Source organism: Periplaneta americana, chromosome 7 (genome assembly GCF_040183065.1).
Source record: "Periplaneta americana isolate PAMFEO1 chromosome 7, P.americana_PAMFEO1_priV1, whole genome shotgun sequence".
Lineage (NCBI taxonomy): Eukaryota > Metazoa > Arthropoda > Insecta > Blattodea > Blattidae > Periplaneta > Periplaneta americana.
This window is the reverse complement of record NC_091123.1, coordinates 171,474,274-171,544,583: the sequence shown is the minus strand read 5'-3', so window position 1 is coordinate 171,544,583 and position 70,310 is coordinate 171,474,274. Positions and strand designations below refer to the sequence as shown.

Sequence of the window (70,310 nt, the reverse complement as noted above, 5' to 3'; positions counted from 1 at the left end):
AGAACAGTTTTCATGTGTCCAATAATAACAAAAATTGCACAAAATTAGATAATACACTTCCAGTTTGCCTAAAGCCAACGATTGAAGTAGCCTTATTTTCTTGAATGCATTTTAAAATAGAGTAGTTGAATCAAAAACGGGCGTAACCCAGAAATGGAACGATGAAAGAGTAATGGAACGGAGAAAAATTCTCTCCGGCACCGGGATTTGAACCCGGGTTTTTAGCTCTACGTGCTGATGTTGTATCCACTAAGCCACACCGGATACCCATCCCGGTGTCGGACAGAATCGTCTCAGTTTAAGTTCCAACTCTTGGGTTCCCTCTAGTGGCCGCCCTCTGCACTACGTCATAGATGTCTATGAACGTAGGACTGAAGTTTACACATGTGCTGAGGTGCACTCGTTATGAGTGACTAGTTGGCCGGGATCCGACGGAATAAGCGCCGTCTTAAATCACGAAGTCGGATCCCGGCCAACTAGTCACTCATAACGAGTGCACCTCAGCACATGTGTGTGGACTTCAGTCCTACGTTCATAGACATCTATGACGTAGTGCAGAGGGCGGCCACTAGAGGGAACCCAAGAGTTGGAACTTAAACTGAGACGATTCTGTCCAACACCGGGATGGGTATCCGGTGTGGCTTAGTGGATAAAGCATCAGCACGTAGAGCTGAAAACCCGGGTTCAAATCCCGGTGCCGGAGAGAATTTTTCTCCGTTCCATTACTCTTTCATCGTATGATGACGCAGAATATCTGCATGGAAATATCATATGTACTTCGGTACATTAAAATAATATACCAGAAAAGGAAGTTTTGAGGAAAAGGTCTTTCAATTATTTGAGTAACGGCATAAATAACATATTTTTAGTCATAGTAAACAACAGAGATTCACGCTATTATTCAATATTTTATTAAATGGAAAACATTTTAATTGATATAAATGTTTATACAGTAAGGAAGAAATAGTCGTTATAAAATAACTTTGTAATTGCCCTTATTACATTCAATGGCCTTTCTTTTATTCAATTACCCTATGCATGGAAAACGGCAGAACAAATTTGCTTCTGCGATTTCTTGTTGAGGATTAAATAAAGAGGATTACAAAGGAATATAAACACACAATATACTGTTTTAAAGACAACATTGTGTTTTATCATATTTTAAAATTCGTGAGAAATAATTACAAGTAAAATGCATTCCTTTTTGTAAACACAGCCATATTTTCAGAACAATATTAAAGATTACACTTGAAATAGTAAAGTTATTGTGTAAAAAAAAAACATGAGGAAATTCTTTAAGAAAAAATGTGCTATATACAACAAAAGTCAAGTAAATTGATGAAACTTAGCAAAGACTAGTTCAAAGTAACCTTAGTCTTCTGTTCTTCTGACAGGAATATGTATAGACATCTTACGTCATTTTCCTTCCTCGATTTCACAGGGTTTGGTTGGACTGCTGGAACATCTAAATCTGTTAAGGGGTTAGGTATAGCTTACAGTAGTAAAATGTTTGGAAATATTCAACATTTTTTTTCTCCATTACTGTATCGTGTACAGTAATAAAAATTGGTATGTGTAAAACACTGTTCTTCTCCTATATGAAAAAAATATTTTACGATTAAAAAAAATTACTTATATATTTTTTTTCAGAAGTAAAAATGGTGGGAGTTCAGTGTGCAATGATGAATCGTTTCTCTCATAACTCATAAGATTGTTAAATTTTTCGTGTTCTTTCTCTTTTATTTTATTGCTGAAACTCATATTTACAATATCATGCTCTTTCAACTAGATTCCTTAATAAATATTTTTTTTTTAAATTTTGTGTTAGAAGTAAATACTGATATTTAACCATTTTTAAATGAACTTTTTTTTATTAGAGAATCTATCAAAGGTAGAGGAGTGATCTTGCATCATATTGTAGATATGTCATTATATAAATACACACAAAAAATTTCATCACAGAATGTTGGATAGTTTTTTAGTTATGTGGGAAACGCTTCATCACTGCACAGTGAACTGAATTTCGAAAAAAAAAAAAATGTAAATAATTTTTTTAAATCGTAAAAATATTTTATTCATATAGCAGAAGGACAGTGTTTCAAACATACCAGTTTTAATTATTGTACACGATACAGTAATGGAGGAAAAAATGTTGAATATTTTCCAAACTTTTACTGCTGTAACCTGTATTTAAACCCTTAAGGCCTATATTACACTATCAAATTTCTTTGTCACAGAAGTTAGATAAAATATATATGATAAAAGCTTTTACAGTGTAATATAGCATCTTTGATCACTTCTAGCTGTGACACAGTTCTGTGATAAAACTTATGGTCATCATCATACCTTCGATAAAATCTGTGACTAAGAAGAAAGAAAATGGCGGACATTAAATACACATGGTCTGTGAAAACCACAGAACATTTAATATAACATTATGAATCACATTAAATGTTTCGTCATCCATTCTTAAATACTTCGGATTTCACATCGTCACACTGAAGTTCTCTCTATAGAGTTTGATGAATTCCTTTTGTATATTTTCTCCCTGCCCAATCTCTAACCTAAATACGGTTTTTTCTTGATTTTTTCTTTAGTATGAATGCAATAACCATTACTGCACTAAAGCTGCATCTACATGGTTCAATTTTTCATGTGCATTCGCATGCAATCTGGGAAGAATATTGAAAGAATCAAGTTTAAAATGCACGTCCAATTAAGATGCAAGAAGATTTTGCGTCTACATGGTGCGACGTTTCGAAAGTCATCTTCACTACGTGTGTGTGTGTATGTATATATATATATATATATATATATATATATATATATATATATATATATCTAAATTTAATATTAATTCATATATATTGTGACAGCCCGTCGAGACTCGATCACGCGTCCCACAGAGGGCAGGGTGCGCGTGGAAGGCTCGGGTGACGTGGAGAAGGGAGCTGCAGCCACGCAAACTAGAGGGGCGCGACGAGAGGGGAAGAAAGCCAACGGCAGCGCGAGGTGAAGGGGGAGAATAGCAGCGTGACATTATTCTCGAATTGTCCAGTAACGGAAACGTCGGGAAGGCCCGCGAAGCGTTGCCTAGCAAATAAAAAGGAAGCCAGCCTCCGAGAGGAGAGCAGATTTGATTTGGACAGTAAGCGAGTTAGTCTTGTGTAGCAGTGAAGCCAGCTTCGAGACCAGAGCGCGACTTGAGTTGTGTCCGTAACTGTGGAGCCTGAAGCCCGGAGTTCGAGTGCAGTGGACCGCAGTTGGGGGACCTGAGTTCGAAGTTCAGCGGATCGTCTCTGAAGGTCTGGGGTTCGAGATTCTGTGAACGCGAGTGACTGAGCTAGAAGAACTAGCCAAGACAAACGAGCTGTGAACTGAGAAGTGACAGTTCTGTGTTGTAAATAGTACTTTGTGAATATTAGTTAAGATTAACAGTTCATTGTTGTTCGTAATAGTCCAAGTAAATTGTCATTGTCGTCAGTGGAGTGCACTAACGAATACTGTGTTATTGTGTGGAGAGCAAATCCCATTGTTGACGGGAGTGAAATTAAATTGTAGAAAGTGAAGAGTTATTGTTGAGATAATAAAATTACATTGTTGTCTAGTATAAAAAGTTAAAATATATATAAATTAATATTAAATATCAATATTGCATGCGTTGCTTGAATGCTTAAAGTTGAAGGAAAAGTTGAACCGTGTAGATGCACCATTACAGTTGCAACACAAATAGAATTGTCGTGGATTATTAGAACTGTGATGAAAGATATGATAAAAGCTTTGACATAGTGTAATATACTCAAAATTTGATATTTGATCATATACATTTGATCAAAACTTTTGTCATATTCTGTGATACAGAAATTTGATAGTGTAATATAGGCCTAAATGCTGCGTCCTCTTGCTAAAAGAATATGTAGAGTAACAACCGAGAAAACTCTCTGAAGCAGACACGATGCCAATAGAAGAATTTTCCAGTTTTGTATATGGCTGAATTTTGAAATCCTGATCTTTCGTTGCTGGTCTCTTATTCTTGAAAAGAGTTGTCAAAGTTTGGCTCCAGTCAAAGATATACTCATTTCCTTCAATCACCTTAAATAGAGCTGGACTCAGCCTACAAGTTAGAAGAATCTGAGCATATTCCGCAGCTGTGTAAATATTTACGTTGCTCTTGACTATCATGCTATACAAACCGAAGTCCTAGTCATGCTGGTTGTAAGAGTGACCACGAACTGGAAAAATAAGGGTAACTTTAAACGTTCATCTCCGTTGACAACCATGAACAGAAACGTACCATTGTGAGGTTCTTATTTTGACTGAATCTGAAAAGAGAACTGTGTCCTCAATATTTGTAGAGTTCGTATATTGTGAGCATAGTCATACTGTGTCAGGATCCTTCTTCGACTTTGTCTCTAGGACAGGCCTGCACAAGGTTTGCGCTCTTTGAGCCGGCTCACAGCTCGTGAGCGGAATGGAGATATTAGCTGCGCTCTGTATAAGGGTGGACTGGAAGAAGGGGTGATCTCGTACAAAATGTACACAAAAGAAAGTACTATTACGAGTGTTTATGAAATGAATCCCCGTTCAGTGTTTGCAAAATTATCTTGGACTATTATTAATTAATAACGAAATACTTATTTTAAAGAAATGATAGAAATTCTATAGCTACTTAAATGTACAATATCATTTTGTTATATTTTATTTATCAGTACATCAAAACGAGGTTTTATGTTGTTGGCAGCTGAAAGGAACAGTAGTCTACTGATCGTAATGAAACATCAGTTACAGATGTTCGATGTCTGCCTTTATTAAAGTTGATTATAGAAAACAGTTGCTCACAAATATAAATGTTGAGCCAAACATAGCAATCATTTTCACAGCCAGCCTGTGTAGTCGTGGATATTATTGCTAATGTTTAGTCTTGTAAAACTCAACCAGGCTAGTAGTATTATTCAAACGATCTTTAGCCCTTAGGTCACATTGAAGATCAATAAGTTCGAGCTGTAAATCGTTAAATGTTATGTTACGTCTTTTAGATTCCTCCATACTGTACTGTAGCAGTAGGTAAGCAACGTGAAACAGTTACTGTGAATAGGCCTACACACTGCACTCCACTAGATAATTGAGTGTTCGTTTCCCTCTCCTCTACCTACAGCAAGTCTATGTCATTCTGACTATCTTCCTCTCCTTTTCGGCGAGCGGTAAACACGGCTCTCCCGCTCCGAAGGAGCGCGCGCGCTCTTTGAGCGCTGTTTGTGCAGGTATGCTCTAGGAAGTAGTAAAAGAAGCTGGAGTCATCATTGTTACAGTGGATATTGAAGATGTAAAACCACAGTAGTCTCTAAAAAAACTGAGAGGTAACACTCAATCTGGGACGTGCTAAATTCTGAACATAGTCAAACTGTAACACAAACATTTGTTCGTGGTAATCTGGAAGTATAATCTGTCCTCTTGCAAAAGTTGAAATAGGATCTGTACTTTTTTTTTTTTTTTTTTTTTTTTTTTTTTAGTTGTGCCCGTTTCTGATCTCTAATAAGAGCTAATAAGATTGAACAACACTTTATATCGAGATTGAGATTTTCGAAATATAATTTTTTATATTTTCCTTCCTTGGTATGATAACAGAATCCAAAATTTATTTTTCGTTTTCTCGTAGCTTTGTTTGTTACCGGTACATCGTTCACCATATTCACTTTCACATTTGCTTGAACCGAAAGATGCATCATGACACAAAATCCCTGGGAATTTAAGAAAACGAATAACATTAAAACAATAATAAATTTAGTTCTCTCTTAAGTCCCAAGTATGTACGTAGGAATTAGAAAACACAACCTTCCAACCATCACCTGATAACTAACATTAAACCACAGTCTAGTATATACAGTCACGAAGCTCAATATGTAATAAATTTGCACCCATAGATAGTTGCTAACCACTAGGATCGCTACTATCGCCTCATTACAGTCAATACGAAATAGGACCTGCACAGTCTATTGTTTCTAGTACCCTCATAAACTCAAGCTTCGTGACTGTGATTAAACTGTGAAAACAGCTCAACACATACTGCGCCACAGACCACTAGAAAAGAGATATCAAATCGAAACTTTGCAAGGTGACCAAATACACACTAGAGAATCTAATAATGCATTGAACGGTGTAAGAGCAAAAGATGGATTACGCCCGTTTTCGATTCAACTCCTCAATTTATTTTGTAATAATCTGACTTGAAAACGACTTCGTTATAACAACTTAAGTTTGATATTCTTTAATATTTGTAATCGAATTTCATTGAGTCATGCTTAAATGTGCAGTATATTCTTATCGAAACGGGTAACATTATTGGTCCAAACACAGCCTACTGTTGATTTTAATAAAAGATTATCGAACCTCGCCCAAACTTCCTGCAAGGGTTACACTAAATCCCCGAGAGTGACCACATTATACAGTGTTCAATGTATCAATGTGAAGGTATCGGTACTTCCGTAAAGAAAATAAATAGAATTCTAAATACAATTGCTGTATAGAATTTGAAGGGTATATGTGTAAATTTCAGATACAGACCTACAGACGGAGCCAGATCGCTACGGAATTTAAATAATAAAAAACAATACAACATTTAGTGCCATTATTTATTTTAGTACATGTCAATAGTACAGTTCCAGTATTACATTCTGTACGTGAACAGGTTATCCTAAACTTTCACAGAAGCATGAGTCACTTTCACATTAAAGAAAACCTTTCATGCAAAGCCTCCCCCCCTTGCAATCCTCCACCTCTGTGCATGGCACTGTGAAAAAAAAAAGAAGTGTCTTATTTAATAGTATAAAACTGATAATTCAAAACATTTATGTCAGCCAGTATGACGGTGAATTTTTTTCAATATTTGGAGGAACTCTCTGAACAATAGTCTTTAAGCTGTGTAAAGATTAATTATTTGTGATGGTTACCGTTTATTATTAACGAAGAAAAATTCGTTCCGACGCCGAGGATCGAACCTGGACTCCCGGTTTTACGCACTTGTTTTTCACAAATGGATGGGCCACCTGTGCGAGCCACATATGCCGTCTCATTCCGACCCATACGAAATGCAGAGACCCATCTTGCAACCGTCCGATACGGTAGTGCATCGTTGCCACAAGCTTGGTAACCCTTGAAGACATTGACGTGAATTTCTACCACGGGCTACCTCGAATTTTATCCACGATCGCTGCTCAAGTTTAGTAAACAAGCTTTAGAGCAGTTAAAAATAGTGATCTACATTTAACCATGCACAATAACATCTGTTGTCATGGCAACCGTTTTTATCATTCAACACATCGACAGTATCTCCAACTACGATTACCAGTTGTTTCGTATCCCCTGCGAATGCTCATGACCCATTCCCGACAGCGTTGTCACTACTTTATTTACAATCCATGTAGTTTTTTTTGTGTACAGTTTTCTATGTAATATAGTCAGGACAGGGAATTGTTAATTCTCATTATTGTTGCAGTATGTAGGAAGGTGGGCGGGGAAAGAACTACAATCGAGCCGTTCTTATTTCCGGCGTGGCCACGCCTTCTCGACTTTTGGCGCGAAGAAGGTAGGCAATTGCGGTGTTGCTAAATCTCTGTCAAGCCAACAGTGAACGAACGCAGTTCTAATAGCTGGTTTCGAACAATCAGTCGGTATTGTTGTTAGTGCTGTGTTATCGCTGAGTTTTCGGCATCACAATGCCGCGGAGGAGTCGGAAGACCATCAATTCGCAAAGCAGAGAAATGATTCTTAGCGTTAGAGATTATTTCGAAAGTGAACGTAAAATAAGAGTAGTTTATTGCCTTTAATGCAAGTGGTGCAATGAACGGCTGATGCGTGTGATGTGAACAAGTTCGCGGTTTCTCAAATAACGACAGAGAAGTACGGACAATCCGGCAAAGTAAAATGAGAACTATGGCTGCGGCAGGTACTAACAATGATTGTAGCGATCTAGGCGTAGTACCTCTTAATTGAACAATACCTTTAGGCAAGGTTCTTCGTGTAATTTTTTCATGTAGCAATGACTTACCATGACAAAATTTTTAATACTAACATATTTTACTTAATTTACAGGATGTGTGGTTTTAGTTATTCATTCACATAAAAAATGTTTATTTATTATATTATACAGCTTTCTCCCATTTTAGTAATTTGTAATATTGTTTCTGTATTTACGAAAATCGTTACTTCAAATGGTCGTAAAAACCAATTATAGCACAATATGTTAAGTCTTCTGTGTCCTGGGATATTAGGATCAACAATAACAATAATATATAATATTATATATTCATATATTACTAATTATTTATCGTAGGAAATAATTTTTCGTTCGATGTTTACGACTACACATGTGCTAAAACTTCGTTAAGAGTACAAGGGTAGATTTGACAACACAGTAACATCCACCGTGAGCGGGAAGCGGTATGTCGTCTGCATAACCTTGACGACAAACACTGCCAGTGAAGCAGCGTGTCAGCTGACCAGAAGCTGTCGTGTGATTTGCTGCCGGAAATAAGAACGGCTCGACTGTAGAATGTAACGTATTATTATCACACATATAAGAAACTTACCATACATCTTTATTCCTTTTACTCTTAGGAAACATAAAATAGAAAAGTTGAATATTTACTTTAGTGGTTGGCTTGGACAGTTTCAAAGCTTCCATTTCCTTTATCGACCATCTGAAGCGTGAATATGGCTTTTCATCCAGGCATATTACTACACTTGTCACACGTAAGGACATAGAAGACGGTGAACGGTTAAAACAGTAAAAAGTTGCAACAGTCATCACGACCCATAGAACGGCAGCGTGTGTGAGTGAGATTTTTGAAGCCGTGGAAAGAGTCGATGTTACATGGCCGGTTGCGTGGTGTTTACTCTTTTAACCGTCCCTTTTGTATTTCATAAGCTGCACACATGTTTAGTAGACTTTTATTCAAGGCATATATTCTGTAATTTAATATCTACACTTTATAGAGGTTGAATTACTGCAACCATCTCGCCTTCATCTCAAACAGCAGAAATAACTAAAATGCTCTCTCAATTAATATCACTCCATAAAAGAATTGTATTCCAATGGATACCATCCCATTGTGGAATCCTGGGAAACGAGAATGCGGATGCTTTAGCAAAGAAGGGCAGCACTGCTACTTACAGACCTGTTACTAAATCTACGTATTACTCTGTGAAAAGATTTATTAAATCTACATACTTAGACTTCAACAAACAAAATTTGATAACACAATCTGAAGGGAAAAAATGGAACTCTCTGCATCATAATCCACAGTTAATTCCCAATTTACCACGAAAGCCGTCTATAGCTGCATTTAGATTGGCAACAGGCCATAATTGTTTGGCCAAACACCTGCATAGAATTGGAATATATCAGTCCCCTAACTGCCCATTGTGCAACTCAAACCAAAAAATGGATTCGGAACACCTCAAAATCTGTGCTTCAGTGGCTGGCCATGATAATATCTTTGAAAAATATTGGAGTGCAAGAGGTCAAACGACTTTATTGTCAAACGCCTGGCATTATAAAACAACATATGTTTTATTTGTATAACCTAATGTAATTTCTTGTACTACTGATTAGGTTAAAAATAGACAGTTATTGAAGGATTTATGATATTTATCTTCATTTACCTGTTTATTTTTTCTTTTGAGGTTACATAAAGAGCTTGGTAGGATGAAGAGAAAATTGAAAATGTGGAATATTTAAAGAACCGTATCATTGAAGCCTGTGCTATATTCACCCCGGGAATGCTACAAAATGTTCTATCCACATTCTCAATTTTCTCTTCATATATCAAGCTCTTTATCTAACCCCCCCCCCCAAAAAAAAAAGTCAATGAGCTCCTTAGGGTACGTGCACGTTGGAGCAACGATAAACGATGAAAGAAACGATCTAGCGATGCTTTGGTATTATCAAAGAATCAAGTGTTCATATCGGAACAACGAGAACGCGGGAAGCGAACATTTTGATTTATCAGTAGAAGATATTCTATGCATCCACTTAATGAAAGAAGATAAATAGGAAATATCAGCTGCTAGGTTCAAGGTTAATATAACTTATTTACGTATAAAAATTAAACCCGTATCTCATCCCAAAGATAGTATAAATTCGTTGTGTTGTGATTGGTTCTTGTGATCACATAACATATGACGAATAAATACACAACTGATCAATTTGCCAGTATCTACAATAATTAATTTAATATGCCAAAATAATAATAAATCGATTAACATTCGGATATATTGATAACCACCGGTAATTATACAGATTAATATTATCTTAATCAGAGATCATATGAACGTCAAGAGCGAAGAAAATGGAACTTTTCTTTTTCGTCGCTTTTATCGTTACTCCAATATGCACACCTCAATGACAATGCTTGCTTCAATTCTCTCTGATATAGCATCGCTGCTTCTTTTATCGTGTATCTCCGGTTTTATCGTTACTCCAATATGCACACCTCAATGACAATGCATGCTTCAATTCTCTCTGATATAGCATCGCTGCTTCTTTTATCGTGTATCTTCGCTTTTATCGTTACTCCAATATGCACACCTCAATGACAATGCATGCTTCAATTCTCTCTGATATAGCATCGCTGCTTCTTTTATCGTGTAACTTCGCTTTTATCGTTACTCCAATATGCACACCTCAATGACAATCCATGCTTCAATTCTCTCTGATATAGCATCGCTGCTTCTTTTATCGTGTATCTTCGCTTTTATCGTTACTCCAATATGCACACCTCAATGACAATGCATGCTTCAATTCTCTCTGATATAGCATCGCTGCTTCTTTTATCGTGTATCTTCGCTTTTATCGTTACTCCAATATGCACACCTCAATGACAATGCATGCTTCAATTCACTCAGATATAGCATCGCTGCTTCTTTTATCGTGTATCTTCGCTTTTATCGTTACTCCAATATGCACCCCTCAATGACAATGCATGCTTCAATTCTCTCAGATATAGCATCGCTGCTTCTTTTATCGTTTATCGTCGCTCCAACGTGTATGTACCCTTAAAAGCCACACGTAAGTAAGTAAGTAGGCCTATGTGGAATGTGAAGGGTATGTTGTGTAAATTTAAGTTACAGACGTACTGACGGAGCCAGATTGCTAAGGCAATTAAATAATAAACATAATACAATATTTAGTAGGATTATTTTAGTACAGGTTAATGGTACAATTAAAGTATTACATTCTGTACATGAACAAATTATCGGAAAGCCATACAGAAGCATAAGTCACTTGGACAACCGGAACTTGCATAGCAATAGCCCAAAGTGCAATCCTTCTTCTTGATGCATGACACTGTGAAAAAATGAAGGAGCATATTAGTAGTATAAAACTGAGAATTCAAAACATTTAGCCTATATCAACCATTATGATGGCGAATTTATTTCAAATTTTGGAGGGTCTCGCTTAACAATAGTCTTTAATCTATGCAAATATTATCACCTTTACTTTTTAACTTCGCTTTAGAATATGCCATTAGGAAAGTTCAGGATAACAGGCAGGGTTTGGAATTGAACGGGTTACATCAGCTTCTTGTCTATGCGGATGACGTGAATATGTTAGGAGAAAATCCACAAAAGATTAGGGAAAACGCGGAAATTTTACTTGAAGCAAGTAAAGCGATCGGTTTGGAAGTAAATCCCGAAAAGACAAAGTATATGATTATGTCTCGTGACCAGAATATTGTACGAAATGGAAATATAAAAATTGGAGATTTATCCTTCGAAGGGGTGGAAAAAATCAAATGTCTTGGACCAACAGTAACAAATATAAATGACATTCGGGAGGAAATTAAACGCAGAATAGATATGGGAAATGCGTGTTATTATTCGGTTGAGAAGCTTTTATCATCTAGTCTGCTGTCACATAATCTGAAAGTTAGAATTTATAAAACAGTTATATTATAGTCGGAGGCACCGATTTTGGCAGATGACCTCGATGACATTTCCAGTAGGCGAGCCAATATTGTTTCTGTAAGCTGCGAGAATGAGATGCGATAACATTCTGAGTCGTTCATATTTTCATAACAGCAGCTCATATCAATTATCCTTATTATGAAACACACCACGGTACAGTCCTACTCAAAGAATACCGTTAATAAATGTCAATGACTGCCGTTCACAACGATTTTACAATACGTCTCCTACATTTTCTAAATTAAATTAATTCTTAATTTAAAAAAAAAAAATTCTACCCTTACCAGATCAATATACAAGATTTGCCCAGTAATAATCTAGGGATCGTCTACTGGTGGTGCTACAATTGAAGTTAATAAAATTACGATTCTTCTTAATAATCAAAATATAATTTGGTTAATTGGATAAAATTGCATGCTGCGCAAGTTAGATTTATATAAGAGTACAATAAATAGGATTGTAATGGATATTACAAGGGCAATAATTTCTTCACACGCACATTGTGAATAGAACAGAGAAGAAAACATTTTAAAATATTCGAAATCGTACAAAATATCGGAGAAACCAATTTTCCCTGCACAAATTGCACCAATTGAAAAATATAATTGCCATTCACAATAAATACTGTATTTTATGGATTCTAAAAAGTTGTTTATTATTCTAGAGGTATTGGCTGATGACTATACTAAATTCCAGCACAACATTCATTCAGAATATGTAGAAATTACACTTTGGATTTTACTAAATGTATAGGCCTACTATCAAAAGGTGTTACATACCCCCTTAAATACTGTACATGTGTTACCTGTGCGATATCCGATGTTTAATTTTTTAAAATACAATTCATAGTACTGGAACTGCCAAATTGAATTCGCACAAATTGTATTATTCGTAATTTTCGTCTCGAAAAACCCTAAGATATCTAATTTAATTTTTCACCCATTTTTGTCCCACTCCACCACTTTAGGGACAAAGTCTGACTAAATAATACCTTATTCGTATTCTGTGATCGCAAAGATCCCCAAATATCGACTTTCATCGAGATCGGATGACATGAGATTTCTCACTCCCTTCTGCCTTTTCATCAGTACCTTAGATTAGATTAGATTAGATTTATTTATTTAACCTGGTAGAGATAAGGCCGTCAGGCCTTCTCTGCCCCTCTACCAGGGGCTTAGGATATGGTATTTAAAAATCTAAGGATGTTTAACCAATATTGTAGAGAGTAACCTTCATTTTAAATTTTACGTCTCTAGTTAAATATAGTTCAGTGAATTTTCGAAATCGCCACTTCTTTCTCTCTCCTCTCTGCTCGGAAGTAAAAAAAAAAAAAAAAAAAAAAACAAAAAAACTGAAGTTATTTCAAGGTAGCTAAGATGAAATTGAATTTTTTTACTTTCTTTATACATTTTAGAAACAATTCTGAGAGATGAGATGAATAGTCTAACCCAATTTGATGAGTGAATCTTTGTTTTAAATTTAAAGGCTGCACGTCTGCTGGTTAAAAAAATAAATCAGTATAATTATTTTGATCATTACTGCCTCCCATTTTCCATCCCTTAATGTTCGTATTTCGTAAAACTCAGTCTTATCTATTGACTAAGGATTAACATATTTCCATATACATATATATTTCCATATATAAAACAGATTGTATTTCCATTTCGTACAATATTCTGGTCACGAGACATAATCATATACTTTGTTTTTTCGGGATTTACTACCAAACCTATCGCTTTATTTGCTTCAAGTAAAATTTCCGTGTTTTCCTAACATATTCACGTCATCCGCATAGACAAAAAGCTGATGTAACCCGTTCAATTCCAAACCCTCTCTGTTATTCTGAACTTTCCTAATGGCATATTCTAGAGCGAAGTTAAAAAGTAAAGGTGATAGTGCATCTTCTTGCTTTAGCCCGCAGTGAATTGGAAAAGCATCAGATAGAAACTGGCCTATACGGACTCTGCTGTAAGTTTCATTGAGACACATTTTAATTGATCGAACAAGTTTCTTGGGAATACCAAAGACACGTATAGACTACTGTAATATTTGTTTCGTTTTTGGAGGTGACTGTCCAGAGTGCACAAATACTCGGGCGTGCATGTTTACTCTTATGTCCTACCCATTCCACTGCGACAGAGATAACAGCCGATCTTGCAAGCGGTGAGAACTCGCTCTCCAGATTGCATTAAGAAAATCCATCTGCCAAAATCCCTGGCGCGACCTATACCGGTTGTTCTGTATGGTTGTGAAACTTGGACTCTCACTCTGAGAGAGGAACAGAGGTGAAGGGTGTTTGAGAATAAGGTGCTTTGGAAAATATTTGGGGCTAAGCGGGTTGAAGTTACAGGAGAATGGAGAAAGTTACACAAGGCAGAACTACACGCATTGTATTCTTCACCTGACATAATTAGGAACATTAAATCCAGACGTTTGAGATGGGCAGGGCATGTAGCACGTATGGGCGAATCCAGAAATGCATATAGAGTGTTAGTTGGGAGACCGGAGGGAGAAAGACCTTTGGGGAGGTCGAGACGTAGATTGGAGGATAATATTAAAATGGATTTGAGGGAGGTGGGATATGATGATAGAGACTGGATTAATCTTGCACAGAATAGGGACCGATGGCGGGCTTATGTGAGGGCGGCAATGAACCTTCGGGTTCCTTAAAAGCCGTTTGTAAGTAAGTAAGTAAACGTTTATTATTAACGGAGAAAAAGTCATTCCGGCGCCGAGGATCGATCCTGGACTCCCAGTTCTACGCACTTGTTTTTCACAATTGGACGGGCCACCTGTGCGAGCCACATATGCCGTCTCATTTCGACCCGTACGAAATACAGAGACACATCTTGCAACAGTCCGATACGGTAGTGCATCGCATAGGCTTCAAGTAGCCTTTGATGACATTGGCGTGAATTTCTACCAAGGGCTACAATGAATTTTATCCACGATCGCTGCTCAAGTTTAGTAAACTAGCTTTAGAGGAGGTAAAAATAGTGTTCTACATTTTAACCATTTAACATTAATTGTTGTCATAGTAACCGGTTTTATCATTCGATACATCGACGGTATCTCCAACTACGATCACCAATTGTCTCGTATCGCATGGGAATGCGCAAGACCCATTCCCGATAGTGTTGCCACTACTTTATTTAGGAACCATTTATATTGTTATTGTGTTTAGTTTTCTATTTAATATAGTCAAGAGAGCGAATTGTTAATTCCTATCGTTATTATAGTAAAATGTCGATAAAGCGCTATTGTGAAGGGACCAGAGTGCTGCATTGGAGTTAAATCGCTCGCTTGAACTCGGTCGAGTGTCGCACCCTCGAGTGAGATACAATCGGTCGTGATACGCTCGAAATAAGTAGAAGCACAGTACAAGGTCATCTCACCGACATGTCTTATCTTGTATGGAAGGCGACAGATAAGATACACATATGGTTTGCTCACACGGTAAAAATAAGGCTTTACTTTCTGCGTTTATGACAAACGTTTACTGAAACAGTCAATGGAACGTACCAAAACAGGAACATGAAGTTATAAATAAAATAGTTTGAAAAACTTCGATATACAGTTATTATTGCTAATTAATAATTGAGGTGTTTGCAGGAAAAAGGGCGTATACGTCAATATGGCGAATTGAGATATCTGCAAGCTAAGATTTTAAAACGCACCTGAAAAAATGTTATACACGCACGCAGCCCTGTTCTGCAGGTATGTACAGTACAATCAAAACAAAATTTCGCTACTATAATTATTCACTACATTTTAAACCGTTTTCTTGAAGAAGGGCGTATAGGTCTATCCGCCTTTCTTCCGGCAAAGCCCTCAATTATTCAATATTTGATTTGCCACATGTATAACATGATAGGTCCATACATAGTGTTCCGCGTATATACTGCGACAATGTAGAAACGTTTTACAAAATATTATTGATATAGCAGTAGATTAATAACAATATTAGTACAGATATAACGTCACAGAAAATATAATAAACCAATAATCATGCTGCACAACTGTTACAGACGCAAAGATTGATACACTAATTATTAGAGATTATTATTATTATTATTATTATTATTATTATTATTATTATTATTATTATTATTATTATTATTTTTACTAGAAAACTTGATACGGTTCTTGCATTATCGTGATTGTGTTCTCCATTTATAATAATTACATTTACATCCAATAACATCTATCAGATGTGGCAAAAACAAAATCACTCCTGTGTGGGGGGGGGGAAACAATTACCTACAACATTTATTTTACATTTTAAAGCAAGTTTTGTAGTTTTACTATGGAGAGGTTAGTTAAACAGTGCAAAGTTTTGAAATAATAAACATCTATGATGTTACTACACATTTCATCACTGTAACAAGAACGAATGTCTAACGCTCGGCTTATACCGTTCGAGGATTTATCGCTCGTGTCAATTTTACCCATCATGCATGTGCGCTACCTATCGGATTATGCTATGAACTACTTGGCGCTCGAGCGAAAACGTCCGATGCAGACCTCTGCAAGGGACGTATTTCACTCTCGCAATTTAGCTTATTCGCTGTAATCGGAAGGAGAGGGGGGGGGGAAAGGACTAGAATATAACGTATTACTATCACACTTATAAGAAACTTATCAATTATTATATTTCTTCATTCGTTTTACTTGTAAGAAACGTAAAATACAAAAGTTCAATATTTTCTTTACTCGCTCTATGTACTGCAAGCCTAGGATGTAAGAGAATGTTTGAAGAGGGGCTAAATAGGCTACAATATAATTTTTATACTACTACTTCCGGTATAATATGAGAAACAACTTCACAAAACTTATATTCATTGATAAATAATTATATATATATGGTGAACGGGAGAAGAGTTCGGGACAGAAGATATCAGATGATAGACAACATTAAGATATGTGGCTCATATACGAAGACTAAGAGGAAGGCAAAAAATAGGATAGATTGGTGAAAGCTGGGTTTTATGTGAATAGACCTGCCCTTGCGCAGAACACTATGTATTGTGGCGCCATGCTGGAATATTCTGATCGCGTGAGGGAGTTGCGCGCGCATCTAGCAAGAATGAAGGTGCGGGGAAACGTAAACTCGAGCTTCGGTAGGAGCGGTGTGATATATCTGGGTCAAATCATAGTTTTTGTTACTGTACAAAACGGTAATAATATTGTAAATACATTTTTTCTTATTTTTTTTTTTTTACAAACATAACCTGACATTTGTAAAGTAAATAAAGGCTGTATAGGTTTAATAATAAAATAAGAGTTGTAAACAGGGTATAATAGCTATATAATTTGTTTTTAATCTTACTAATTTAATCAACAATCACTAAATGTTTATATTTCATTTTGCTGTATGTTCAGATTCTTATTCTTAACTAATATTAATTAATAATTATTGAATGGTTCTCAACTTTGTTTGTTATTTTAATTCTTTACTCATTGTAATTAATAAATGATTCTAGGCCTACATTTTGTTTTTAAAACATTTTAAAGCAAATTCATTGATTTTAATAACCTTCTTAAATGTTTGCATATATGAGTACTAAACTGACCGCCAAAGACTAGGAATGCACCTTCGGGAACAGTGATATTTTAATGTATGTATTATTTGAATAAATGATGATTATTATTATTATTGTTATTATTATTATTATTATTATTATTATTGATGAAAAAGCCGTTAATATTCAGAATTTACAAATTTACTCTAAATACACGACAATATAGTGATAGAAGTTTACTTAATACAACGTTAGATCTACGTTGTTTCAACACCGTTTGTTATTATTACAAATTATTAATTTATTACTAATTCTCGAATACCGAAATCATTCTTACAATCCTCAATCACAGTAAGAAATTATATTGCGATACAAAAGTGTTGAGTACATTATAACAAAATCGAGGAAAATTTAAAAAATACGAGCACGAAATAGTCTTTTTTATTTCCGAGATTTTTGTTACTCACTTAACACAAATTGCTTATTATCTTTTATGCTCGACCATGCCGAAATGTAGTAATTATACACCTGGTAACAGCCCTTTAATGGACCTCATTAAAGTACACATGTTCGTTAAAGTTCAGGTTTTCCACCAATCAGAAAGCAATATGAAAGCGCAAGTATCGATTATTCTCGGATATGCAATCGAAAGACAACTAGCGAAACGTCACGGAGGCTGGAAATCCAATACTGTCGCAGAAGGTTATGTTCTGTTACTATAATAATTAGCGTTAATTGTAAATCATATTCAAATAAATTCAATTTGTCATCTCGTTTTTCAATGTCAAAACCAATTTCCAGGTTATATCAAGATTAATGTTCATTTTACTCTCTAGATTATATCAAGGTCAATGACATTTGTTCCTCGGAAAAAATCAATACTTTCGCGTCTGCGCACATCTCACAATTTACGAGATATTGCACATGGTCACTTCCGCTCCCTAGTCAGATAAGAATAATATGAATAATTTGAAGTCAGAAATATGGTCGAGCATAAAAAGTCGTATGAAACTTGCCTATAATGGTAATTAAGACGCTCGTATGAAAATTATGAAACTCGCTTGCGCTCGTTTCATAAACATACTCGCGTCTTAATTACTACCATTATAGGCTCGTTGCATAATGTACTATTGCACGGTCGATGTAACTAATATACATTCAAGGGAGTATTATTTTGCTGCAAAGATGATTAAAAGTTGGTGTTATAATACATCCGATACATCATAGTACTGTAAGATGATTGAAAGCTATGATTCTGATGTTTCCGTGGACATAAATATTAAAAAGTTATGAAGAATTTTATTGGATGTAACTCAATAATTGTAGTGATGTTATGAGTTTGAACAATTATTTTCTTTAGTAACTACTCTGTGAATTCAATCTAACTTACAATTCCAATTAACAATAGCTGCCGTTACAACAAAAATCACGATAGTATAATAGTACATTATGCAACGAGCCTATAATGGTAGTAATTAAGACGCGAGTATGTTTATGAAACGAGCGTAAGCGAGTTTCATAATTTTCATACGAGCGTCTTAATTATCATTATAGGCAAGTTTCATACGAGTTTTTATGCTCGACCATATTTCTAACTTGAAATCATTCATAAGTGTTCATATTATTCTTATCTGACTGGGGAGCGGAACTGACCCTGTACAATATCTCGTAAAAATTTTAGATGTGCGCAGACGCGAATGTATTGATTTTTTTCCGAGGAACAAATGTCATTGACCTTGATATAATCTATAATAATAATAATAATAATAATAATAATAATAATAATAATGATTTATTTTAGCTGGCAGAGTTAAGGCCGTAAGGCCTTCTCTTCCACACAACCAGCAAAAAGTGTATATACATATGCATGAACTTACAAAGAATTCAACAATTTGATTTAGATGAGAGTTACATGTATACAAGAGTTATTTACGAATTAAACAACAAAATACTATGAACTATTAATTAAACACTGAAATAAACTGGGTAGCAGAATTAAACTAAAATACATAGAATGTTAATATATTTCAAATTATATTAGATAATATAAAGAGATTATTATGAGACAATTTTGAAAATGCAGCACAATCAGGATGATGTCTAAAGAAAAAAAGCAACAGTGTAGTCAGTAATATTTTAAATCAGTATGATTGGAGTGAAATGCTAATAAGGTTATCTTTTAAGCTGTTCTTAAAGGTGTTTGTTGTCTTGCAGCCCCTAATACTTTGTGACAAGGAATTCCATTGACGCGAGGTGGATATTGTAAAAGATGAGGAATAACAAGATGTTCTATGAAGAGGTATATTTAGCGTGCCACAGATAAGTGATCTGGTATTTACGTCGTGGTTAGAGTATAGATAAGAGAAACGAGACGAAAGGTAATTTGGTGTTGAGGTGTGCAGAATTCGAAAGAGTAAAGACAAAGAGTGTAAAGTTCTGCGTTCTTTAAGTCGGAGCCACGAGAGACTTGCGAAGGACGGTGATATGTGTTCATATCGTCGGATGTTGCACACGTATCTGATGCACATATTCTGAGCTCGCTGTAACTTGACTGACAGTTCAGAACTTAGATCACTTAACAAAACGTCACAATAATCGAAGTGCGGCATTACTAAAATGAACATTAATCTTGATATAACCTGGAAATTGATTTAGACATTGAAAAACGAGATGACAAATTGAATTTATTTGAATATGATTTACAATTAACGCTAATTATTATAGTAACAGAACATAACCTTCTGCGACAGTATTGGATTTCCAGCCTCCGTGACGTTTCGCTAGTTGTCTTTCGATTGCATATCCGAGAATAATCGATACTTGCTCTTTCATATTTCTACATTGGTGCTCTCTGATTGGTGGAAAACCTGAACTTTAATGAATAGGTGTGCTTTAATGAGGTCCATTAAGGGGCTGCTACCATATGTATAATTACTACATTTCGGCATGGTCGAGCATAAAAATATATTGTGACAGCGACGTGAGATTCGAACTCACGACCAGCGTCCCGCAAGAAAGCAGATCGCGCGGGGACGGCGCGCGGCGGAGAGAAGTAAGGGGAAAGGGCCTACGCGGCGAGAGAGTGGAGAGAGAGTGCACGCGCATCTGGTGCTGGTAGAGAGGAGAGGGCTCTGGATTTTTCTGGAGTGCCATCTCTAGAGACGCGTGGAACTTTCGAGACTACGTCGCTGTGGTTATAAATTACTGACGCGAAGGAACGACAGAGAGTTTTCAGTTATTCAGTCAGTGAGTAAGCCAGAGCAAGCAAGCCAGTCTTGTGTACCGGAGTTCGACTCGAGTGTGCGTCCGCAACTGTATCAGCATCCGAAGGCCTGAGTTCGAGTGCAGTGGACCGCAGTTGGAGGGACCTGAGTTCGAGTACAGTGGACTGTCTCTGAAGGTCTGTGGTTCGAGATACTGTGAACTCGAGTGACTGAGCTAGAAGAACTGTGAACTGAGAGCTGATAGTTCTGATTTGTAAATAGTGCTTTGTAAATATTAGTTAAGATTAACAGTTCATTGTTGTTCATACTAGTCCAAGTAAATTGTCATTGTCGTCGGTGGAGTGCTATAACGAATACTGTGTTGAGTGAAAATCCAATTGTTGACGAGAGCGTTTAAGGCGAATTGTAGAAAAGAATTATTGTTGGAAGAATAAAATCCTATTGTTGAGTTGAAAAAAAAAATCACAATATATTTATTAATATTTGCATTTGGCTACATATTATGCAAACAGAAACTTCATTATGTATTTCATGATCGGTTCTTTTAAATATCTGAGTTCGATGCAAATAATAAATAACTTCATGTTGAATCTTTCGTACACTACTTTCAACACTTGAATATAAATAATTGATTAAATGGCGATCTTACTCGTGTTAATTATGTAAGCATGTACGGCTTACAGCTGTTTCGGTGCTACTTGACACCATCAAATTCTCAACACAGATCAATTTCAGAACACACACGCTATTTGACGCAACTCTTCATCACATGAACGCACTCACTCAACAGGCAGCGAAGTTGAGATGGCGCCGAGACACAGAAGGCTCTGAGGATGGTGTCAAGTAGCACCGAAACAGCTGTAAGCCGCACATGCTTACATAATTAACACGAGTAAGATCGCCATTTAATAAATTATTAATAAATAACTTACTTTTAGCGAGGGTCTGTGTGGTAAGCATCTGAAACAATTCATAAAATGGTGACATATTAATTCAAACATTGCATGTGGTTTCACCAAAAGTTAAAATATAATGCTATTCGAGAACAAGGGATATCACTGTTGATATATTGACCTACTTTGTGCTTATTTACTTATCTCTCTTACTTTTTGCGAGTACATATTTTATTATTTTTAATGATGCTTACAGAGAAGTTGTTAGTTAGAAATTTATTCATTGTATTCAAAGAAACATTGAAAAAACTGAATATATGAACCTTTAATTTCTCTTCATGCTGATTTTCATAATGTAGTTATGGCATCTCAAAACAGGAAAAATTACAAAAGTACAATATTTTATTTAAATTAAATATAATATTTAAAAATGTAGGCCTACCATTATTATGAGTAGAAACACAAAGAGGAACAAACGATGAGTGGCCAACATTTTACAGTGGACTCTTGCTCAGGTACCTGCAATTAATAGTTTAAATAATTACATAAATAAATAGCTAAACAATTAACAGCATTGTATTGTATTGTATTGTATTTATTAACATTCCATGGTATTCATACATGCTTACAGCTAGAATATGGAACAAGTCAAAAAACTTAATACTATTATAAAATCTTAATTTATAGTCACAGTCTAGATGAAATATATACAGACGAGATTTACAATATAGTCTACTAGTACAACACATAGTTTTAGTATCAATTTCATGAAGTGTTATTGAATGTCATGAATTCACCTACAGAATAGAAGGCGTGAGAAATTAGGTACTTCTTTAATTTGGCCCTAAATAATTTTATGTTTTGAGTTTTATTTTTTATATCGATAGGGAGGCTATTAAAAATTTTTACTGCCATGTAACGCACTCCTTTTTGATAACACGATAGACTTGCCGATGGAGTATGAAAGTCATTATTTTGACGTGTATTTATGCTATGAACTGTTGAATTAGTTACAAAGTTTTCACGATTACATACGAGGAAGACTATTTATGAAAAGATATACTGACAAGCCATGGGCATTATTTGTAGTTTTTTTTAAATAGCCCTACACGAATCCCTAGATTTGGCACCTAGTATTATTCTAATTACTCTTTATTGTAATAGAAATATATTGTTACTAGCTGTGGAATTTCCCCAGATTATTATTCCAAAACTCATTACCGAGTGGAAGTATGCAAAGTATGCAAAGTTTTTAAGGTATTGATATTTACTATCTTTTGCATAGATCTAATAGCAAAACAAGCTGAATTTAGTTGGGGGGTAATTTCTTTAATATGATTTTTCCAATTTAACACATTATCGATTTTTAAGCCAAGAAATTTGGTTGTTGTTGTTTCTAATAGGGATCTATTATTAATTATTGCGCTAGAAATTTGCGACGTTGAATTTGCACAGGATTTAAATTGAATTATGTTAGTTTTGTTACAATTTAATACTAATTTATTGACTGAGAACCAGTTAATATTTATACTTACGAGTTGAGCATCGTGATCCGAAAGACCATTAATTATTGGGGTTGTTTGAGATTTACCTATTTTTTCTTTTCCGATGAATATGTTGTCTATTGCAGTAGCTGAATGCCCTTGTATTCTGGTCGGAAGCATTCACACCACTCTCTAATATCACAAAAAATCTGATCATTTTTATTTTTTCTCTAATGCTATTGTCCAATATTTACATGCAGAATATAGTGCATTTGTTTTTGCATAATGTATGCTTATTATGAAGGTATTTGTTTAAAACATAAAAATAAGGTCCAGCAAAATATTAAATTAATTAAAAATTATAGGATACGTGAGCAATATTGAGATGGATTCTTAACTGTGAATTGGATTTGTCAATTGTGAAATCTTTTTGAAATTAAGATCTGTTGGTCCATGATGTCAATTATACATTGATATAATTAAGTTATTTGCTTTTAAAAGCAATGTTTTCAAATATCTTTACATCATTGTACGTGAAAACATTACATACTGTATACATATATCTTCTTTTTCTTCTTAAACACGGTTTAGGCCTTTGCGACCTGTTCCGAGGCTAATTAAATGTTTTCAGTCAAATTGGTCACTCCATCTTCTCACCAGTCTCCCAACGTCTCGGCCTCCAAATGGTCTGTAAAAAAAAAAGCTTGCTGTGGAAGTCTTGAAGGACTCATTCTTAATACATGTTCTTTCCATTGCTTCTGATGTCTTTGTACCTCTTCCACCATATTCTCCTGTTGTAGTTGGTTTCTAATATCTTTATTACGTAGTCTACCTCTTCGGGTAACTCCTAGTGTTGATGTCAGGAACCTCATATGTGCTGCTTCTATTCTTGATTTATCTTTAGCTCTTAAGACCCAAGTTTCACTTGCGGATTTTAGGACTTGTTTTGCAGTAATATTATGTATTCTTAGCTTAATTTCTGTTCTCATACCTTTCCCAAAATGTCTTTTTATACAACCATTTAATTTATTATATTTTTGTAAATTCTCTTCTACAGTATATCAGTTTGTGCGCTCATAGTTGAGATTTTAGTACCTAAGTATGTAAAATTTGAGACCAGTTCTATAACTTCCTGATTTATGGCTATTTTTATTCGATTTTGTATTTTTCCTTTGAGGGTCATTGACTGTATACATCAGAGGCGGCTCTACAATAAGAACTGCAGAGCTGCAGAACCGCCATTTAAATGGACCTGAAAAAATTTAAAATGTAAAACGTGCTTTTATGTAACCTAGTTCATTGTTTCATTTATTTTTCCAATTCATTCTCCTTCGATTCGAGATTTTACTGTCTGTAGGAGCCTTGAACTGCTCGAGAATTTTAGCTGTAGTGTACTTTTCGGATCTGTGATCGGCAGTTCCTGAAGCTCAACGTAGGGTAGTCGGCAGCAGAAAACTGGTTTTCTTCACCGTCCCATAAGACTGTATTAGAGCTGCAACCGAAGCAGCTCTCTCCGAATATACAAAAGAACCGCCAACACCCTCATCTCTTTATGCCCTGCGTTAGAACACATAGGCTTCTGGACTACTGTATATCATTACAGTTCCAGTGTTATAGTACTGTGGGTGGTGTGATGTGATTAGTCAGTGTGTCTAAGGAAATATTTTATATTAAAAATGAATGAAATGAAAACCTAATCGACCAACCCTTTTCGGAATTAAAAGAGAAATTGCATGTTAACTTAAGAAATTAGGACGTCCTACACAAAATTTAAATACTGAAATTTCTGGAAAAAGTTGAGGAAATCATGTAGCTTGCTAGTCATTTTAATATCAAAATGTGTAATGGAAACGATTTGTTTTTTTGCTGCGCTCATGAAAACGCTTTCTCCCCCACCCGTGTATTCTGTTTAGAGGAGAAAATACATTGACAAACACCGGAGTGAAGGATTTAGTTAATTTGACTTAAAAACTAGAAAAGCATGTGGGGCACATCTCCACTACGTCACTAGTTGTACCAGGTGGGAGAGGTGTAGCGCACGGATGGCTGGAGTACAATTTCGGGTGCACAGTCAACTTCGAGAAGGCGCTGTAATTACACGCGTTATCCGATTTAGATGCAATAAACAGCATGCGTTTGCTAAATACACTATTTTTCATGCAGAACTGCCAACCTTTGTAACCGCAGGCCGCTACTGGTATACATATATCTTTATCATATCCTATATCTCCCACTGGATTAAAAGGCCTCAGCAAACTTCCTCGATCGTCTTGTATTCTGAGCGATATTGGCAATTTCGGGCTATGATCCCTTCCTTTCGTAGTTCCTCTTCTGCTTTTTTATCCAGGTAACCTTTGGCCTTCTTCTCTTTCTGCTGCCTTGAGGGTTCCATCTTTAAGCTTCTTTCTCAATAGAATTTCTTTTTCGAAGAGTATGGCCAATCCATCTCCACTTGCTTCGTTTTATTTGTAGACTTGTTTGCTCTTCTTGTGTTCTTCCCATTAATATTTATTCGAAATTGTGTTTGGCAACTAGATATTCTAAGGCAGCGACTTGTAAAGACTTGAAGACTTCTAGAGATCTCTAAAATTACCTTCCATGTTTCACAGGCATATAGAAGATCTGCTTTCACATTGCTCTGAAATATTCTGATTTACGTTCGTGCGGAAATGTCGTGGAACTTCCATCAAATCTTGCATATCAAATAAAGCTGTACAAATGCTGCATTTGCTTTCCTATTACGGCTTCTAACATCAGCATTGGTTCCACCATCTTTTGTCAACAAACTACCCAAATATTGAAATTCTTTTACATTCTCGATACATTGTCCATTTATTTGGAAATTCCTGTGAGGTTTATATTGCTATTTATCCTCACCTTTTTTGTTCCCTTACAATTAACCGTTATTCCAAACTTAGCACTCTTCTCCTATAAAATATTTAGTTTTATTTCCATATATGCTATTCGTTTATCCCCCTCATTTTGCAGAACTTACACACAATACCTGTATAGAAGGGAACGATGCAATGGTCCCCACACACTAGAGACCAATACTACGTGTACCTCCCCTAGCTGGGGTCAACAGAGCGAATAATAATAATAATAATAATAATAATAATACTAATAATAATAATAATAATAATGATTTATTTTAGCTAGCAGAGTTAAGGCCGTAAGTCCTTCTCTCCCACTCAACCAGCAAAAAGTATACATACATATGTATGAACTTACAAAGAATTCAACAATTTGATTTAGATAAGAGGTACATGTATACAAGAGTTATTTACGAATTAAACAACAAAATACTATGAACTATTAACTAAACAATGAAATACAAACTACGTCGCAGAATTAAACTAAAATACATAGAATGTTAATATATTTCAAATAATATTAGATAATAGAAAGAAATTATTACGAGACAATTTTGAAAATACAGCACTATCAGGATGCATGTCTAAAGGAAGAAGTAACAATGTAGTCAGTGATAGTTTAAGTCAGTATGATTGGAGTGAAATGCTAAGAAGGTTATCTTTTAAGCTGTTTTTAAAAGTGTTTATTGTCTTGCAGCCCCTAATACTTTGTGACAGGGGATTCCATTGTCGCGAGATGGATACTGTAAAAGATGATGAATAACGAGATGTTCTATGAAGAGGTATACTTAGCGTGTCACAGATAAGTTATCTGGTATTTACGTCGTGGTTAGAGTATAGATAAGAGAAACGAGACGAATGGTAATTTGGTGTTGAGGTGTGCAGAATTCGAAAGAGTAAAGACAAAGAGTGTAAAGTTCTACGTTCTTTAAGTCGGAGCCACGAAAGACTTGCGAAGGACGGTGATATGTGATCATATCGTCGGATGTTGCACACGTATCTGACGCACATATTCTGAACTCGCTGTAACTTGACTGACAGTTCAGAACTTAGGTCACTTAACAAAACGTCACAATAATCGAAGTGCGGCATTTCTAGGGTTTGTACTAGGGTAAGTTTTAGTTGCTGGGGCAAGAAGTTTCTTAAGCGACTCAAACAGTGAATGGAGGAACAGAATGGGTCTCCACAGAGAATATAGTCTGCATAACTATAGCCAGCCACAAATTGAATCATGTGTGAAACCTAGCTGCGCATGAGGAGAAGCAGAAAGTTCACTGAGAAGCTTCCCTAGGTCCCTACACTTCTACTCGCTGCTAGCTAGCTCACTTACCCCATGATGAGGTTCATGCTGTAAGTTACGGCGCACACATGCATTTGGATCACGAGGTAACGAGTGACCTATAATTGACAATTAATTCCTTCTCTTCGTAAGAAAGTATACTGTAATAACAACAAATTAAGGCAGGCCTATGTACGCAGTATAATTATTTAATATCTGCTTCCTGTAAGAAATTATATTATAATATCAACTGACTGAAGTAGGCCTACGTATGCAGAATAATAATTAAATAATCCCTGCTGTTTGTAAGAAAATATATTATAACGTTTATCAATTTACGTAGGCCTACACGTACGTTATTTTGCCTTCCATTCTTCAATTCTTGGACTAAAATTTAAGCGTATCACTGAAATGGTGTTGCACCTCTAATTACTACTAAAACTGTTACTACTAATGCTAATACTACTAATAGTAATACTAGTTTTCCCATAGGCCATTCGTTATATCGTGAAACCTATCTGCACGTCAGCGAAAAAAAAAAAAGTGGACTGACGAACAGAAGGTTCCTTCCTTCGCTATTGCATATAGCTCACTTGTTCCCACCATAATGTTGTTAATAGAGAGTTTTCGCGCCCTATTTGTCCGCTAAATGGTTAACGGTATTGTGACGTTATGGATGAAAGGGCCAATCAGAGTCATTCACCTCACGTTATTATCATGGATAAATATATAATAGGATGTGAAACATAATGAGTTTCCCGTAACACATACTAGAGGCGATGTTGTAGAAATTGATCTTGCTGCCATCTATTTTTGGGAGAGGCGTTATTACATCTAGCAGTGCACCAACTACCGAAAAGAGTAATTACTTCATGCATTTAGCAGCGCACCTGGTGACGAAAATGTTAAACTGTGCAGAAAGTATTCCCTCCCACCTCCCTCATTCTCATTCTCATTCTCATTCTCATTCTCATTCTCATTCTCATTCTCATTCTCAAACTAACCCAATTTAAAATAAAACATTTACATTTTTATTCATCACAGCATATTCTACTGAAAATTCTTACGGAGCCAACAGGAAGATAAAAGAGACGATGTGTTTTACACTACCCGATTAAAATATAACCAGACAGAGACAAAAAATAAAGCAAAAGGTTAGATAATTGGGATTGTATTCTTTGGGTATTTATTGTACAGCACAATGGAAAAGTCTGCAAGAACTACGTAGATAGTGCAATTTATTATATTACTATTACTCTACAATACATTCAACACTATTTTTACAACGTCCATAAACATCACTGTTTAACATACACTGCTTATACATACACGTATCACTTTATGTTCACTTATTAGACTAGACGTCATTTCGGAAGGCGGTTAGCTTCTACTGGGTGTTCATTTCAAAGTGTGTCATGACGTCACTGTTGTTGGGTCACCGATTTGAAGCGAGTTTCAGTTTATATGTTAGAGAAGTTGCCTATTATTTAAGGCGTTCTTCAATCTGAACTTGAGAACGTGTACGGTCTGTGTGCTTCCATAACCTCTTTCGAACTCTGTTTTGAGCCGGCAAGTCGTACACAGGGTATTTGTTATCATCGGTTGCGTACGGTAACATTCAACAAATCAAATGCTCCGTGTCCATGTTGACCGTCGAAGTTAATGTCAACAAATACGTAAGTAATCGTCTTAACCCTCTCCCCATATCCCGACAGTACGTATTTCCAAACATTTCACATTCCTGCCACTACTGGCGTTACCGTACGTATTGGTACGTACTCTTCAGAATGAACGCCGTACTTGCTAGGCAACTCTTAGGTTATACACCTCTGTGGAAGTGTAGGAAGATTGAATTCTCTAGGCTCATCGGCTAGCCACATGACTGCATACAGCGAGCCATGACACATTTTGAACTGAACACCCAGTATATGCGCCGTAGCATTTTTGGTATGTGACGTCACAAGCTTGTACAGTAGAACCAATCAGAATCAGTCTATAACAAGCACTTCCCGAGTTCGTTTGTTCACGTGTGAGTGTTTCAATACATTGAATAAGTAAAACTAACATTTACTGTGTGTATGTAAGGTAAATAAATGGAAGAAGAGACTGTAAAAAGACAAGTATTACACAAGCAGGCGCTGAAAATAGTGTTTAAGGTGTATAATTATTTTAAAAACGTTAACGAGCAGAACGCTGCTGGCCATCTTGATGCTGGCAGCAACGTTGCCAACGTGCAAGAAACGACTGCAGAAGCATGTGGTGTGGGATTGAGAAACGTGCAAAGAATATTGTTAGTGAAGGAAAGAGGGTTTGTTTGGTGTCATGCTTACAGTAATCAACGGCTAAGGTCATTATTGTCTTTTGATAATTTAAATTCTCTCCTGCGCTATTTGTATTGCACGTGCTCGTGAAGTACGATGTGGCAATGTTGTACGCTGCCTTGCTCTCTCTATCTGTCTCTCTCGACGCAAACGCTAGCAGACAACCCGCCTTCCGAATTGCCGTGGACTCTAGTAAGTTTCAGTCCGCCATCTTCTCTCCTCGACTCTCCCGTACAGCAATATCTCGAACGGATAAATAGAGAACTCTCGGTAATGTACCCAACACGTAGTTCTAATGTTCACCACCTACCACGTCGGGCGCTGATCACCTTATTTCAGATCACCAAACCTAGATGGTGCTGACCGCAGTTTCGCATTATATTATATATTTATCCATGTTATTACAATGAGCGTATTCCGAATCTCATCGCTGAGCAATCCGATGGCATCACGGTGTTTCGAATTTCACCGATGGAGTCACTGTTGCTCCACCGGTGTCGCATCGGTGCCATCAGCTTGCAGAGGTGGTGGCAGTCTCCATCAGCCGCCATCAGTGAATCTGATTGGTTCTTGTATAGGGCGGGAATTAGCAGACGAATGACATCGTGCACTGTTGTGTCATGGCGGTGTGTTCTGCTGTATTGTTTGTAATGAGCACAACGTAAAAACAATATGTTAATGGCTTATAAGCGAACATGTCAACGGACCAGTTATTACTACCGGTTCAAGAAATAAATTGTTTATGCTCTCTTTTCTTTGAACGAGATGGCAGTACGGAAATTTCGCAAAATTTTGCTAGCGTAGCACAGACAACTTACACAGTCGCCATGACAGCCATCGATCCTTCCAGCAGTTTTGTTCCTATTCCTCTGCAGCGTGACGTCATTGTTGTCCACCGGTCCGGTGAGATTCGGAATTCGCTGAATAGTGAACCTTCTGTCTCTAGTCTAGGCGGATAACGTGGATGTGGACGAAGTTTACCGTAGGCTAAATTCGGTGTTAAAACATTACATGTTGTTTGAGATTTACCACTGTGGATGATATTCATATACTTAGAACATCTCAAGATGAATAAATTATTCAGGCTGAAGTATAAAAAGGGTCAGGAAATAATTTTTCTTTGAGATAACGGACAAAAAGTGAATCGTGAGTACTCCGCCAAGAGAAAAATCTCCTTTGTTTAACTCGCCGTAACTCGGAAACCAGTAAAGATTTTTAGTGGCGATCACGTTTGAAAGTAATATTCATTCTTTATCAACATTTCTTTCGGTTTTACTCTCCATCTGACGTGAAAAATAAAAATTTCGCGCTTACCAAATTTTGAAGATGTAAATGTTTATTTTGAACAGATCAAATCGAAGTTAGTATTTTTCTCGTACTCTTCAGAAAAGATTTTCATTCCCAATTGCTTTTGTGTGCTTTCCTTAGACATTGAGCTAAAAAAAATATAAAAAATTAGAGCGCGATTTATTAACTATCACACGAGCTACGACATGATAAACATGGAGCGGGAAATATCATGTAATACAGCCTTACCATTCTTTCCTTATTTTACGAACATGAACACACATCACTACTGACGTCAACATAGCGTTAGACCTAGTATTAGAGGAGAAAAATTCGCCCCGGCGCCGGGGATCGAACCCTGGTCTACGTAGCAAGCGCTCTCACCATTGAGCTACGCCGAAGCTCAATCCACAGCACCGGATCGAACCCTTCCCCTCTAGTGTTTTTCCCTTTGTGGCCTGATTCCCATGTTGGGTATGTATGTTGACATTTTATATTAAGTCAACTGCCATTATACAAGGAGCGCACTCAGTTGAGTGACTTGGTGGCCGGGATTCAACAGTAATAGGCCTGTGCTCAGTAATCTGTACAGAAATATGCGCTCCCGTATTATTATTTTTCGTTACTACCTCCCCGTGCCGGGAGTGGGTAATTTGCGCGCCTGCTGTCTTTCTTGGATGTGGTAGCCGTCTGTCATGCTCCCTCTCCGGAATCGAACCCTGATTCTCCGTTACCCGTTACAGATTACAGATTGATACTAGTACTACAACCACCACCATCGCCATCAATTTGTATTCCGCAGATAAAATTACGTTAGATATCCAGATATCTATATTAATAATAAATCTGTAGCCGAAATTTTTCTGGTAATTTTCGATTTTCCAAAAATAATTGGTCCTAACATATATAATTAACCACCCTGAAACCGAAAATCGCTTTTTTTTGAAATTTTTGTTTGTATGTCTGTCTGTCTGTCTATCTGTATGTTTGTTACCTTTTCACGCGATAATGGCTGAACGGTTTTCGATGAAAATTGGCATATAAATTAAGTTCGTTGTAACTTAGATTTTAGGCTATATGGCATTCAAAATACATTATTTAAAACGGGGGTTATAAGGGGGCCTGAATTAAATAAATCGAAATATCTCGCTTATTATTGATTTTTGTGAAAAATGTTACATAACAAAAGTTTCTTTAAAAATAATTTCCGATAAGTTTTATTCCTTGAAAAAGTTTGATATGGCTGATATTTAATGAGATAAATGAGTTTTAAAATTAAAATAACTGCCATCTAAGGCCGTGTAATGAATTAAAAAAACAAATGACTTCGTCTATAAGGGGCCTTGGACAGCAACAATCGAAAGCTATGAAAGATAGCCTACAGAGAATGTTTCTGTGTTTGTATGAAGTAATATCGGAAGCTAAATTAACCGATTTATATAATTAATTATTATTTCACCATTGGAAAGTGTAGTTTCTATAGATGGACATAATGTTATAATGTTATTACAGTAACTTCTGATATAATATAATATAATATAATATAATATAATATAATATAATATAATATAATATAATATAATATAATATAATATAATATAATATAATATAATATAATATAATATAATATAATATAATATAATATAATATTAATATAATGTAATATAATACAATATAATATAATATAATATGTAATATTATATAATATAATTTAAGTTATTTGAAGGGTTCACAACCATAGTGGGCCAAGCGCCATTTACTGAATACGTAGAAAACAAGGGTTAAAATTAAGTTATTACCATAATTCAATGGGAACCTATAACAAGTAAAACAAAATATACACATTAAATCTAAATTATGTCAATCTTCATTAAACTATGGTTGCATGTAATAAAAATTAAGAAACAGGTTAAAGGAATTGTCATTGCACCAAATGAGTGTCTCTGGACCAACATGATCGCATTTTAATTATTTGGATGAACCTTCTATCAAACACGAATGTTCCCTGGATTAAACGTCCTATTTTAATTATGTAATTACTTTATATTTATTTCTAACGGGTGCAGCGGAGCGCACGGGTACGGCTAGTGTATTAATATACCATAATCATGGTGGGGATGGATAGTAGTCTATACTTGTTGATCCAACAAATATTCTTCTAATGAAACTTATAGATTCCTCATTGTAAACCCCTATGAGCCTAATTTAGAGCCGTTTCTAAAAAAGACGGCATCCGTAAGATTTCCCCTAGTTATACCTTTATGGTCCCATTACATCTTCAGATTTCGTTATCTATTTTAACATTACTTATCCCATTACACCTTCAGATTTCGTTATCTATCTTAACATTACTCATCTAGGGTAAAGGTTGGTAGTACTGTGATACGAGTAATATTGTGATAGTTCTCTGGACAATTTATTACAATTTTACAGAGCTAGAGAAGGATCGGATTTGGGCATCAACTTGTCCACGAACATTCCCTTAATAGGTTGACGCAAAAAAAACCGATCTTCCTCTCACTCAGTAAAATTGTAATAAGTTCTAAACAAAATAAATACAAACCATTACAATATTACTTGTATCACAATATTACCAACTTTACCTTATTGCGATATGTTTAAACTGCGACTTCTGCCAATAACATTATAAGAAATAAAACTGAAACAAGTTACCCAATACGTACCTCAACTGGTGTTAGTTCTGGAGTGTGAAGACGATTTAGTGGAAATTCAGTTTGTATAGATCTATATATACTGGCAACAGTGAAATTTGACCTGATTTCAATACTTTCATTTAACTTACTAATTTGCTTCTATCAGTATGGCAATGGCATAACGAGTAATTTTATATCTAAATGGATAATTACTGATGTATCTTTTTCTTTATCTTCTTTTTTCAACTGGTTTTGTTTCTCAATATTTGCCTATCGCTGTCGTAGATATTTTCGCGTGAACTAATTAACTATATCTTCCATGAGGTTTAATGACACGGATTTTTTTTTTTCAAAATTTGCGCAATTTAAAAAATTTCTTAACTTATGTTATAGATTTCGAAAGGCATTTCATTTTACTTCGAATATTATTAATGAAAGAACCGTTTTCATGCGTCCAACAAAACATTGTACAGAATTAAATAATACACTTCCAGTTTGCCAAAAGCTATCGACTGAAGTAGCCTGATTTTATGTTTAATACATTTTAAAATTTACATCGTAATAATCTGACTTGGAATAGACTTCGTGGTAAATTAACTTAATATTTGGTAGGCCAATTTTTTAATTTCCTAAATTTAATTTCATTGAGTCATGATTAAACATGCAGTATATTCTTCAACCTTCCGAAAGTGGAAGAATGGTGTCAAAAAATTGGAAAGAAAATGATGAAATGTTTATACATATTTTAAGGTAAAATATTTAAAAATACTAATATACGAGGGTTGTAAATATAATAGTAGAAACATAGACAGTACGAATACATTATTGAACTTAAATGGAAAATACATTTACATCCCTTCAATATATTCACCAGCGTGTTTCTGTATCTTTTGCCAAATCCGTTGTAACCGTTGAATGCCGTTAGCGAATTTGTTTCTATTGATCTCTGTTTTGAATTGCCCTACTGCATGAATCACTGATGCATTATCTGGAAACCTCTTGCCTCTAAGCGGTTTTTTCAACCTTGGAAACAAGTTGTAGTCACAAGGACCCATGTCAGGGGAATACGAAGGATGTTCCAATACTTCCAAATCCCATATCTGTAGCAAAAGAGTCACTGCAGGTGCGGCATGACAACGAGCATTATCATGTAAGATGAAAGGTGGATTGTCTCTCAGGAAATGTGGAAGTTTGCGCCGCATAGCTGGGCTTACATTGTCTTCTAGAAAATGTTGGTATTACGCTGCAGTGATATTTTGGTCTTGAGAGTTGTTTTTAGAATATATCGACATTATCCTTTATTTTAGTAGGTTATTTTACGACGATTTACCAACATCATAGGTTATTTAGCGTCTGAATGAGATGAAGATGATAATGCCGGTGAAATGAGTCCGGGGTCCAACACCGAAAGTTACCCAACATTTGCTCATATTGGGTTGAGGGAATACCCCGGAAAAAACCTCAACCAGATAAATTGCCCCGACCAGGAATCGAACCCGGGCCACTTGGTTTCGCGGCCAAACGCGCTAACCGCTACTCTACTATATACATTATCCTGCACAACGAAATGCTATTATAATCTTGCTTTATGTATTTCCTTAAATTATATGTTTTGTTTTCTGTTTTGCAATAGGCAGGGAAATGTCTGAAACAATACTTTAGGCTGGCCGTCCACTGGAACCGAATTCGGCCGAATAACAACTCGGCCGTTTACGGTCGTGCACGGCCGAATGATCCCACAACAAGAGAATGCAGTGGCGCGCGTCCATTACATTCGGCCGTTTGCGGCCGAAGACGGCCGAATGACGATTGGATCCAATTCAGATGGGATTTTCCTGTCTCATTCGGCCGAACAGAGCAACACGTGGTCACTGTTTCCATAAATTTCGCCATGAACGCCGAAAAATTAATTAGATCTTGTATTTTTTTTCACTAAACAAGTGAACTAAAACTTTTAAGGCTTAACAAATTATTATTCATGTACTACTTATTTTAATATCACTGACAAACGTTTCTCAGGTGGTACAACTTCTTTGAAATTTGACCATTTTGAGATTGATGGACGAATTACATTAAAATATATTGAATTGTATCAACATTCATCCGATAGTAATCGAAAAACTTAGCACTATCTTCTAGAAGTTTATTGTGTAGGTGTAGATGATGAAACTTACCCATGGAGAAAGTTACACAACGCAGAACTGCACGCTGTATTGCTTACCTCACATAATTAGGAACATTAAATCCAGACGTTTGAGATGGGCAGGGCAGAATCCAGAAATGCATATAGAGTGTTAGTTGGGAGGCCGGAGGGAAAAAGACCTTTAGGGAGGCCGAGACGTAAATAGGAGAATAATACGAGTTTTAAAGGATTTGAGGGAGGTGGGATATGATGATAGAGACTGGATTAATCTTGCACAGGATAGGAACCGATGGCGGGCTTATGTGATAGTGACAATGAACCTGTGGGTTCCTTAAAAGCCATTTGTATATATGCATGTACTTTTTAGTTGGTTATTTAACGACGCTGTATCAACTACGAGGTTATTTAGCGTCGATGAGATTGGTGATAGCGAGATGATATTTGGCGAGATAAGCCGAGGATTCGCCGTAGCTTACCTGGCATTCAAGTTGCGGTTGGGGAAAATCTCGGAAAAAGCCCAACCAGGTAATCAGTCCAAGCGAGGATCGAACCCGCGCTCGAGCGCAACTTCAGACCGACAGGCAAGCGCCTTAACCGACTGAGCCACGCCGGTGGCAGTATGTATGTATGTATTTTTTTTAACCTTGTTTACAAGCATGTTCCATTACAAAAATGCAATACTACATGCTAATAGACTACACACTACAATATTGCTAACTCTTCCGAATACAATGTATACACATTATTGCTAGCCTATTCTACTTTCCCTAAATATACTATTTACAACATATTAACATCTATGCTACTGTTGAAGCTTTTAAATACTTTGTACAACACTATTTTGGTACCTATTCCTTTTCTATTTATAGATAAAAAAATCAATACTATTGCTAATCATTTTAAAAACTATGTTTAGAAATAAGCTATTTAACAAATTAACCCACTTTCCCTAAATTTTCTATTTACAACGTGTTAACATCTATGCTACTGTTGGATCTTTGGAATATATTATACAGTATTATTTTAGAGCCTATTTTGTTTTTCTGTTTACAAATTAAAAAAAAATCTATAGAATTGCTAATTACTTACTTACAAATGGCTTTTAAGGAACCCGAAGGTTCATTGCCGCCCTCACATAAGCCCGCCAGCGGTCCCTATCCTGTGCAAGATTAATCCAGTCTCTATCATCATACCCCACCTCCCTCAGATCCATTTTAATATTATCCTCCCATCTACGTCTCGGCCTCCCTAAAGGTCTTTTTCTCTCCGGTCTCCCAACTAACACTCTATATGCATTTCTGGATTCGCCCATACGTGCTACATGCCCTGCCCATCTCAAACGTCTGGATTTAATGTTCCTAATTATGTCAGGTGAAGAATACAATGCGTGCAGTTCTGTGTTGTGTAACTTTCTCCATTCTCCTGTAACTTCATCCCGCTTAGCCCCAAATATTTTCCTTAGCACCTTATTCTCAAACACCCTGAACCTATGTTCCTCTCTCAGAGTGAGAGTCCAAGTTTCACAACCATACAGAAGAACCGGTAATATAACTGTTTTATAAATTCTAACTTTCAGATTTTTCGAAAGCAGACTGGATGATAAGAGCTTCTCAACCGAATAATAACACGCATTTCCCATATTTATTCTGCGTTTAATTTCCTCCCGAGTGTCATTTATATTTGTTACTGTTGCTCCAAGATATTTGAATTTTTCCACCTCTTCGAAGGATAAATCTCCAATTTTTATATTTCCATTTCGTACAATATTCTGGTCACGAGACATAATCATATACTTTGTCTTTTCGGCATTTACTTCCAAACCAATCGCTCTACTTGCTTCAAGTAAAATTTCCGTGTTTTCCCTAATCGTTTGTGTATTTTCTCCTAACATATTCACGTCATCCGCATAGACAAGAAGCTGATGTAACCCGTTCAATTCCAAACCCTGCCTGTTATCCTGAACTTTCCTAATGGCATATTCTAGAGCGAAGTTAAAAAGTAAAGGTGATAGTGCATCTCCTTGCTTTAGCCCGCAGTGAATTGGAAAAGCATCAGATAGAAACTGACCTATACGGACTCTGCTGTACGTTTCACTGAGACACATTTTAATTAATCGAACTAGTTTCTTGGGAATACCAAATTCAATAAGAATATCATATAATACTTCCCTCTTAACCGAGTCATAAGCCTTTTTGAAATCTATGAATAACTGATGTACTGTACCCTTATACTCCCATTTTTTCTCCATTATCTGTCGAATACAAAAAATCTGATCAATAGTCGATCTATTACGCCGAAAACCGCACTGATGATCCCCAATAATTTCATCTACGTACGGAGTTAATCTTCTCAAAAGAATATTGGACAAAATTTTGTACGACGTCAACAAAAGTGATATTCCTCGAAAGTTACCACAGTTGGTTTTGTCCCCCTTTTTAAAAATAGGTACAATTATGGACTCCTTCCATTGTTCTGGTACAATTTCCTTTTCCCAAATAGCAAGTACAAGTTTATAAATTTCGCTATATAATGCACTCCCACCCTCTTGTATTAATTCTGCTGGAATTTGATCGATACCTGGAGACTTGTACTTTTTCAGATTTTCTATCGCAATTTCGACTTCTGTAAGCGTGGGTTCGGGTATAAATGGCTCAGCAGTTTGTATTTCAATTTCGTCCCGATCATTTCTATTTGGCCTATGTACATTTAGTAGTTGCGCAAAATAGTTTTTCCATCTGTTTAGGATTGATGGAAAGTCTGCAAGCAAGTCACCATTCTCATCCTTGATAACGTTTACCCTTGGCTGATATCCGTTCTTAAATTCCTTTATACCCTTATATAAATCTCGAATGTTTTTATTCTTACTATTTGTTTCTACCTCATTCAGTTTTTCCTTCAAGTAACCTCTCTTTTTATTCCTAAGTGTACGACTTGCTTCCCGTCTTTCATTGAAATAATTATCTCTCTTCTCCTCAACTGGATCCTGTAAGAATTTCAATTTTGCCTGTTTCCTTCTTTCTACTACCATGCAACAATCTTCATCAAACCACGGTTTCTTTTTCTTAGTTTCATAATAACCTATGCTCTGCTCAGCTGCAATTTTGATACTATCTCTGATATTTTCCCACACGCTATTAACATCTAATTCTTTCTCAACTTCGTCGGAACTTTCTAAAGTGGCAAACCTATTCGAAATTTCGACCTGATAATTTTGCTTAGCTTCCTCGTCCTTTAATTTCAAAATATTGAATTTAGTAATATTAACTTGTTGCTCTACTCGCTTGGCTACTGATAATCTTTCTCTTAATTCTCCAATCACCAAATAATGGTCAGAATTACAGTCTGCACCCCTGAAAGTTCGAATATCTACTATACTAGTATGTCTCCGTTTATCTATCAAGATGTGATCTATTTGGTTGTGTGTCAATCCATCTGGAGAAGTCCAAGTATATTTATGTATATCCTTATGGGGGAATGTTGTACTTTTGACAATTAAATTTTTCGATGTGGCAAAGTTGACTAATCTAACTCCATTGTCACTACTAATTGCGTGTAGGCTCTCTTTTCCAATAGTTGGTCTAAAAATATCCTCCCGTCCTACTTTAGCATTGAAATCCCCCAATAAAATTTTCATGTGATATCTAGGGAACTGATCAAAAGTATGTTCCAATTCCTCATAGAAGCTATTCTTTATATGGTCGTCTTTCTCTTCTGTAGGGGCGTGAGCATTTATAACTATGATGTCGCACCATCTACCCTTAAGTACTAAATATGATAACCTGTCACTGATAAATTCGACCTTTTTTACTGCTGATTTTATTCTTTTATGAACAAAGAATCCTGTTCCTAATTGGTGATTATTGTTTCCTTCCCCGTAATACAACAAGTAATCTCCTATTTGTGATATGCCATTCCCATCTAACCTAACCTCTTGTACTCCTACGAAGTCTATTCTATATCTAGCTAGTTCTTTTGCTACTAATGTTACCCCTCCTGTTCTATAAAGACTAGTTACGTTCCAAGTGCCAAATCTCAAATCCTTATTCCTTTGCTGTGGTCGTGCCAGAGAATCAGTCCTATTCCGAGGCTTATTATAGGGATACGTAACAAGCTGTTTTTTACGGTGATGGGTTGTTAGCCCTTCGCCCAACCCCCAAGCTGGAGGACCACCCCTTATCGGCTGTCCACGACTGCTTATTCAATATATTCGCAGCTACCCTCCATATCTGGAGGCCGTCTCCTCTATCCGCAACCTGAGGACGCGCAATAGTTTTAAAAACTGTGTTTAGAAGAATACTATTTAACAAATTAACCTATTTTCCTTAAATTTACTATTTACAATGTGTCAACATCTACTGTATGGTACTGTTGAATCTTTTAAATACATTGTACATCACTATTTTAGAGCCTGTTCTGTTTTTCTATTTACAAATTAAAAAAAACAATGAATACTATTGTTAATTCTTTTACAATCTATGTTTAGAAGTATACTATTTATAAAATTAACCTATTTTCCTTAAATTTACTATTTACAACGTATCAACATTGTTGAATCTTTTAAATACATTATACAACACTATTTTGGAGCCCATTCTGTATGTATGTATGTATGTATGTATGTATGTATGTATGTATGTATGTATGTATTAAGTATAAGCATGCAACACCACGAGGACATACAACTGGTAATTGACGGCCGAATGTCGGCTCCAGTGGACGATCGATCGGCTCTTCTGCCGGTTGTCCGGCATTCGGCCGTATACGGCCTAACAAATATTCGGCCGTTCACGGTGCCAGTGGAAGGCTAGGCTTACTCTCCTAAGACAACTTACCTCATTGAAAACGGATTGTTTTAACTTCCTATTAATTGCATGCACTCATTTCCAACTGTAATATTATATGTTTGAGGAGCGTGCCCGGTGTTGTAATGCGGCTCAACATTATATCTGCTCAAACAGACGAATGTGCCAAATGCTTAGTACGTGGACACATACACACACATACACACATACACACTCTCTCTCTCTCTGTCTCTCTGTCTGTGTCTCTGTCCATAAAGTAACATACGTTTATTATTTTACAAACCTGTGAAAGACGTTACACAATCGGGTTACAATACGTTCGAAAGTATGCACTCTAATTTATTTTTCCACATAGTTTACATTGAGACACTTTTCCTAACGTTTGACGAGATTTGAAATTCCGCAATAGTAGAATTCGGCCGCCTGCGACTGAAGCCAAACTACGACGCTGGTTTTCAACTCTTCGTCATCGTCAAAGCGCTTCGAGCCAAGCCACGTCTTCATATGCATGAAGAGATGGTAATCGCTAGGCGCCAAATCTGGGCTATAGGGAGGATGATCCAATACTTCCCAGTTGAACTCTTGCAGTTTGGTCGCAGTACGACGCGCTGTATGCGGTCGGACGTTGTCATGCAGGAAAATCACCCCAGAGCTGAACATGCCACGACGTTTGTTTAGAATGTCCCTTTTCGTGGTTTTTAGTGTGTTACAGTAACGCTCAGCGTTAATTGTGGCATCCTCTCCAAGAACTGCACTGACAAAATTCCTTTCCTCTCGCAGAAGACAGTTGCCATGAGTTTCCTCGTGGAAAGTGTTTGACGACACTTTGTGGGTTTTACGGGGAGTGAGAGTAGCCCACTGCATTGATTGAAGCTTTGTTTCTGAATTCACATACCGCACCCAAGTCTCATCTTCTGTCACAATCTGATCGAGAAAAGTATCACATTCTCCTTCGTAACGCTCAAGAAAGGACAGTGCTGCTCCCATACGCTGAGCTTTTTGATCCTCAGAAAGGAGTTTAGGCACCCATCTGGCAGAAAGTTTTCGGTAGCCCAAATCTTCGGTAATCACTTTGTACAGAAAAGTACGACTAATCTGTGGAAAATCCGCACAAAGCTCCGACATGGTGAACCTGCCGTTTGCTCTAACCCTTTTGTCAACCAAACGATGCAGATCTGCATTCACGATACTCGGTCGACCACTTCTCTCTTCATCATGGACATTGGTTCGCCCATTTTTGAACATACGGCACCATTGTCTTACATCACCTTCACTCATTACGTCTGGCCCATAAACTTCACAAAGTTGGCAATGGATTTCACTAGCTTTACAGTTTTTTGCCACAAAAAACTTATTACAGAACGACCTCACACCAGGCGGGACTTGCGATTGCAGCACACATTTTGACAGCACGTGGCTCAGAGAGGAACAAAGACACGACCTTGACTCTACCGCTGCTCGACGCGTACTGCTTCAAGGTACACTCCACCGCAAGAACGGCACCACTGCCTCTGTTATTACGCACGCTATATGAAAACGGAAGTTACATTAAGAATACCCCTCGTATATATATTTTAAATAAAATAATCTGCACTCCATGTGGGTGACCATAAAGATCCAGAGTAAAAGCACTACAGAATAATTTAGAAAGACAGGAATTGTATTGTAAAAATCCAGAGAAATGCCAACCCAATAGATTCATCAATTGCCAAAATATATATGGTAATGTAATATTTGGATTGGATCCTTAAGAATATTCAACAAAATTTTTATTTTACTAAAACAGAAAAAATATATATACAGGATGTTTAAAAAATACGGGGCATAATTTCAGGTATGTATTTCCCATATGTAGACAATCAACATAGTTCATTACAACGTGTGTCCGGAAATGCTTCACAACATTGAAATTCACCGGAACGTTTTTCTTTCCGCAGGTCCTAGTCATTACAGAAGATGTTCAAAATATCCACCTCCTGCTTGAATACAGACCTCACATCGATGTCTCATTGACCTGCGAACACGATCCCAAACTCCAGGAGTATTGCGTAGGTCCTCAGAACATGCCACAATTCGATTCCGAATGGATTCCAAATCAGGCACCGGAGACGAATAAACCAATGATTTTAAATGGCCCCACAAGTAGAAATCGAGAGGGTTCAGATCAGGTGAGCGTGGAGGCCAAGCAATTGGGCCACCTCTACCTATCCATCGATCAGGAAACCTTCGATCCAAGTACCGGCGAGCCGTACGACTGAAGTGTGCAGGAGCGCCATCATGCAAGAAGTGAATGTGTTGACGATTGATCAGTGGAGTGTCTTCTAAAACATGAGGTATGGTGTTTTCCAGGAAGTTTGTGTACGCCTGCCCCGTAAGTCTGTTTAAAAGTACATGGGGTCCAACTAATCGATCACCAATGATACCGGCCCATATGTTGAGGAAGAACCGCACCTGGTGATGAGATGGAACAGTTGCACGTGGGTTTTCATACGCCCATATATGCTGATTGTGGAAATTTGTTATGCCATCTCGTGTGAACTGTGCTTCATCTGTAAATAATACTAAGGCAGGAAAGTTCGGATTTACACGACACTGCTGCAAGAACCACTGACAGAACCTAACTTGTGCAGGGTAATCTGCTGGTGACAGGGCCTGTACACGTTGCAAATGATAAGGATACAATTGATACTCTTTCAACAGTCTCCAGACAGTCGTATGAGGAACATTGACTTGCAACGCTACCCTTCGTGTGCTGATAGAAGGAGTCATGTTCACACCCTCCAGAATCTCCTCCTGTACTTCTGGAGTTGTAGATCTTGGTCGTCCCCTTCCCAAACCAGGAGACTTAAATTTTCCATACTCGCACAGACGGTAATGGATAGGTACAAATGTCTTCCGATCTGGAAATTGTCGTTGTGGGTACCTCTCCTGGTACAAACGACGAGCCAGCGCAGCATTGCCGTCCGCTTTACCGTACATGAAGTGTATCTCTGCCAGCTCTTGATTTGAATACATGTCGCACAGTCTAACGCCTACACAACACTGAATATAACCTTCGCCTCGGAATGAACTGTCAGAGTGCCCTCTTAATGTCTCCTTTGACGGCAACGACCTGCGGAAAGAAAAACGTTCCGGTGAATTTCAATGTTGTGAAGGCCATAACTCGGAAATAAAACATTTCCGGACACATGTTGTAATGAACTATTTTGATTGTCTACATGTAGGAAATTACATATCTGAAATTATGCCCCGTATTTTTGAAACACCTTTTATATATAATTTTACTTTATTATAACAGAATGTCCACGTACTAAGCATTTGGCATGGTCGTCAGTTTTAACAGAGAAAACCGTTCCTTTTTTTGGGGTAGGGGGGAATTTTGAATAATTTCGAATGAAGTGGCGGTGCTTGTTCTGTTCTCTTTGTAAATATTTCTCTTATTATAACATAAAATACTTAAGTCTCTAGTAATTTCATACCTAGATAATTATTTTACGTTTAATTTGTATTTCTGCATTTAATAATTTCTTTGTTCTTAAATTATACAATAAATTGTCTAGTCTTTATTAATCAGGTAATGTTTTAGTACTTTGATTTTATTGTAACTGTAAAGTAATATTAATTTTAATTTTAATTTTAATTGCATTCTTGATACTGTAGTTATAATCCCCTGGTAGAGGGGAAGAGAAAGCCTGTTGACATTATCTCTGCCAGATTAAATAGCAAATAAATAAATAAATAAATAAATAAATAAATAAATAAATAAATAAATAAATAAATAGTAAATATAGAAGAAAAGGAAATAAAGAAATAGAAAAAAAAGGAAGAAATAACAAATAAATAAAGGAATAAATAAGTAATTAGGCAAAGAATTTAGCAGAGATCTGTATGAAATGATGTTGCAGACCAACATTCAACAAAGTTGAGAAGAACTACTTTTAAGAATAGTGTCTGTGAAACAGTAACATTTTAATTTAAAAGTTCACAGCAACGAAACGTTTATTCTTTTGCCATACACAACACCGCCCTACTTTTGAAATCATTATTTTGTGTCTGTACTGTGGTTGTTATCCTTGATGACGAAAGCGAGCCGGCGTTGATATGAATTTAGAGCAGAAACAGATAGACGGCGGCAAGGATAAAATTTTGCGCAATTTACAAGTGTTTCGTTTCACAATCAAGGAATAATTTTACAAAAATGCAGACTTTACTTTACTAGCACATTTTTTACAATATCTCTGATATATGTAAAGTTTAATATTGCATAAAATAATTGTAAAGGAAAATAAAGTTACATTTAGCCTATTGAATTAATTTTTGAGTAACTGGATACCATTAAGAATTAAACTGAAGCAGTTGTGATGCTATTTAGCATATCTATGACTCAGACGAAGGTATTGAATTTAAGCCTAATCATAGAAGGCGTACGAGTAAAATTTTCCGGCCAAGGACTAATAACATATTCGTATGATTGTATGATTTTAATGAAAGGTTTGGAATGAGTCCCACCTTAATCTCGAAGCGAGAACTGTAGGCTATTGCTTTGCATTGGTTGCGTACTAGCTGTCAGTTCCGTGCCTTAGCAGATAAGTACGGAATTTCTAAGGCTACAGTGTACAGAAGACAGAAGTGCACACAGGTAGTTGATGTTGTTAAAAGAGTTAAATTCGAGGCAGGTTATTGATCACCAAGTGTACTTAGGCCTACTGTGGCACAGGATTTTTATGCTTCTGGGTTCACTAATATTTGTGAGTTTATGGGTGCAACATTAATAAATACTGATCGATCGACATAATTGCAGCTGATTTTATGGTTAGCCATTGAAATTATTCTGTCAATTGCATGAGACCCAGACCTGTTTTTTATTTGACTGAATTTGGCGCTAACTTGGTCATTTAAGTCATAGGCCAATCAACGCATTGATATACTTGACTAATCACATCACACGAAACTCCATTGTCGGCAATAAAAAAATCTAGATACCTTTTAGTAGTGGTATTTAGTATTTATTTATTTAACCTGTTAGAGATAAGGCCGTCAGGCGTTTTCTGCCCCTCTACCAGGAGATTCCAACTATAATATGAAGAATAAAATTACAATTAGTATTAAATTTACAATTACAATTACAAATAAAATTACAATTAGTATTAAGTTTACAATTACAATTACAATAAAAATCAAAGTACGAAAAGATTACCTCACTAATTAAAGCTAGATAATGTATCATAGAAAAACAAAGAATATATATACGAGGGGGATCCAGGAAATAACGACCGTTCGCGCATACCCGCCGCGCAACTGACTCCCCTTCCTTGTTTGAAGGTCAACTGGCTTCCTTAACATATGTTCTCATAATGTTGTGAGTACTGGTTGCAACAAGTCGCCATTGTGCATTTTGTGTTACTTCAAAATGAACGACGTGATTGATAATCCCGCCGACTGTGAGGTGAGGAGTGTGATTCGATTTTTGGATGCCCGACATTTGAAACCTGCAGAAATTTCCCGGCAATTGAAAGAAGTGTATGGTGATACTGTAATGAATGAAAGAAACCGAGAAAATTCAAACAGACTCTCTCAACACAAAAAGTCATGGCTACTGTCTTTTGGGATCGCAAAGGTGTTCTTTTGCTGGATTTCATGCCAAAAGGCACTACGATCAATGCAAATCGTTATTGTGAGACCTTGCTCCTAGCGATTTTCACCTTTTCACTAAGCTGAAAGACTTTCTGGGTGGTACGCGTTTTGGAAGTGATGAAGAGTTGAAGAAGACAGTGAACACCTGGCTTAATGAACTGGCGGCAGAGGAGTATAACACGGGAATTCTAAAGCTAGTGAACAGATACGACAAATGTTTAAATATAGGTGGTGATTATGTAGAGAAGTAAAGGAAGCTTCAGTTATGTAACAGACTTTGCTTTTTCAAATAAATATATATATTTTTAATTATTACAACAAAACGGTCGTTATTTCCTGGATTCCCCTCGTATATATATTTTTTTAAACTTTGTTAACAATACTTTATATTTTCTGTTGGTAAAATATGAATAAGCAAGGTTAGAATAATCTATTTTTATTTTTAGTATAAAATATGAACTTGTCTACGATAGTAGTAAAATTACAGCGATTTTAGCTCTGCTCCTTAGCGATTTTTGTAAACGTCAGCCTATAATACTTACTTGTAAATTTATTTAGTTGACTTTGTAAAGTTCGTCAAACTTCACATTTTAATAAGATAGCATTGTGTAATACAATTTAGAAGCATTATTGTACTCTATTACTTGTTTTTTTTTTCTGCAGTGCTTGGAAAAATTGACATAATTCAGTTTTCACAAACCTTTTTTGATAATTTATTCACAACTTACACTGGTTTATGGTGATTTGATTTTTTTCTGTATGAATTATTGTAATGGGAGAAATACCTATGTATTTTTTCCAAGCGAACAGATGTTCCGTAAGTTGTCAATAAATTATCAAAAAAGTTTGTGGAACCTGATTTTTGTCACTTTTCCCGAGCACTACAGATTTGTAAGTTGTTAATTTATATTTTGTTAGCATTGTGAAAGAGTCTCTGGTCTGCCACGAGTGTTACTAGGTTCGTTCCAACAAGCGGTTCATGGATCACTTCATGTACGGTTCCTGTACCATCTTATGCGCATGCGCTAGTTGAGCATCTGCTATGGGATTGAAACTGGACTGGACGCTGTTGGAACGCTTTCGCGGATCGTTATGTACTAAATCCAGAGATGCTGTAACTGTGATCATCTTTGATAAGAACGGGATGCTTAACTATTATCGTTTCGCAGCTAATTCTAATTGCAGAAAATAGAATTTCGATTATTTTCTATAAAAAGATGACAAAAAATATGGTAGGCAAGAATTCCGCTAATTCAATGTCGTGTACTGGGGAACTCTGATCTAAAAATAGTCCTTTTTTTTAATTATTTATGTATGTACGTTATTTATTATACTTTTAATCAAAGCTGCATGTTGAAATTGTAATTAACTACTTCAATACCCAAATAATTTCCATTCCCTTTCTTTTTGGCGAAAGTTTAAATTAAATCTCTAGTTTTATTATTCGTCTGTACTGTCACTTTTCATCTTTAACTTCATTGATATGAACAGTCGATCTTGTCTTTCTTCAGTATCCAGGAGACGTTGGTGAGCTTATGCGCATGCGCGTCTCGCATACTCTTCCGTACATGCCTCAATCCACGGACTATTTCTGACCGTTCCGAACCCGTGTCAAAAGCTTGTTGGAACGCCCGACTGCAGTACATGTTTCCGGCTCAGGACTGGTTCGGATTGTGTTGGAACGCTTTTTCTGTACTGCGCATGCTGACGATGGTTACGGACGGTTCCTGATTGTTGTTGGAACAAACCTACTATGTATTATTTCAGCGGCCATCAGCACAATGCACCCTCGGGCTAGCGTCACTTACCTGCTGATAAGACACTGCACTGGAGTAAATCCTGGCTGCTGGTGGATATGCTTGATTCCTCTCCCTTCTGCCGTTAGGAAAGTTCAGGATAACAGACAGGGTTTGGAATTGAACGGGTTACATCATCTGCTTGTCTATGCGGATGACGTGAATATGTTAGGAGAAAATCCACAAACGATTAGGGAAAACACGAGAATTTTATTTGAAGCAAGTAAATTGATAGGTTTGCAAGTAAATACTGAAAAGACAAAGTATATGATTATGTCTCGTGACCAGAATATTATACAAAATGGAAACATAAAAATTGGAGATTTATCCTTAGAAGAGGTTGAAAAGTTCAACTTGTAGCAACAGTAACAAAATAAATGACACTTGGGAGGAAATTAAACTCGGAATAAATATGGGAAATGCCTGTTATTATTCGGTTGATAAGCTTTTGTCATCTTGACTCCTGTCAAAAATTCTGAAAGTTAGAATTTATAAAACAGTTATATTACCGGTTGTTCTTTATGGTTGTGAAACTTAGACTCTCACTTTGAGAGAGGAACATAGGTTAAGGGTGTTTGAGGTTAAGGTGCTTAGGAAAATATTTGGGGCTAAGAGGGATGAAGTTACAGGAGAATGGAGAAAGTTACACAACGCACAACTGCACGCATAGTTTTCTTCACCTGACATAATTAGGAACATTAAATCCAAACGTTTGAGATGGGCAGGGCATGTATGGACGAATCCAGAAATGCGTATAGACTGTTAGTTGGGAGACCGGAGGCGAAAAAAACCTTTGGGGAGGCCGAGACGTAGGTGGGAGGATAATATTAAAATGGATTTGAGGGAGGTAGAATATGATGATAGAGACTGGATTAATCTTGCGCAGGATAGGGACCGGTGGCAGGCTTATGTGAGGGCGGTAATAAACGTGGGGGTTCCTAAAAAGCCGTAAGTATAAAGTAACTAAGTAAATGAGTAAGTACATAGAATGTGAAGTGTATGTTGTGTAAATTTCAGATACAGACCTACTTACGGAGCCAGAATGCTACGGCAATTAAATAATAAACACAATACAATATTTAGTGCCATTATTTATTTTAGTGCATGTCAATGGTACAGTTCAAGTATTACATTCTGTACATTAACAGATTATCGGGATTTTACACAGAGGCATACGTCACTTCCACTTCCACAGTAAGAACTGTCAACGCAAGAGCCCCAAGTGCAATCCTCCACCTTCGTGCATTCCACTGTGAAAAAATGAAGGCGCATATTAGTAGTATAAAACTGACAATTCAAAACATTTATATCAAGCAATACGACGGTGAATTTATTTCAATTTTTGGAGTAAGTCTCTGAATAAAAGTCTTTAATATGTGTAAATATTAATTATTTTGATGGTAACCATTTATTATTAACAGAGAAATATTAATTCCGGGCCGATTGTCGAACTTGGACTCCCAGTTCTACGCACTTGTTGGTCACAAATGGACGGGCGACATGTGCGAGCCACATATGGCGTCTCATTTCGACCCATACGAAATACAGAGATACATCTTGATACCGTCCGATACGGTAGTGCATCTTTGCCACAAGCTTCATGTAACCTTTGATGACATTGGCGTGAATTTCTACCACGGGCTACATCGAATTTTATCCACGATCGCTCCTCAAGTTTAGTAAATCTAACAGATGTATTCTTCTACATTTAACAATTTAACATTTTTTGTCATAGCAACCGGTTTTATCATTCAATACATCAACAATATTTCCAACTAAAATCATCAATTGTCCCTTATCGCTTGCGAATGCGCAAGACCCATTCCCGGCAGTGTTGCCACTACTTTTTTACAAGCCATTTATATTGTTATTGTGTTTAGTTTTGTATGTAATACAGTCAGGAGAGGGAATTGTTAATTCCTATTGTTATTGTAGTAAAATCTCGATAAAGCGCTATTGTCAAGTGACGTATTTCACTCTCGCAATTTAGCTTATCCTCTGTAGTCGGAAGGAGAGGGGGAAGGACTAGAATATAACGTATTACTATCACACGTATAAGAAACTTACCAATAATTATACTTCTTTATTCCCCTTACTTCTAGGAAACGTAAAATACAAAAGTTCAATATTTTCTTTAATCGCTCTACGTACTGCAAACCTAAGATGTAAGAGAATGTTTGACGAGGGACTAAATAGGCTACAATAAAATGTTTCTACGAGTACATCGTGTACACCACGAGTTCCGGTATACTATGATAAACAACTTCACAAAACTTCATTGATTAGTAATTATATATATGACTAGCCGTACCCGTGCCCTCCGCTGCACCAGTTAGAAATAAATATAAAGTAATTACATAATTAAAATAGGAAATTTGATCCAGGGAACATTCGTGTTTGATAGAAGGATTAATTGTTTAATATGTTACGTACTTAATTTAAATTGTATTAAAAATATTAAAATGCGATCATTTTGATCCAGAGACACTCATTTGGTTCAATGACAATTCCTTTAACATGTTTCTTAATTGTTATTACCAATTATTTTTGGAAAAGCGAAAATTAACAGAAAAATTTTGGCTACAGATTTATTATTATATTTATATTATATTATATTATATTATATTATATTATATTATATTATATTATATAAGAAGTGTGTTGATAACGGATGTACTCGAATTAGAAAGTTTTTAATTTGTTGTGGGAGCTCTTGAATCTCGGGAGGAACAACTTTTACAACAGCGCAACATAATCTGCTTGGCTCATTACCCAATTTTTTTGCATTGCATTTATTGCATATGTATTTTATGTATTTTAGCACGATTCAATTGAGCGTAGTTAAAATTTGAATTATAAAATAATGGATTGCTAAGCTAACGTACTATTACTGCATACTAAATCAATACACTCTCGTTGTTCGTTAATTCTCTGAGATAAAAATGAATATGTTCATAAACATTATTGTAAGAAATACAGGAAATGAATATACAGAATAACCTATCAAGTTTTCTGTGCATAAGAAGCTATTTTAATCTTACCTGTCCTCAATTCACTCAAAAGTTACTGTAATAACATTATAGCATTATGTCCATCCAGAGAAACTACACTTTCCAATGATGAAATAATAATTAATTATACAAATCGGTTAATTTAGTTTCCGATATATTACTTCATACAAACACAGAAACATTCTCTGTAGGCTATGTTTCATAGCTTTCGATTGTTGTGTCCAAAGCCCCTTATAGACGAAGGCATTTGTTTTTTATTTCAATACACCGCCTTAGATGGCAGTTATTTTAATTTTAAAACTCATTTATCTCATTAAATATCAGTCCTATCAAAATTTTTCAGAGAATAAAACTTATCAGAAATCATTTTTAAAGAAACTTTTGTTATGTAACATATTTCACAAAAATCAATAATAAGCGAGATATTTCGATTTATTTAATTCAGGCCCCCTTATAACCCCCCTTTTAAATAATGTATTTTGAATGCCATATAGCCTAAAATCTAAGTTACAACGAACTTAATTTATATTCCAATTTTCATGTAAATCGGTTCAGCCATTATCGCGTGAAAAGGTAACAAACATACAGACAGACATACAAACAAAAATTTCAAAAAAGCGATTTTCGGTTTCAGGGTGGTTAATTATATATGTTAGGACCAATTATTTTTGGAAAATCGAAAATTACCAGAAAAATTTCGGCTACAGATTTATTATTAGTATAGATTCAGTGGGCTCCAACCAGCACAAAATGGCATTGTCGATAAACGGTTATTTGTGAATCTATAATTACTGGAACTTTTTTTGCTTCTCTTCATTTTTACTTTTCATTATTAAGTTTTTGATCATCACTTCTGAAATATTCTCTATACATTTTGGCATTTGCAAAAGTATAATTGTATTTTCTCTAATCGACAAGAATTATTTATTTTACCTCCATTATGGCATAATTCAAAACAATCTCACTCCATTATTTGTACTTCGCAATTGTATTAATATTTGCGTAAAGAAACTTATGGATTATCCAACTGAATTTCTTTTCTTTTTCCCGGGATTTAAATGTATTAGAATTTATACAATTATATAAAAACTAGTGGCTTGTGCAGCAAATGCTGCAAACTAAGTTCATTAGACGTTCAAATAAACATTTTTCAGATTTATTTTCAATGAAGAATACCAGACATTCTGAAAGTTATTTGCTTCCATAATAATGCAACATACTCTCTCTCGAGCCAATACTGAAGAGAACCACGCATATAAATATCTACACCACACCGCCATTAAATATATGAAAAAGACCCAACGCCACTTGAATAATAACTATAAAAATATTTGATTTTTAACAATTTTATTATCTTACGTAAGTTTTATACCTTTCAGTAACATATACTATATATACTATATAGCCGCCACTCAGTAAAATATAGAAATCAAAATCTAATTTAAGTTATTCTCTACATCTACTTATATAACCCCAAAACGTTTCACTTTCATATCATCAGTATAGGATTAATATGTATAATTAATGAAAAATAATCACATCATGGCATTAACTATAATAATATTTCATTTCTAATGGTAATAATGTCATCAAACCACCTCAAGTTTTGTAGTTTTTAATATCCAATACACAGCTGGACCCAGAAAATTACGTACCACAGAATCCAACCTGTAAATTATTTTAATAAGTTAAGTTTTTAATAACCAATTTAATTTGAGTTCTAATATGTCAGCATTCTTGTAGATCATGGCCTTCGTGTAATATTGTTTACTGTAGTGTGTGTTTTTATTCTGAAATACAATTAGCTAGTTCTCAAAACTGACGAGAGATGATTTTGGAATATAGGACAATTATGTTGAAAAATTGACATTTCACTGAAAACTACTATTTTTCTGAAAAAACTTTGAGTTCCAAGCTTCAAAATTAGGGGTCACTTATTAAAATCCGTTCAGCCGTTTTCCCGTAATTTCCATTACCAGCACCAGTTCAAATTATATATATATATATATATATATATATATATATATATATATATATATATTTACTTATTTTCGTTCACAAACATCAACTTAAAATGCTCATCCTCTCTTTTAAAACACACAAGATGAGATAAATCCTCCCTTTTACAAGAAGCAAGGTGTTATGTAACATCTGGGTTAAATCATAGTTTTGTTACTATACAAAACGGTAATAATATTTATATGCATTTTTTTACAAATATATCCTGATACCTGTAAAGTAAATAAAGGCTGTAAAGGTTTAATAAGAAAATAAGAGTTTTATATAATAGCTATATAATTTATTTTTATTCTTACTAATTATAACCAATAATTACTAAATGTTTATATTTTATTTTGCTCTATGTTCTGCTTCTTATTCTTAACTCATATTAAATAATAATTATTAAATGGTTGTCAACTTTGTTTGTTATTTTAATTCTTTACTCATTGTAATTAACAAATGATTCTAGGTCTACATTTTGTTTTTAATACATTTTAAAGCAAATTAATTGATTTTAATAGTCTTCTTAAATGTTTGCGTACACGAGCACTAAACTGACTGCCAAACACTAGCAATGCACATCCTGGAACAATGATATTTTAATGTATGTATTATTACTATTATTATTATTACTACTATTCCAGTTTGTATGTCTATGCGTTCTTTCCAGTTGATGAAAAGTCCGTTAATATTCAGAATTTAAAAATTCACTTTAAATACACGACAGTATAGTGATATAAGTTTACTTAATTCAACGGTAGGCCTAGGGGAAACCCGGGCAAAGCGGATAAGCTAAGAACAAACAATGCCACAGGCTATATTTTGGTGCTCCCGAAATAAAATCTTCATGACATTGGTTGTACACATGTTGTCCACATATATAAAAAACAGCAATTCGTTTCTCGTACCTACGGACAATGATATGGTTTGAGAAAGAAAATATAGTTAATTATCCGCTTTGCCCGGGTGCACGGACAAAGCGAATAATTAACCCGGGCAAAGTGAATATCCCTATAGCATTTTCACATTTATACTTCATTTTTATTCACTGATAATAGAATTAAATCAACACATAAACACGATGTTAATGAGTTATATTAGACGATAGGATATGTTATTTACAGCCCATTACAGCACGTTAGATTAGTACAAAATACAAGTTTGAACAAGTCGACGTTTCACTAGCACTGAAGACTTGGATTTCTTCTGCTTTTGCTCCTGCCCATAAGTTACTTCTCTTTCAACGTTTTTAATCGGTATAGATGTAAGAACTTCAGAGCGCTGACATTTTCTTCGTTGAACTCGTATCTTTCGAGCATCCACTTCTGCCACTGGTCTAAATCAAAAGAACTGACTTGGATTCTCTTGCTGACGATGTTGAGGATTTTGATGTTACCGGAACTGAAAATCTGAGTGTAATTGATGTATTGAATATTCCTTCAATCTCTGAAGATAACGACATCACAGAGGTGGTTGATTCTGAGTGAGCATTAACTGTTTCTTCAGCCGCTGAAGAAGCTGGCACCGCAGAATTTGTTAAATCTGAGCCAGCTGTCGTTTCGCTGATTTCTATCTCAAGTCGGCGATCTGTAAGTTGATCTGGAGCAAAATCTTCACCAACAAACACGTTATGGTTGTATGGCCAGATAGCAGAACCAATAATTGGAAGATTTTATTTCTTCAAGTGCTTTCTTCATGGCTTCTTCAGACCATTTGGCTTGTTCCGTCTTCCTCTTGAAAAATTAAACCATCTGAAAACACATTATGACATTTTAAGTAAAAATTAAGATCAGTGTTACTGATTTATAATTTAATTAGTGTGACTTAATGCCTCCACTATGTAAAATGATCTAACACGATTTATTACAATAGACAAATACATACAAAAATACAGCTAACACTTATATAGTCAAATAAAGGTGGCAGGGCAAAGAGGATAAGTTATCCACTTTCAACTATTTACTTTGCCCGCAGATGCCACTTCGCTTTTCATTTAAGGTTATACAAACATAAACGTCAATAATCTTCTTCGTAAGTACGGCACTTTAGAAGTAATCGTATCGCCTATATATTACTATCACATAACAAAAAGTTTTTGCAGTATTGTGTGTTGTACATTTGTTTCTCTTACCTTGAAATATTTTAAGAAAACGGTCAATTTTCTTCAAACACACGCTGACTTCTTCTCTCACTAGATAGAATGACGACAAGTCAGTTCCAACAGCAAAATCTGGTTGGGATTCTTCCCCAACATAGCAGAAAGCGCTACCTGTTGGCGTTTCTAAGAAATAGGCATTATTCTCTTTGCCCGGGTTATTCGTTTTGCCCGGGTCTCCCCTACGTTGTTTAAACACCGTTTGTTATTATTACGAATTATTAATTTATTACCAATGCTCGAATACCGAAATCATTGTTACAACCCTCAATTCACAGTACGAAATTATATTGCGATACAAAAGAGTAAGTACACTATAACAAAATCGAGGAAAAGTTAGGAATGTCGAGACGATATAGTCCTTTTTATTTTCGAGACTTTTGTTACTCACTTAACACATGTTTATTGCTTATTATCTTTTGCACGATCGATGTAACTAATAAACATTCAAGGGAGTACTGTTTTGCTGTAAAGATCATTAAAATTTGGTGTTATAATACAATCGATGAAGATGATTGAAAGCTATGATTCCGATGTGTCCGTGGACATGAGTTATTAACAATTTTATTAGATGTAACTATAGTAATATGCGTTACAAGAGCGGTATCACAGTCTACTATATACAGTCGCGAAGCTCAATATGTAGTAAAAATGCAAACATGGATAGTTGCCCACCACCAGGATCGCTACTATCGCCTCATCATCGCAGATCTCTCTCCTAGCAGCCGACAAAATATGTTACACTTTCGTTGTGTTCTTTTGGAAAAATTAACACCATCCTTCCATTATTGAAATATTAAATGCATAAAGTTAATTTATTATTTTAATGAAGTATATTAAATTCCACCATAAACTCGAAGATACCTGCAAGAAATAGGTTAATATTATTTTTGTTTGTGCAAAACGAACTGAAATTTACTATAATCGCTTCACTCATTCAAGATTATAGCGATAATTAACTATGAAACCAATAAATATTAATTTGCATTTCCCTTTACAACAATAATAATGGAAATATGAATTTATGGATTAACTTATGTACGTGTACCGTACTTGCAGTGTAGGCTTACGTAGTTGAGGTTAAGCAATAATAATCACACCAGAATTGGAAATAAAACGTGATTAATAAATTTTATTGTAACAGACTTTTTCTACGTCTCTAATAAAGTAAAAATAAAAATAACAACAAAATTAACAGCTATAATTAAAAACATATCCTTTGAAAAAAAAAAAGTAGGCCTAAGCAATAATAATCCCACCAGAATTGAAAATAAAACGTGATCAATAAATTTCATTAAAACAAACTTAATTTTTCTGCGTCTCTAGTAAAATATTATTATTCCAATTATTCTATTTCAGCCATTAACATTTTCATTACAACCAGTAACGAACATTTCACAAGCATCAATGTGAAATACGCAACGAGCTAGCACTCGATGGAAATACGATTCAGTCCAAAGTCGACCGTGGACAGTCTATTGTTTCTAGTTGCTAACCGCTTCGAGCGCTTTATCACGAGATTTGCAAAAAATCACCTCAAGCTTCGCGACTGTATATAGTAGACTGTGGCGGTATGTTGAAGTTTTCATGTTCGAGGAAAAGTTTGAAAAAGAGAAACGTAGTTGAGAATTGAAAGAAAACATACCGCTCGTGTATCGTACATTATTTTGTGCGAAGATCGTTTATTACATACCTAAAAGAGGAATTTCTAATTAGTTGCAATGAAATCTCCATCTTGGTTTCTGTTCAATGACTGCAAATTTGCAAAACAAACATATTTATCTTCAACATTGTTGCTTTAAAATGTTTTTACTATACTCTAGCAGGCCGTGATATACGTCTGTCTTTTTTCCCCCCCAGTCTATGATGAGTTTGGAATCTTGTTGATTTTTTCACGGCTTCCTTAATGTTACTTGCCGTAACTTTAGTGGAGTTGTAGAGTTTACTTAATTTTTGCAAATATTTAAAAACAATAATTAACAGTGCAATTTAGGTGGAATTGCAGTGGTAAGTTTGCAATTTACAATTATTACTATATTGAACGTCTCTAAAAATAATATGTTAAAAGCCTAAAGCAGTAAAATCAATAAGTCACTTAAGCGGTAAGAAGAGGAAAATTGTTATGTGTGTTAGGTTGGGAATAATTAATGTGGAATTTTAGACTTTCCGCGGATTGGTTTTGTGCGGAAACCAAGCAAATACGCACGATCTCGCACAAAATAATTGTAGTGCTGTTGTGAGTTTGAACAATTATTTTCTCTAGTAACTACTCTGTGAATTCAACATAACTTACAAGCCATATTAACAATAGTTGCCGTTACAACAAAAATCACGATAGTATAAAAATATATTATAGTTGTTCATATTTCTTTTTTGGCTACACATTATGCAAACAGAAACTTCAGTATGTATCTCATGATTGTTTCTCTTAAATATCTGACTTCGATGCAAATAATAAATAACTTACTCAAGGCGAGGCTCTGGGTGGCAAGCATCTGAAACAATTCATAAATCCGTGACATATTAATTCAAACATTGCATGTGGTTTCAACAAAAGTTAATATATAATGATATTCTAGAACAAGGAATGTCACTGTTGATATATTGATCTACTTTGTGTTTATTTACTTATCTCTCTTAATTTTTGCAAGTACATATTCTGTTATTTTTAATGATGCTTGCAGAGAAGATGTTAACTAGAAATTTATTCGTTGTATTTAAAGAAACATTGAAAAAACTGAATTTATGATACTTTAATTTCTCTTCATAATAAATTTCATAATTTAGTTATGGCATCTGAAAACAGGAAAAATTACAAAAGTACAATATTTTTTATGCTCGATGATGCCGAAATGTAGTAATTACACACCTGGTAGCAGCCCTTTAATGGACCTCATAAAAGTACATCTATTCATTAAAGTTCAGGTGTTCCACCTATCAGAAAATAGCATTGTAGCAATATGAAAGCGCAAGTATCGATTATTCTCGGATATGCAATCGAAAGACAACTAGTTCTGTTACAATAATAATTAGCGTTAATTGTAAATAATATTCAAGTAAATTCAATTTGTCATCTCGTTTTTCAATGTCTAATTCAATTTCAAGGTTATATCAAGATTAATGTTTATTTTGCTCTCTAGATTATATCAAGGTCAATGTCGACATTTATTTCTCGGAAAAAATCTATACTTTCGCGTCTGCGCACATCTCACAATTTACGAGCTATTGCACAAGGTCAGTTCCGCTCGTCAGTCAGATAAGAATAACATGAGTATTTGTGAATAATTTCGAGTTAGAAATATGGTCGAGCATAAAAAGTCGCATGAAACTTGACTATAATGGCAATTAAGACGCTCGTATGAAAATTATGAAACGCGCTTGCGCTCGTTTCGTAAACATACTCGCGTCTTAATTACTACCATTATAGGCTCGTTGCATAATGTACTAATTTAAATTAAATATAATATTTAAAAATTTACCATTATTACGAGTAGAAACGCAAAGAGGAACAAACTATGAGTGGCCGACATTTTACAGTGGACTCTTGCACAGGTACTGCAAATAATAGTTTGAAATAATTACATAAATAAATAGCTAAACAATTAACAGCATTCACATCACTCTATAATATCACAAAATATCTGATCATTTTTATCTTTTCTCTAATGCTATTGTCCAATATTTACATGCAGAACATAGTACATTTGTTTTTGCAGAATGCATGCTTTTTATGAAGGTATTTGTTTAAACTACAAAAATAAGATCCAGAGCAAAATATTAAATTAATTAAAAATTATAGAATACGTGAGTAATATTGAGATGCATTCTTAACTGTGAATTGGATTTGTCAATTGTGAAATCTTTTTGAAATTAAGATGTGTTGGTCCATGATGTCTATTATACATTGATATAAATAAAGCTATTTACTTTTAAAAGCAATGTTTTCATATATCTTTACATCATTGTACGTGAAAATATTACATACTGAATACATAATATATCGTCATATCCTATATCTCCCACTGGATTTAAAGGCCTCAGCAAACTTTATCGATCGTCTTGTAATCTGAGCGATATTTGAAATTTCGGGCAATGGTCCCTTCCTTTCGACAAAATAATGCATCAGTCATTATTATAATGTGAATAATAGACTCCTCATTGCAAACCTCTTCAAGCCTAATTTAAAACTGTTCGTCCACACCTGTGGAGTAACGGTTAGCACATCTAGCCGCGAAACCAGGTGGCCCGGTCGGGGCAAGTTACCTGAGTTTTTTTTCCGGAGATTTTCCCTCAACCCAATATGAGGAAATCCTGGGTAACTTTCGGTACTGGACCGCGGATTATTTTTCACCGGCATTATCACCTTCATCTCATTCAGACGCTAAATAACCTGAGATGTTGATACAGCGTCGTAAAATAACCGAATAAAAAGAAAATAAAACTGTTCTAAAAAAGAAGGGACCCATAAGATTACGACTAGTTATCCCTTCATGGTCTCATTTTGCCTTCAGATTTCGTTACCTATCTTAACATTACTCACTTATTGTATTGTGATATACTGTATTTTAAAGGCTAATAGTGTCAATAACATTATAAGAAATAAAACTGAAAGAAGTCACCCAATACGTACCTAATCCAAGTTAGTTCGAAGTGTGAAGATGATTTAGTGGAAATTCAGTATGTGTAGACCTATTATATACTAGCAACAGTGCTTTTACCTTATTTTAAAATATGTTAATTTAACATACTAATTTGCTTCTATCAGTACGACAGTGTCATAACCAGTACCCTAATGTTATATCTAAATGGATAATTACTGATGTATCTTTATCTTTGTCTTCTTCTTTCAACTGGCTTTGTTTCTCAACATTTATCTATCGCTGTCGTAATTATTCTCGCTTCAATTAACTATACCTTCCATAAGGTTTAATGACACGGTTTTTTTTTTATAAAAAATTGCGCAATTTAAAAAATTTCTTAACTTACGTTATAGATTTCGAAAGACATTTCATTTTACTTCGAATATTATTTCTTAAAGAACTGTTTTCATGCGTCCAACAATAACATTGTACAGAATTAGATAAAACACTTCTAGTTGGCCGAAAGCTAACGATTGAAGTAGCCTGATTTTATGGTTAATATATTTTTAAATTTACATCGTAATAATCTGACTTGGAATCGACTTCGTGGTAAATTAACTTAACGTTTGGTAGGCCAAGTTTTTAATTTCCTAAATTTAATTTCATTGAGTCATGATTAAATGTGCAGTATATTCTTCAGTCTTCCGAAAGTGGAAGGGTGGTGTCAAAAAATTGGAAAGAAAATTATGAAACGTGCATACATATTTTAGGTAAAATATTTAAAAATGCTAATATACGAGGGTTGTAAATAAAGTAGTAGAAACATAGACAGTACGAATGTATTATGGAACTTGGAAATAGTAATATGCGTTATAAAAGCGGTATGTTGAAGTTTCCATGTTCGAGGAAAAGTTTGAAAAAGCGAAACTTAGTTGAGCTTTTTTAATTTCCAAGAATTGAAAGAAAACATACCGCTCGTGTATCGTGCATTATTTTGTGCGAAGATCGTTTATTACATACCTGAAAGAGGAATTTCTAATTAGTTGCAATGAAATCTCCATCTTGGTTTCTGTTCAATGACTGCAAATTTGCAAAACAAAAATATCTATCTTCAACATTGTTGCTTTAAAATGTCTTCTGTGTTTACTATACTCCAGCAGGCCGTGCTATACGTCAGTCTTTTTTTCCCTCAGTCTATGATGAGTCTGGAATCTTGTTGATTTTTTTCACGGCTTCCTTAATGTTACTTGCATCACGAATGCAGTAACTTTAGTGGAGTTGTAGAGTTTACTTAATTTTTGCAAATATTTAAAAACAATAATTAACAGTGCAATTTAGGTGAAATTGCAGTGGTAAGTTTCCAATTTATAATTATTACTATATTGAACGTCTCTAAAAATAATATGTTAAAAGCCTAAAGCAGTAAAATCAATATGTCACTTAAGCGATAAGAAGAGGGAAATTGTTATGTGTGTTAGGTTGGGAATACTGAATGTGGAATTTTAGACTTTCCGCGGATTGGTTTTGTGCGGAAACCAAGCAAATACGCACGATCTCGCACAAATACATTTACATCCCTTCAGTATAATCACCAGCGTGTTTCTGTATCTTTCGCCAAATCCACGGTAACTGTTTAATACCGTTAGCGAAGTTGTTTCTGTTGATCTGTTTGATGGTCTGCCCTATTGCATGAAGCACTGATGCAATATCTGGAAACCTCTTGCCTCTAAGTGGTTCTTTCAACCGTGGAAACAAGTCGTAGCCACAAGGATCCATGTCAGGGGAGTACGGAGGGTGTTCCAATACTTCCCAATTCTGTAGCAATTCGGCCACTGTACGTGCGACATGACAACGAGCATTATCACGCAAGATGAAGTGTGGATTGTCTCTCAGGAAATGTAGACATTTGCGCCGCATAGCAAGACGTATGTTGTGTTGTAGAAAATGTTGGTGGTGCGCTGCATTGACATTTTGGACTTATGCGGCATGGCTAATGACAACACCTTCACTGTCGTATGCCACTATCAGCATGACTTTCAGCCTAGAGCAGCGTCTCTCAAACCTTTTTGAATTTGAGCCCACTTTTTTATGTGAGAACAGTTTCGCGGGCTACCTAACTCTTGTTCCCTTTGAAAGTAAATTTATCAAGTAGCATATTTTAAAGCCTACCAGTATACTTATATTTTAAAATAGAATTAATTAATTAAAATTAATTTAATTCTATTACTTTTATATTAGTATTAACTAATTAAGTTAATGTTAATAGGAGAAAATTCATTTTCGTTCTTTTTTTATAATTCAAGGTATTAGGGTTTGGTTAATCTTTAACTCATTAACTAAAAAAAATAAATGTTGGTACTCACATTAATGAGATGAATGAGCCTGCCAATTCTTGCACAGTGTTGTTCTGTAAATGGATGTATGCTGGCAAGCTTAAGTCGGAGATCGTCACATACATTGAGTCGATTTCGGTACTTTGTTTTATTAGAAGTAGTGATGAAAATCCTTTCTCACACAGATATGTAGAAGCAAACTGAATTATAATCTGTGAAGCACCATTGTACAGTTCACCATATTCTCTTTTCACTTGTGATGAGGTCCAGAAATTAACCATACCTTCCGCTTCGAATTTCATTTTAAGTCTGTTGTCATTGGAAAGTTAAATTAACTCTTCTTTTTCACTCAAAGAAAGTTTGTTATTTTCAATATCGCAATGACAAGGATCACGAACCCATGAAAATTTTATTTTATTTATTTATTTATTTATTTATTTATTTATTTATTTATTTCTTTATTTATTTATTTATTTATTTATTTATTTATTTATTTATTATGTAAGAGATAAGGCCATCAGGCCTTCTCTTCCCTTCTACCATGGGATTCGTCATATTTACTTGGAAAATAAGTTTCAAATTGTGACCTCAAAGTTGTATTATTGATGTACGACGTACAGTACATGACCATTTCAATGTGCAGACTGGATGTAGGCAAAATCATCAAGAAAGTCATAAGTACATGAAAAGGTTCGGTCCTCTGTTATGAATTCGGGTGGTCCCTGGCTAGGTTACAGGCGCCAGATGTGCAGGGAAAAGATGGCGAGAAACACCACGTTCATTGTGCTTTAAATCCCTCCTTGGTTGTTTAGAGTAGAGTGGGAGATGTGGGTAGAGAGGTAGGGTAATAAATTTCATCAAATGTCAATACTAGGAGAAAAAGTGAAAGGCGATTGTCATGTGTCATTTGCAAACTGTGAGATTTTCAGTTATTGTAAATACGCAATTCGTTTCAAATTTATTTTTTCTTCCGTCTTTTTTGAAGGACCACAAGGGCAGACCTCGAGGACCACAGTGGTCCGCGGACCATAGTGTGAGAAACGCTCCCCTAAACTGTACACACTAGAAAATAAAATATTAACTAAAGTATATTAGTGAATATAAAATACATCGACACAGATGTTTGACAATTACATGTTTGAGTATATTTTAGCATCGTTCTTAGTAGTAGCTCTATTTATTTGTCTATGGTCGTAGTAGTGGTAGTGGTAGTGGTAGGTTTATTTTGCCTGGCAGAGTTAAGGCCATGAGGCCTTCTCTTGCACTCAACCAGGTTTCAATAATATACATTAAATACAAAATTAGATTACAAAACAACAAAAAAGAAAATACCTTAGAAATTACATAAAATATAGTAGAAAATTACAATAGTCAATATCAGTTACATTAATATAAAATTACAAATAGTCAAGATCGGTTACATAATATATAAAATAATGTATAAAATTACACATAATCAAAATCAGTTACATAACATAAGGGGAATACACACACACACACACACACACACACACACACACACACACACACACACACACACACACAATTTATAAGACCTAAAATGCTCGAGTTAAATTCGTTGATTAATTCACTTGAGATATATTATAGAGTTAATATACTAATAGGAGAATACATGTGGGCTACAAGATATAAAATGTTGATTAGCAAAGTCGTACTAAATGGCATACAAAAACAAATGATTAAGTAATATATCAAGATAATAAAAAAAGAAAAGAAAAAAAAAAGGAGAGAAAGGAGAAAAAAATAACAACTTGGTCATGTAAGACTATTTAAAAACTTCCGCAAGAGTCTAGTTCTGTTCATTAAAAACATTTCTAAGTAGAGTGCACTTAAAAGATTTTAGACTCCGACTGCTCCTGATTTCATGTGACAAGGAATTCCAGGAACGAGCTGTGTGTATTGTGAAGGAAGCAGAATGGAGAGATGTTTGATGGAATGGAATTGATAGGACAAGGTTATGCTGTGAACGTGTATCACGGTTGTGGTGGGATGCTAAAAGTGTGTAGCGAGAGACTAGGTAAATAGGTGTGGAATTATTTAAAATCTTGCAATATTTTCAAGTAATAATTAATTAAATTAAGGGATGTTGGTTTGTATTACGAAGTCAGGGGAGAGCGACACAGGGTAGATTGTCCCTCCCATTGTGTATGGTGTAGAGCAGCAACTAGCAGTGAAGGAAACATTTATCTTATGCTGTCAGTAGGTTTTTAATGTATCAGTTGATATAAATACCAATAAAATGAAATATAAACGCTTAGTATAAATTTTCCAAATATACAGGGACATCATTTTATTTTTTCTTTAGTAGGTTCTTTTACGACGCTGTATCAACATCTTTGGTTATTTAGCGTCTGAATGAGATGGTGATAATGCCGGTGAAATGAGTCCGGGGTCCAGCACCGAAAGTTACCCAGCATTTTCTCATATTGAGTTGAGGGAAAACCCCGGAAAAAACCTCAACCAGGTAACTTGCCCCGACCGGGAATCGAACCCGGGCCACCTGGTTCCGTGGCCAGACGCGCTGACCGTTACTCCACAGATGTGGACTCATTTTATTTTTACTTCACTTTTTATTGTACCTGAGTTTTTGAATGTACTTCACTCCCACCCTTCAACCGTCTTCCACACAGATCCAAGACCGCATATACAGTCATAGTAGCCACAGTACGTTCAAAAAATATGTTCGCATTTTCCAGTGACGAAAGAGCTTTCAATATTGAATCATTTTCACACAGGTACTGTCATTTGCCTACGTCGTATCCCGGTTTCCCCAATGAGCTTTTATTCGCCAGCTAGTGGCTGGGCTGTCTTAGCTCTTTTCTGAGAACATTAATTTCTGTTAGGAATTGGACGTCTACGTAATATTATACAACTGTTTAAAATAACTTAAATAAAAGGGCCTCGTTAAGTAATTAACTGTCACGTGATTTCCCTCCTTTCTACGACCCTACGACATAACCACTTGGACGGACAGTAGATAGTATGTCTGAGTAATTTTATCTTTTCGGGCAGAAGTGAAGATTGAATTTACAGTACGTAAAGTACTCTTTTATAGAGTAGGTACAGAATTATTTCAACATGAGTTACTAGTACGAAGAACTGGTAATTGGAATTAAGTACAATATGCTATAGTGCGATAATATGCACATTAGAACTGAAGCCTCTATCGAAATGTGTTTAAATATCCATATTATGATTATTTTTCAATTTAACTTTATTCTCTATATTGTACGCTAATGTATTGTAGACAGTAGGCCTATAATATACACTGCATAATGAATACGTCCACATGGACAGCTCAGTTCGTGAGTAAAAACACTGATTGTTAATACTGTACTGTATTTTGATTAAACAAAAACCTAATGAAAAAGATTAAACTCAAAAGCGCAATGTTTCCTAGTTTACATAAATGGATGAACTACTTTTCTTCCCTCCTATACCTAGTAAAGAGATTTGTTTGTATATTACGTCAGTATCATCGAACTCCAGTCGTGGAAGGGAATATCAAACGGCGTTGATCCAGAGGTATAGGCAAGTTAATATTAAAAATGTTAGTAAAAATAAAATTATGTCCCTGTAGATTGCCGGTAAACACTCTCAATAATAAAATTTGTCACTATATTGAAAGTGAATCAGTCGAATGTTAGTAAGATGGACAGTAGCATCTTCCCTTTCACTGATGAAACCAAGCTGAAATGGGGAATAGTCTGAAGAATGCGTCACTGCATAGCGCCGGGCGTACAGGAGTCAGGGCTGTTGAGACAAGTATGCATACCCGCGTAATAACTGTAGCAATGTAGCTAGAAAGATCGTGGAACTTGCCTCAGCTGAATACAAATCCACTTGAAACATTAGGTATGTTCTAAGTATGGTGAAAAGGCATTGTTATGATTGCTATTGTGTTTAGAGAGCTTGCTGGTTATATCACTGTGTAGTAAACCAAGCAAGTCCACTTGATTTTTTCTTTAAATTGGTAATATAAATAATGAAACTAGATACAATATTCAGTGTCAAGATATCTTTTATTACATGCCAGTAGTACACCACAAGTGTTACATGGCTAAAATTTTATATTGAAGTAGTCTACTTGCAGATGCATTTGTTATTTATACACACAAAATCAGCAGAATTAAAACAGGGGCCCCAGCATTCATTGTTAATCGAGCATTCCACTGTCGAAGAAAAAGAACGAGGGTTATTTAATAATATGAATCTTACAATTCAAAACTTTGATCTAAAAGGCTTATTTTATAATATGAATCTCACAATTCAAAACTTTGATATAAAAGGAGGCTTATTTAATAATATGAATCTCACAATTCAAAACTTTGATATAAAAGGAGGCTTATTTAATAATATGAATCTCACAATTCAAAACTTTGATATAAAAGGAGGCTTATTTAATAATATAAATCTCACAATTGAAAATGTTGATATAAAAGGAGGCTTATTTAATAATATGAATCTCACAATTCAAAACTTTGATATAAAAGGAGGCTTATTTAATAATATAAATCTCACAATTGAAAATGTTGATATAAAAGGAGGCTTATTTAATAATATGAATCTCACAATTCAAAACTTTGATATAAAAGAGGCTTATTTAATAATATAAATCTCACAATTGAAAATGTTGATATAAAAGGAGGCTTATTTAATAATATGAATCTCACAATTTAAAACTTTGATCTAAAAGGCTTATTTTATAATATGAATCTCACACTACAGAACTTTTGATGTAAAAGGAGGCTTATTTATTGTTATGAATGTCACAATTGAAAACGTTGATATAAAAGGAGGCTTATTTAATAATATGGATCTCACAATTTAAAACTTTGATCTAAAAGGCTTATTTTATAATATGAATCTCACAATACAGAACTTTTGATGTAAAAGGAGGCTTATTTATTGTTATGAATGTCACAATTGAAAACGTTGATATAAAAGGAGGCTTATTTAAAAATATGAATCTCACAATTTAAAACTTTGATCTAAAAGGCTTATTTTATAATATGAATGTCACAATACAAAACTTCTGATGTAAAAGGAGGCTTATTTATTGTTATGAATATCACAATTGAAAATGTTGATATAAAAGGAGGCTTATTTAATAATATGAATCTCACAATTTAAAACTTTGATCTAAAAGGCTTATTTTATAATATGAATCTCACAATACAGAACTTTTGATGTAAAAGGAGGCTTATTTATTGTTATGAATGTCACAATTGAAAACGTTGATATAAAAGGAGGCTTATTTAATAATATGAATCTCACAATTTAAAACTTTGATCTAAAAGGCTTATTTTATAATATGAATCTCACAATACAAAACTTTTGATGTAAAAGGAGGATTATTTATTGTTATGAATCTCACAATTGAAAACGTTGATATAAAAGGAGGCTTATTTAATAATATGAATCTTACAATTTAAAACTTTGATCTAAAAGGCTTATTTTATAATATGAATCTCACAATACAGAACTTTTGATGTAAAAGGAGGCTTATTTATTGTTATGAATGTCACAATTGAAAACATTGATATAAAAGGAGGCTTATTTAAAAATATGAATCTCACAATTTAAAACTTTGATATAAAAGGCTTATTTTATAATATGAATCTCACAATATAAAACTTTTGATGTAAAAGGAGGCTTATTTATTGTTATGAATCTCACAATTGAAAACGTTGATATAAAAGGAGGCTTATTTAATAATATGAATCTCACAATTTAAAAATTTGATCTAAAAGGCTTATTTTATAATATGAATGTCACAATACAAAACTTTTGATGTAAAAGGAGGCTTATTTATTTTTATGAATCTCACAATTGATAACGTTGATATAAAAGAAGGCTTATTTAATAATATGAATCTCACAATTTAAAACTTTGATCTAAAAGGCTTATTTTATAATGTGAATCTCACAATACAAAACATTTGATGTAAAAGGAGGCTTATTTATTGTTATGAATCTCACAATTGAAAACGTTGATATATAAGGAGGCTTATTTAATAATATGAATCTCACAATTTAAAAATTTGATCTAAAAGGCTTATTTTATAATATGAATCTCACAATACAAATTTTTTTATGTAAAAGGAGGCTTATTTATTTTTATGAGTCTCACAATTAAAAACATTTATATAAAAGATGGCTTATTTAATAATATGAATCTCACAATTGAAAACGTTGATATAAAAGAAGGCTTATTTAATAATATTAATCTCACAATTGAAAACGTTGATATAAAAGGAGGCTTATTTATTAATATGAATCTCACAATTCAGAACGTTGATATAAATCACTGTATCTTACTTACTAACAGTTGGCTTTTAAATAACCCGGAGATTCATTTTTATCCTCACTTAAGCCCACCATCATTGTCCATCCTGAGCAAGATTAATCCAGTCCCTAGCATCATATCCCATCTCTCTCAAATCCTTTTTAACATTAACTTCCATCTACGTCTCAGCCTCCCCAAAGGTCTTTATCCTTCAGATCTTCCAACTAACACACTATATGTATTTCTCAATTTACCCATGCATGCTATATGCCCTGCCCATCTCAAACATCTGGATTCAATTTTTCCAATTATATCAGGTAAGAATACATTGCGTACCAGCCACTGTAACTTTTAATTTATTTCAATTTTTTAAAGATCCCTTGAACTATAAATTTTATAGATTTCTTCAGGTATTGTTTTTATGATTGTTAATTATAAACACTGGACTTCGATGAAGGTATTACTGACTCACCTTTAGCGAGGCTCTGGGCAGCAAGCGTCTGAAACAAAATTTATAAAAGAGCAAGATAATGCAACGATATAAAATGTAGTTATAACAATTGTTAAAGAACCATATCTGAGTCATGTTATACTGTAAATGTTTTAGAGTACAAGCGCTTTACCAAATTCACGATATCACTTTTAATTGTTTGGCCATATTAATTTCAATCATTATTCATCACCTTTCCGTTTTCAGAGTACGTTACTTTATTAAAAATAATTATGATTTTCCGAGAAATTACTAATTGCGAGTGGGCCATTCATTATATTATAGCTAATTTTGAATAAAATTGATAATTGAGTATTGTTTCAATTCATCTTCATACTTATTTTTATGATAGATGTGACATTCCAATCTTCAACAGAGGAAATTCTCTTCAAAATATGTGACTTGTTCTCAGTCAATAAATTAGTATTAAATTGTAACAAAACTAACATAATTCAATTTAAATCCTGTCCAAATTCAACGTCGCAAATTTCTAGCGCAGTAATTAATAATAGATCACTATTAGAAACAACAACAACAATCAAATTTCTTGGCTTAAAAATCGATAATGTGTTAAATTGGAAAAATCATATTAAAGAAATTACCCCCAAACTAAATTCAGCTTGTTTTGCTATTAGATCTATGCAAAAGATAGTAAATATCAATACCTTAAAAACAATATACTTTGTATACTTCCACTCGGTAATGAGTTTTGAAATAATTTTCTGGGCAAATTCCACAGATAGTAACAGTATTTCCTACTACAATAAAGAGTAATTAGAATAATAGTAGGTGCCAAATCTAGGGAATCGTGTAGGGCTATTTTCAAAAAAACTACAAATAATGTCCATGGTTTGTCAGTATATCTTTTCATTAATAATCTTCCTCGTATGTAATCGTGAAAACTTTGTAACTAATTCAACAGTTCATAGCATAAATACACGACAAAAAATTGACTTTCATACTCCATCGGCAAGTCTATCGTGCTATCAAAAAGGAGTGCGTTATATGGCAGTAAAAATTTTTAATAGCCTCCCTATCGATATAAAAAATGAAACTCAAAACATTAAATTATTTAGGGCCAAATTGAAGATGGACCTAATTTCTCACGCCTTCTATTCTGTAGGTGAATTCATGACATTCAATAACACTTCATGAAATTGATACTAAAACTTTGTATTGTACTAGTAGACTATATTGTAAATCTCGTCTGTATATATTTCATCTAGACCAGGTATGCTCATTCTCTGACTTCCGATTACGTTCTGTAATCACAACCATCGAATGTAGAGCGTGCTTTTCCTCGTTCGAAGCTCGACGGATGGCTGCAGAAGGCAGTTCAAGTACTTAGTAAACGCACGAACAGTGCGGGACAATGACACAGTCAAAACCTTCTGTAAGCAAACGATCATTCCGTACAGTGTGGGAGAAAGACTATTTTTGTTGTACGTTCGGTGAAAACGGAAAGTGATTACTATATTGTAAGGTATTGGCAGGAATACTACTGAGCAATATAAAACTACATTATAGGCTCTGCTACCCAGAACATGCCGAAGCG

The 70,310-nt window shown here is 35.1% G+C and overlaps 3 long non-coding RNA genes across 4 annotated transcripts in view; all 3 read right to left on the bottom strand.

Moving 5' to 3' along the window:
• Positions 1-11,177: 11,177 nt before the first annotated feature.
• LOC138703717 (uncharacterized) lies at positions 11,178-33,657 on the bottom strand. 2 transcript variants are annotated; one of them, XR_011333243.1, is made up of 5 exons: positions 33,532-33,567; positions 23,638-23,775; positions 22,046-22,122; positions 21,643-21,670; positions 11,178-11,344 (listed from the first exon to the last, which is right to left on the bottom strand). It is a non-coding gene; the product is annotated as an uncharacterized lncRNA (long non-coding RNA). The 2 variants fall into 2 exon arrangements; XR_011333242.1 differs by lacking the exon at positions 23,638-23,775 and having other exon boundaries at positions 33,532-33,657.
• A 15,292-nt stretch (positions 33,658-48,949) lies between these two features.
• On the bottom strand, positions 48,950-59,712 carry LOC138703721 (uncharacterized). Its single transcript, XR_011333247.1, has 4 exons — positions 59,674-59,712; positions 58,523-58,598; positions 57,511-57,538; positions 48,950-49,126 (listed from the first exon to the last, which is right to left on the bottom strand). It is a non-coding gene; the product is annotated as an uncharacterized lncRNA (long non-coding RNA).
• Positions 59,713-65,980: 6,268 nt separating this feature from the next.
• Positions 65,981-70,310, bottom strand: part of LOC138703720 (uncharacterized) — an 8,899-nt gene continuing 4,569 nt past the window's right edge. The window contains exons 3-4 of the long non-coding RNA XR_011333246.1: positions 68,738-68,765; positions 65,981-66,149 (exon numbers count right to left, since the gene is read on the bottom strand). This is a non-coding gene — a long non-coding RNA (uncharacterized lncRNA). The remainder of the gene's footprint in view (positions 66,150-68,737; positions 68,766-70,310) is intronic.